General features: G+C 37.2%; 1 protein-coding gene across 1 annotated transcript; it reads left to right on the forward strand.

Annotated features, from left to right (window-relative positions):
• Window positions 1-30,796: 30,796 nt before the first annotated feature.
• Window positions 30,797-58,649, forward strand: LOC137967137 (mitogen-activated protein kinase homolog MMK2). Its single transcript, XM_068813588.1, has 8 exons — window positions 30,797-31,255; window positions 31,386-31,858; window positions 34,189-34,318; window positions 41,669-41,806; window positions 56,953-57,285; window positions 57,542-57,725; window positions 57,835-58,018; window positions 58,191-58,649. The coding sequence occupies exons 2-7, from the start codon at window positions 31,689-31,691 to the stop codon at window positions 58,005-58,007; spliced, it is 1,128 nt and encodes a 375-aa protein (XP_068669689.1). The 5' UTR covers window positions 30,797-31,255; window positions 31,386-31,688; the 3' UTR covers window positions 58,008-58,018; window positions 58,191-58,649.
• Window positions 58,650-72,089: the final 13,440 nt, after the last annotated feature.

The raw sequence follows: 72,089 nt of genomic DNA on the forward strand, positions 1-72,089 counted from the left end.
CCAGTGGGTGATTCTTGTCCATTGGAAAGCCACCGAACGCATTGAGTCCTTGAGTTAATTGTTGTATTTTAATATTGTTTTAAATTCGTTTTTATGCATTATTTTAAGTTAAATTTCCACAGGGGCAGAATTGTAAATTAAACCCTAAAACTATGTTGGCATCAACCCTACTTAGAGGGTGAGGAGAATGAGAAAAGGAAGTCTTGAATTAGGTTAAATAGGGTTTGGAGTTCTCCTTGACGAGTTCTAGGGTTTGGGGGTCTCCTTGACGAGCTCCAGGTTTGGGTTCCCTCTACAATTTGAGTTTCTTCCTTCTCTCTTTGATTTCTGTTTTACCTTGCTCCTTACCGAAAACAAGGGGGGAATTTCTTTCCCGTTTCCAAGCTCAACCAGAGGATTCAGCCTCTCATCCATCCACAGAAGCAAGAGAGGGTCTCTCTCTCTCTTTCCAAGCAAAGATAGAGGCTTTCCAGCCCCTATCCCAAGTGCAGTCAAAATCAGAGGTTCTTCAGCCTCAAAGCCAGCAAGCAGCAAGGTTAGGGACTCCTAACCTTTGATCCGAGGATTGTCCAATTTAGAGGCTTTTCAGCCCCTAACCCGTTTCAGCCCCTAACCCGAACAACAGCATGGAGGGTTCTAACTTCCCCTTTCATCTGAACAGCAGCAGCAAGGGCTCCCTGCCCCTTACCGAGAACAGCAATTCAGCATCAAAAAGGAGGCTGCTTTCCTCCTATCTGAGAGCAGTAGCTCTCTCTCCCAACGCTGGATTTACCAATCCCAAGCTGAGTTACTCGATCCATGACAAGGGACTATAAAATTTTTGCTACATAGTCCTTTTCATAGTGAGTAGCAAACGGTTATGGCAACTTTGAATAGAAGATGGTCAGATAATGTTTCTGATCTTCTGTTTTGAGTTTTTAGTAATAACTTGCAAACTCGTAATAATATTTTTCATAGAAACAATTATTACATTTTGTAACTTGTTGAGTTTCTATAGCATCTCTAGTCTTGTTCGAGATTTGAGACTCATTCATGGCTTCTAGGGAAGGGTGAATACCTAGAAATTCTTTTGATATTTTTGGTACAATAGCGTTTCATACTGCAACTATGGATGTAGATCCTTTTGGTTTGGCCTTTTGGTTTTCGTTAAGATTATCCCACCAATTGGCAACATTGCCTTTTACGGCATGGGTAAATAAGTTATATGTTGAATCCTTATCCCAAGATTCATGCATATTTGCAGCACTGCTCATGCTTCTTTCCTTGTCTTTAAGGATTTTTTCTCCATCTTTTGGGATGTCTAGATTGAGATAAAATCTGAAAGGATTAATACTATCGATATGATGATGTCCTTTATTAGTTTTGTTCTTGTTGAATTTATGGAAAAGTGAAATACTTCATTGACATCAATAACTTTTTGTAATCAGAGTACATGAACCTCTATTTATAATAGAGGAAGGTAGTAGAGTCCAATTACAATAAAACTACCATTGTCCCAATTACACCCAAACTCTAAAACTTAAAGATAAGTCCTAACAAAATTAAATAACTCAATATAGATAAAAGACAAACATAACTCAAACTAAAACTCTTCTTGGTCATGACCCTAAGATAAATATACTTTTGTGAGTCCTTCTTGATCTTCCAACTGGTGTGATAAGGATGCCAGCTCATGGTAATCATTGTGGGTCCTACTTCTTATGGGTTTGGGCCCATCTTGTGGGCCTTCCTTGGTCATGCGGCCCAGCTTATAATAATTTTAGATATGTAAGCCTTCCTTGGTCGTGTGGGCTTGAGCTTGTCTTCCAACACTCCCTCTCAAGTTGGGGTGAGAGAACAACATGAACTCCCAACTTGCTTCAAATGATATATAGAATAGTTTTTTATAAAGTGGCACATCTTCCAATATGCCTTCATTTTCCAATACTCCCACTCACAATGTTACGTCCTTCATTGAGGCCCTACGGCAGTATATAAGTGAGAGTAAAGAGGACTCCTAGCCGGTAAGCCATTGCTTCATACTCTAGTCCTAATGTTGGATGTAGGGCACACTCCTTCTATCGGAGTGTGTCTATCGGTATTGCTCTGAAGTGTCCACCACCGTGTCCCTCCACAGGACAAGGACTCTTAAGTGGTAGGAGACATAAAAGCCATTACACAGGGGGCATAACATAAATGTAATAATAAGTTTCTCCGACATCGTTTCCCAATGTGATATATAACATGAAAGAGAACCCAAGAAATAATGTCCCCAGAGAGACATAATAGCAGCAATTGTATATAACACGATCATCTTCCAACACATATAACATGAACCAATAATAAAATTTGCAAAAGAACCCATGAAATAATCAGATATAAAAATTTCTTCTTAGATGCACAAGCTTCATCTTTTGTGCTCCCCCTTTCTTGAATATTTTGGTCACATAAACTTATTCACAACATATAAAATAAATCACTCTTTCTTGTACTTATTCTACTTCTCCCCCTCAAGTTGGGAGGTAATGGCAGTGATCCCAGCTTGAACCAAATATCATAAATGTAGCAATAGGCCCAAATAACAGAGACGTATAAATAAGCCCTCAAACCAGGGAGAAGTGAGATATTTTCCTGATATATCAACTCAAAAAGTGACACAAAACAATCGGTTTAAATTCGGATTTTCAATGTAACAGAATACCAGCATGACCTTTGATTCTTCCAATGAAAATATATCTTTAAATATAGATAATATTGACATGAAATTTTCTTCTTATGAAACTAGACTTAAATAAATTTCATCCAAGTATAACTTATCTTCATAAAATATAATTATCAAAAGATAAATAATCTGATAGGTTACGGTCTCTATCAACTGGTCGAACTAAGTACTGTTTCTCCTATTTTTGCCAAAATGACCATTGACTCTTCCAAGATCAATATCTCCTTATAAAAAATTATACCAAGAATTGGTTGAATTTTTAAGAACATAGACTTACAGATCTTTCTTTTGATATATAATTCTCCATATAAAGTCTCTTTCTTGATAGCATAAAATACCTCGGAAATTGAGGCTTCCTGCTGCCACTCAAACCTCTTTTTCAATCTGATCTTTGCTGCTTCTAATATAAATTTCTCTTTGTAGATAACTCAGATAAAAAAATGGTTGAGTAGGAAAAAGAATAGACTTACATATATTTATTTTTATAGATATTTCTCCATATAAAGTCTAGATCTTGATATAAAAAAATACCTCGGAATCTGAAGATTGTTGTTGTTGCTCGAACCTTTTTGGCATCTGACCTTCGCTCATTAAAATATCAATATATCTATGTATATAACTCCAATTGGAACGAATAATTTTTCTTTGGAATTTAGACTCAAATATCTTTCCGTCAATATATAATTTTAAATATTAAAAACTAAGTATAGATGAAATAACGCAAAGCAAACAACATATATTGGGACTGAAAAAAAATAACTACAAACCTAGACTTAGGGTTTAGGGTTTAGAGAAAAGGATCACATTACCTCCGTGAGTTTACCTAGTCAACTCACAGAACCTACTCTAATACCATGTTGAATTTGTGAAAAAGTGAAATACTTCATTGACATCAATAACTTTTGTAATCAGAGTACATAAACCTCTATTTATAATAGAGCAAGTTAGTAGAGTCCAATTACAATAAAACTACCCTTGTCCCAATTACACCCAAACTCTAACACTTAAAGATAAGTCCTAACATAATTAAATAACTCAATATATATAAAAGACAAACATAACTCAAACTAAAACTCTTCTTGGTCGTGACCCTAAGATAAATATACTTTTGTGAGTCCTTCTTGATCTTCAAACAGATGTGATAAGGATGCCAACTCATGGTAATCATTGTGGATCCTACTTCTTATGGGTTTGGGCCTATCTTGTGGGTCTTCCTTGGTCATGTGGGCCATATTATAATAATCTTAGATATGTGGGCTTGAGCTTATCTTCCAACAGTTCTGATCAACAAAAGTATATTTTGTTGAATTTATTTGTCCTCCTAAAGAGACTTAGGAATAAGAATATATGTTTTGGAAATTATCCTCAACAACAGAGTCTCTTTCTGTAGAATATTCTTCAGAATTTCCTTGAAGGATATTAAATATTTTACATAGATCATTTGCAAGTTTGTCTATTGCAAAATTATGTCCTTTCTTGGCAGTTTCAATAGCAACATTGTCTTCAAAGTCCCATGGCTCTGGGTCACTTTCTTGTTGCTTTTTTTTTGTTTATTAGAGGATGGTTTTTCCTCGTGAACAAAATAAATTGGTTTTTTATCGAAAGTATTATATTCTGCATAAACTTCATCGTCTGTAGATGATGCTATGCTTGAAGTTATCCTGGAACTTGATGGTTAAGGATTTTTTTTTCTAGGAGCAATGCACACTAATTTTTCAAGTCATCCTGTTATGTCAAGGAGACCTAAAGGTAGTGGAGTTTCTAAATCTGTTAGAAAAACTCATTCATTTTCTGGAGTCCAATGGGTAAAAGGATTTTAATACCTTGAGTTCATAGTTTTAGAACTTAATGGTTCTTTTAATACTAAGATTTCTTCTAAAATATCTTGTATTTTATCTTTGTTTAGATTTTCTAAACTTTGTCTAAGTTCAGTTAATTCTCTAAAGAAAACAGGACTCGTTCCTTCATCTACCTTTTCTAGAAATGATTTTAGAATATTTTGGCATTTTAAAACTTCTTTATGTCTGAATTCATTATACAAGAAATTTATTTTGGTATGAATGTTGTTTACTACGACTTCTATTTTTCTAAGAGTCTTGCAAAAAGATTCTAATGTTTGTTGGGATTAAGTGACTATTTTGTACAGGAGCCAAAGCTCTTGTAAACTGATTATGTTTCGTCATCTATATGAAGTGGAACATAGACATTTGGCCTAGGGTTTACTATTCCTTCGACTCGAGAACTAGTAGAAGCTCTACTGGTAGAGGGTCTATCTAGTTTGAGGGAAAAGTTGTTTCTGATGTTGGTGATTACCAGTTTTCCTTCTATCTCCTTTATGGTTTTTCATGATAGAGGTAATTGTCTTGGTGCCAATTGTTGGATACCCATTTTGTTGGCCAAGTTAATTCTCTTGGGTTGAGTTCTTCGACCATTATGCTTTCTAAATATCCAATGTTTTTGGATAAATCTTTGATTTTATTTGAATCTTTAACTGGAACCTTTTCAGTGTTGATTCCTCTAGCTACTACGTATATCAATATGCACATAACTCTTCTTTTTGGTTGAATTTCCTTTTTCAATCAGTTGTTGTGTAGATTTTAAATGACAAAGTATCTTGGATATATTTTTTATCTAGATCTATTTGAAGATTAGGCCAAGTGGTAAATGATACTAGGCCTAATCCTACATTTTCTCTTACCCCTAGAAGTGTTCTTTTTTTATTTTTTTTTACCGAGTTATCACGAATTGCTGCGATAAAAGGTAAATTTTGGTGGATTTGTATCAAGGGGTCTAACCCTATACGTATTAATCCATAATTGACATATTTGAATATTTTTAGCTTTGCAAAGTCAGATTCTGATAATAGTTTATAGCAAAAGGTTCTGAAATCAGTATCTTGAATTTCTAGTGATAGTTCCTTTTGGAAGACAAAAGATTTCTTTTGGAATTCAATCCAATCTCTGTTATAGACTTCAGTTATCCTTGGGATACTAATTGTCCATTTTTGTCCATCCTGCATTAAATTTGGATGTTCTTCATATTCTCCACTAGTTTCATGATGAACATGAATACTATTTTGGAGCGATCTACATTCAATTCCTATAGGTTCAGTCATTTTAGGAATTGTAGACAAGGCAAATCTCTTCTAATTTTGGAATAAGACTATTAATAATCGTTCCAATTGGTGATTTGAGATCATAGGGGTAGTATATTGTATTACTAGATCCCTAAGTTCAACTTTATCTATTAGAATGTTGATTTTGGCCAATAATTGGGTCCTATTGACATTCTGTACTTCTGTAGTTTTAGCCATTTTTATTATAACAACTTGAATTTCTTGTTTACAAGGTTTGGTCTTTAAAACCTTAGCTTTTAATTCTCCGATGGGTTCTAGAATAAGAGAATTTTTAAATTGATTTTCTACATAGATTTGCAGATCATTTAAAGTATTTACCATTGGTTTGGTAAAATTTTCTTTTAATTCTTCTAGATGAGTCATTATTTCTTCTTGAAGAATTTTCATTATATTTTTATTTTGATTTCTAAGCCTTGGCATAAGAAACCAACATATTCTGGAAAATATTTTTTGCTATAGCTTTTCAAGAAAAAGTTATGGTGTATGTCTCCTACTAAATCAACGAAAATGTTTAATACCGGATTTTCTTTACTATAACATCCATGCGAATAGCCTAGAATAGGACATACTTGAGTTTGTCCTGTTTTGAGCATAGTGCTACTCGAAGGACCGTTAAGTCCCTTTGAATCACAAATTGTGATTTTTGATACATTTTGTTTCAAATGTTTGGGATTTGACCTAGTAACAAGTTGCAACTTTTGGGAGTATATTTTCTAACTAAATATTCTAATCCTAGGATATGATACCATTTTTTCCTAGGACTAAATTGGGTCCTGAATTTATTGATGTTCCTAGACTGTGTAGTGAAGGAATTAAAAATCTTTCACCTCCAAAGTCGAGGTGAATTTTTCTTGCTTCACAGGGAAGTGACAAGCTTTTTCTTGAACCAATTGTGACTCAAGGTGGTTCGGGAAGAGGTTAAACTTCATACAAGTGGATAATTTTGGTGGAGGCCCACATATGAGTACCTACTTTGATACCATGTGAAACTTAGGATTCCATGATGTATAATCATGGTAGAAGTGGATTAAGCAGTGAGAAGAAGAAGAAGAGTTGTGGAGAGAATTTTTTAGATGGATAAGAGAAAGTGTGACGAATTTGGAGAAACGAGGAGGAAGAATAGGGTTATGGACTTGTCCAAACCCTCCTCCTTAAGTTGTATTTGTAGATATTGAAAGTACCAATATTAAAATAATACCCTTCACACTAGTAAGAGTGAATAAGAGACATAAATCATAAATTAATTACATCTTTATTCACCATCATGCCATCACTATGTCGGCCTATGGGCCTTCTCCTTGGTCCGTGGGCTTGAACCCATCTTCCACTCACTTAGACGTGTAGGCCTTCCTTGGTTGTGTGGACTTGGGGCCATCTTCCAACACTCCCCTTCAAATAGGGGGTGAGAGAACATCATAAACGTTCAACTTGCAACAAATGGTGTATAGGATATTCCCGTATAAAATGGCAATCCACCATATCTTCCAACACATAAAGTCTCATTCTTGATGTAATAAAATGGATCAAAAGTTGAAGCTTTCTGTTGATCCACGAAACTTTTCTGCTACTTGACCTTTGTTGCTTCATATGCAGATTTCTCTTTCTAGAAAAATATGATTTCAACAATTATTTTTGAGTTGGAAACTTGAAAATATATTTCCAAATGTCTATAATTTTCTATATGAAACACATGGTAAGAGAGTTAAAAATTCAATGAAAAACATGAATTGGGAACTTATTCATATCTTCCAACAAGGACTATGCCCACTGAATTGAATAGATGAATATGTGTTGCACATGTGATAGTAGGCAAGAAAAAATGAGTCAAAGCTGAAATTTTTAGAAGAGGAATAGGTGAGAGAGAAAGGAAAACTAAAAAGGAGCATGAAAATGAAAGCAAAAAACTAGTATTCAGCAGATTCATGCCAAGAGGTTGGTAAAATGAAAATAAAACTACAGAAATTATTAGAAGAAGGAGAAACCAAAAGATATAGTAAGGAGAAAAAGTAGACCAAAAGGAGGGAAAAAACCCTAGGGGAGGGTTGATAAAAGGAACAACTTAGGAAGTTGAAAACTAGCCTCAAGGAAATTTTGACAGCCATAGGAGAACATGAAGTCATTGGTGTTAACCAGCTGTTGAATATCATCTTAATTTTAATGGTAAAAAAATTTAATTGATCTAACATTGGTGATTTTAGCATTTCTGATGCAAATCCTTCAACTAACACAAAAGTCAAGGTCTTTGCAAAGAACCAACAAAGGCTTCTCAAATACCTCAAGCTACACAATCGTGCCAAAGTGATATTGAAGAATCACCATCAGAAAGAAGAAGCGACTAATTGAAGACTAGAGTTCAAAAAGTTTTGGAAAATCACAAAAACTCAGTCTATGTAAGGGAGTAGCCCCAAACCTTCTAACTTGTGGTACGATAGAAAATTTTGGATCCTTACAATAAAATTGTATTTATAAATATTTTACAGATGCATACACATATTTTAAGCATGTTAGAATCACTTAGGATCATTTTTAATCGTGTTTTAAAAATACACTTAGAAAACTGGCACTAGATTGATCGATAAACATCTACCAAAGATCGATCAACCAAAATCGTATAGGCCAAAAATTAAAAGCTTGATCAATCAACCAAGGTTGATTGATCGATCAACCAGAATATGGCCAAATTGTAATGTAAATCATTATTGATCATTGGTGTTCAGGCAATATAGAATTATAATGATTGATTGATGAACTACTTGACATTGCCAACATGGGACATAAAGCTTGATCGATCATAGAAATGTTATTGATCCATCATACTCGTCATGCATTGCTAGTAGAAATTTTGATTAATCAATCATTCCTTGCACATTAATCAATCAACTTAACTTGTCAGGTCCAACAAGAGGATATTGATCAATCATTCCATTGATCAATAAGTCATTTTATGAAAAAATATAATCGATACACTTGATTGATCGATCAATACTTTGCATTGATCAATTAATGTAAAGTCAACTTTTTGTAAATGGACAAAAAATGGCTATTTTGGGTTGGGGAACTTAGAAGTACCACCTCCAAAAGTTGTTTTGATATGTTAATGAGTTGGCTACCCACTGCATTATGTTAGGAATTAGACGTCCTAATTCGAAACTAACGAGAGTCGTGGAAGAAGAAAAAAGCAAGCACGAGAACAAACAACAAGATTTACACAGTTTTGCCTCAAGGTAAGACTATGTCCTATCTTCCACACCACTGCAGTAATCCACTATGATGATGAAATAGTTTATAAGAGAAATCACACACTTACAAGTGTCTTTCTCTAACCTCTCAGGGATTGCAACTGCATCTCCTTCTAGGTGATGATCAATGGTAAAACCCTAATAGCAGTGCCCCCTCAATTATAAAGAGAAAACTAGGGCAACAGCAATACAAGAGTAAAATTCCCAAACCATTAGAGCATTGATTAGGCTCCATAACTTAACAATCTCCCACTTTGGGATTAATCTATCATCAATATCTTCTCTATAGTGGCAACAACTTCTCAACCATTAAAGAGAAATCCAACTGAAGTTGCACACAACTTCAATTTCTCAATCGTAATAGTCTTTGTCAACATATCAGCTGAATTCTAACTTCATTGAATCTTCTCAAGTGCTAAGACTCCATCCTCCTGAGCCGATCTGATGAAGTGATAACGCACCTGTATGTGCTTTGTTTTGGCATGATAAACGGGATTCTTTGCTAAATGAATAGCACTCTGACTGTCACAATACAACACATTCTTACCGTGCTTGAGACCTAATTCTTCCTATCAAAACTGTAACCATACCATCTCTTTTCTAGCTTCGGTCATAGCAACATATTTTGCCTCAGTAGTGGAAAGAACAACTATCTTTAGCAACTTAGAGACTCAACTAACTGTTGTACCACCCAATGTGTATACATATCTAGTGGTACTCATCCTGCCATCAATGTCTCCAGCCATGTCAGCATCTCTACTTAACCCTGTAATCCCAAGTCTAACTTTCTAAAACATAAGGTTGAGTCTGTAGTGCATCTCAAATAGCCGAGAATCCACTTCATTGCTTCCAGATATATCTTCCCACAACTCCCACTACATGAGCTATGTTTGGTCTAGTGCACACCATGACATACATGAGACTACCAATAGCAGAAGCATAAGACACATTGGCCATGTGGGGTCGCTCCTGATCTGTAGAAGATGACTGCTCCTTAGATAGTCTAAAGTGACTAGCCAAAGGAGTACTCACTGGTTTTGTATCATTCATGTTAAATTTGCTCCAAACCTTCTTCATATATTCTTCTTGTGACAGTTTCAAGACATTAGTATCTCTAGTAATCCTCATCACAAGGATTTTTTTTGCAGCACCCAAATCCTTCATTGCAAACTTCTTGGACAACTCCCTTTTTGACTTAGCAATTTCCTATTTGCAAGCACCTTCTATCAACATGTCATCAACATATAGTAGTAAAATAATGTAGGAGTCATCAAACTTCTTCACATGACAGCAATGATCTGCCGGCACCTCAAGAAACCATTACTACTCATAAAGGTGTCAAACTTCTTATACCATTGTCTTGGAGCTTGTTTAAGACCATACAAGCTCTTTTAAAGTTTTCACACCATTTTCTCCTTTCCTTGTGCTTTGAAACCCTGTGGATGCATCATGTAAATTTCTTCCTCCAAATCACCATGAAGAAAGGCTATCTTTACATCCAACTGCTCCAAGTGCAAGTCTTCATTTGCCACTAGTCCAAGCATTGTTCTAATAGAGTCAATGTCACTATTGGAGAGAAAATCTTGGTGTAGTCAATGCCTTCTTTTTGTTGAAAGCCCTTTCCACCAGTCTTGCCTTGTACCACTTGCTGCCATCATGTTCATCTTTTATTCGGTACACCCATTTATTCTACAAAGGCCTTCTTCCCTTTTGGTAACTCAGTCAACTGCTATGTTTAATTTGATAACACTAAATCAATCTCTTCCCACAAGGTTGATTCATCAACTTGCATGACTTCCTCATAACTTTCTAGTTCACCTTTATCAGCCAACAAAATATAATTTAGTGCATGGGAGTACCTTTTTGGTGGTATGCTAGTTCTTGGCAGATCTCTTGAGTTCAGTCACAGGAATATTCAGGTTTACTTTTGGGGGTATGTTATCCTGGTCTTCTTGAGCAATATTCTCCAACTCAATAGATGGAAGATCTCTCAACTGAATGACTTCAAACTTCTTGCCTTCATCACTTGTGCTCTTAGACTCAGTTCTCAACCTGTCTTTATACAGAGCACCTTCGTTGAAAATCATGTCCTTGCTCCTAATAACCTTACGACTTTGGTCATCCCAGACGCGATAACAAAACTCGGTACCATCATAGTCAATAAAGAAACATATTTTATATTTAGCATCAAGTTTACTTCTAATAGCTAAATCAATGTGAATATAAGAAACACAACAAAAAAACTTTCAAGAAAGAAATGTTTACCTCTTTGTCGCTCCAGACCTCTTCTGGTATTTTGCAATCCAATGGTGTTGAGGGACCTTTGTTGATCAAATAGGCAGCGGTGCTAATAGCCTCATACTAGAACATCTTTGGCCATCCCACATGTAATCTCATGCTCCTAGCACTCTCATTCAAAGTTTTGTTCATCCTCTTAGCCACACCATTCTGTTGAAGGTTTTCAAGAATGGTCTTCTTAATCATTGATTTCATTATCAATACAATACCAATTGAAATCATCATCTATGTATTCTCCCCCATTATCTGACTACGAACACTTTACCTTCAAATTTGACTCATTCTCAAACATTGCTCTCCATCTCTTGAAAGTATCAAAGACATCGGATTTCGTTTTCAGGAAATAAACCCATACCTTTCTGCTTACATCATCAATGAATATCATATAGTAGTTAAAACCATCAAGGGAAGTAGCAGTTGAAGGCCCTCACACATCTGTGTGAACCAACTCCAATTTTCCCATCTTTTGTTCCTTTCCAGCCTTAGAAAATTAACACTTTTCTGCTTGCCAAAAATATAGACTTCACATAAATTGTTGTTTACTATTTTCAACCCTGCTAGCTTCCCTTTGGACTGAAGCACTTTCATTCCCTTCTCACTCTAGTGACCGAGCCTATAATGCGATAAATCAGAACCAGGAACAACATCAGCAACTGCAACTGTGTCTCTACAATTGGAAGTGATGTAAAGAGTTCCAGTTTTAACTCCTCATGCAAGAACCATGGCTCCCTTTTTGACTCTCCAGGAAGCACCATTAAAAGTCACATTATGACCTCCATCATCAAGCTGCCCTACTGAGATCAGATTATGCATAAGTTTTGGTACATGTCTCACTTTGTGAATTTTACACATTGAACTGTTTGACATTCTCAAACTGACATTACCAATACTGGCAATATCCAAAGGTTCTTCATTTGCAAGATACACCTTCCCGTGATCTCCGACAACATAATTTTCCATGATCTCACGATGTGTGGTGGTGTGAAAAGAAGCTCCTAAATCTAACTCCCAAGAGTCAATAGGGCTATCAACCGACAAGAGTAAAACACCTTGTACTTCTTCAGTCACTACATTTGCACCATCATTTTTCTTTTCATCCTTTTTCTGTGCTTTGTAGTTCTTCTTTATGTGACCGGACGATCCACAATTCCAGCACTCCACATTCCTTTCAACTTTGGACTTGCTTCTACCATTCCTTGACTTTCCTCTACCATTGCCCTTGTTGGAATTCCTCTCGAAGTTCCTGCCCCTAGTATTGATACTTAGGGCAGAACTAGATGTCAACAATTCTCCGGAGTCATTTCAACAAACTTCCTTTGCAAGAATGGTATCCCAAACATCATCAAATATCAACTTCCCATTGCCTACAGAGTTGCTGATCGCAACCCTCATAGGCTCCCAACAATTTTGCAAAGACACCAAAAGAATTAAAGCATGAACCTCATTATCAAATTTAAATCAAGGTCAATTGATTGAAAATCATGTTAAACTCATTCAAATGCGATACCACTGATATATTTTTTGTCATCTTTAAATTGAAGACTTTTTTCATGAGATGTACCTTATTATTTACCGAAGGCTTCTCATAAATGTTGGACTGAATCTTCATCATCCCCACTATGGTTTTCTCCGACGCCACATTGTGAGTAACTTTCTTCGATAGTGTTAACCGGACTACTCCCAACACTTGTTTATGAAGGAATTCCACTCATCATCTTTCACACTTTCTGGTTTCATATCCAAAAGTGGTGTGTGCAGCTTTTTCCTGTACATATAATCTTCTATCTGCATCCTCCATAATGTAAAATTCATACTATCGAACTTGTTGATTCCAAGTGCTAATCCTTCTTCGCCATCCATTTCTCTCAATCACGAACCTGGTTTTGATACCACTTGTTAGGAATTAGACACCCTAATTCCAAACTAACGACAACAATAATAATAATCGTGGAAAAAGGAAAAAGGAAACATGAAAAAAAACAACAAGATTTATACAGGTTCACCTCAAAGTGAGACTAAGTCCTGTCTTGCACACCATAGTAGTAATCCATTATGAAGATAAAATAGTTTACAAGAAAAATTGCACACTTACAGGTGTCTTTCTCTAACCTCTCGGGAACTGCAATTGTAGCTCCATCTCAGTGGTGATCAATGATAAAACCCAAATAGTGGCGCTCCCTCAATAATAAAGAGAAAACTAGGGACCCGCGGTACAAGAGTAAAATTCCAAAATTACCCTTAATGAAACAACAGTTAATATATCGTGGATCGGGCGGGGGCTCTGCCCCCACAGCCCCTAGAGGGGGGCTTCCTGCCCCCTACGGTGACCTTACCGCAAAGATCGATCCATGTACCAACTCAGTGTAGGGCGTTGATTAGGCTCCACAACTTAACACATTCAACATTCTCAATCGTGAAATTCGTTTCTGAAGTCGATTTTTGACAAAGAAAAAGCCTAATTTTCAAATGCTTTCTTCTTTTCTCAATCCTACTTGCATTCAATTACACAAGCTCCAAGTTCATTCCCATTGTGCACTAAGGCTAGAGGCTTGGTGAAATTCAAAGGAGAAGATTGTCTCTCCAAAGATCAAGGCGGTAAGTTTTTATCTTTTTTCATAATTTTTTGTTTTGTTTGAAGGGTTCATCTATAACCTTGAATCTAGATTTAAGAGCTTGCTAGAGCTAGAATCTAGCTCAATCTCATGGGAGATTGCTTGTAATTATGTGTTTGAGCATATTTTTGGCTTAAAAGAGAGATATAATATCTTTTGTGTAAATTCCAAGATAATAGAGCTTATATGGAATTTCACAAGCACAGGTTCTTGGGCGGTCACTACTAATAGGGAAACATCAATAAAAAAAATCAGGTGTTTATTGTGCTGTGAATTTATCTTGCTTTACTTGCATTTAAATTTATTTAAATTTGTGCACACTTGAGGAGGCAATTTTTAATATTCATTTATGGTTACACACTCATTTATCAATGTTTATATTTTTTATATGGTTAAGATTATTTTTTATATGCTTATGAGTGTTATCATAAAAAAAAAGGGTGAGATTGTTAGTCTCAAGATACCCATTGATACAATTTTATGATAAAAAAACAACTAAGTTACTAATGATGCCAATGAAGTATGCCTTACAACTAAACATCCCCAAAAGAAAATCTCTAAAAATATATTCATTCAATCTGTAAAGGATTGTCCATCCGATATAGCACCACCATTAGACCGGACAAGAGAGCTCAATACAACAAGCAAGGTAAAGCCATCCAAGTCGAACATCCCCCGCTCGATTTGACAAGAGAACTCAATACAAAAAGCAAGGTAGAGCCATCTTATGAAACAGTCCCCATCCAACAAGATAGAAGAGAAGAAAAGGTTTTGAGAAGTCTATTCACCCAAACATCCGAATGGCTAGCCCAACGAAGGCAAAAGCTGAGAAAAGATAAAATAAGGTCATACAAAGAAGATCAGTCATTGTCCAACCAGAAATGAGAAAGAAATGATATTGTAAGTACTCGTTTGACCAGAAAACTAAATGCCTTGAAGAAAAGTAAAAGAGGATTTATGAAAGTTGAATTGACCAAACCAAGACTAACCAAATGACAAGAGAGAGAGAAATATACCTCGAGTAACAATTTAATGATTTGTCTAACTACAAGGCCAATGAAGTTGAACACCAAAAAGAGAAGAAATGAGGCATCTCATGAAGACCTTAACAATCTACAATCGTGTGAATGGTGTGTTCCAAAAACATTCTAGAATGAGATTGAAAGTTTCAATTCGGCCAAGATAGGGCTCCAAAATCTGTAAGTGAACTATCCATGTGATTAGCATGTCATCACAAAAATATTAAGCATTTTATCATGATTCGTAATCAAGATTTGAAAAGGACAAAATATCCCTTTCTTAGCTCTCCCATTCAATTTTTAAATGCTGAGAACTCAACCATTTAAGTCTATTTTTCCCTTAGACTTATTACTCTAGACTCCCAAGAAAACAATGACCACTTGAAGGTGCCTTCATACTTTGGAATCAAATTTGGAGATTGGGTTTGGGTATTTAAAAAACCCACTGCTTAATGAATTAAATATTACTTATCATTTTATTTTGAAATCTTGTTTACATAGTTTAATCCTTGCTTGATTTCATGCTCCATTACTTTGAAACCATATTATATGTTCCAGAAAGTAGATTCAAAGTGGCATTTTTCGTTTGTTATGTGATTTGGGTCTATGGGGACTGAAAATGAAAAATCTAAGTATAAACATGCATTTTTACTTTGAAATATTTTGATTGATCTTGATCGAGTATACTCAACTAGTATCATTGCACTTTGAAATAATTCATTAAAGTTCAGATTCTACTTGTGGGCAACTTTGAGATCATTATTTAAATTGAGTTGCTTTGCATGTTGTCCCCCTATTTGAAAAACCAATTCAGATTCTTTATCATGCTTATATTTTTAAATTTTGTCACTTAAGAACCAATTGAGTTGTTTACATTCACTAAGTACTTAAGATTGGTTTACCGATTAATTTTGCTTGAATTGTGAAATTTGTCTATTTGAGAGACATTTGCATGAGCTAAAGTATTTGGCAAGGCAAGACTATCCTCTTCTCAATTTGATTGAGAGAAGTTGTGTGTGGCTGAAGAGAAGTGGCTGTGAAGCCTAGTTGTTGTTGTTGTGCCTATGTCCTATTATTGAGACTAGGCTTGGTGTGCCTAGTGAGTTGTTGTTGTTAATTCTTGTTTGGATCTAGGCAAGATTGCTTAACTGTTGAAAATTCCTTTGTGGGTGTAGGCTAGATCTCACTTTGCTACTATAAATCTACATAAGAATGGACTTACATAATTTTCTTCAAGTCGTTAATGTTGGCCCATGTGGCTTCTCAATAGGGGGTGAATTTGGAAATTAAAATAATATAATATTTAATGAAAATTAATACAATTAATAAAAATAAGCACACACCATAAGAGAACATTAACAATTTTCATTCTCAGTTTTCCCCTATTAGTAATCCCCACCCAAGGACCCTTGCTTGGGAAAATTTCACTAATTACTCTATTGGCTGGAAAAATAGAAGATTAGAGAGATTTAGACTCTCTTTAAGCCAAGTGTAACACCCTATTACATTCTTACATTCTTTCCCAAAGAGATTAAATCTATACTCTAGCTTTAGTGGGCCTTGTCTTTCTAGATTAGAGGTTCTAGACAACCTCTTACAAAATTTCAGAGTTTAAAAAAAAAAAAATAGAAAGCTTACACTTTTGAGTGGGAGAAACAACCTTCTCCTAGTGAGATCCAAGCCTACAATCCCTTTAACCACTTGAGTTAAGTTTTTGGAGCTTGATTGTACTAGGATGCATGAGAAACCTTTGAGAGAGTTGATGGAAATTTCTAATTTTGGCACTTCCCTCTCAAATGTGGATTTGAATGAAAGTTTCAAGTGAAGAGAGTATTATTCAATGAACTTGGTTTCTAAATAAATTCTCAGTAATGCTTCTAAGAGATTTAGTGGGGTATTAATAAGATTCACAAAAAAAAAATCATTGTTTGGTCATCTGCAAAAAGCTAACAGACACATTGATCTATCAATGAAAAGGTATGATTGATCCATCTTGTAGATGACCAAACCATCTCCTCCCATAGATGAGGAAGATAGCTCATATACTAAATGGTTCAAAGATGACACCCTTTTTATAAGTTAGTTGATAAATAGTATGGAAGAGCATGTAGCAAATAATGTTGTCCACCTTGAAATGACGAAGCAAATATGGGACACTTGTGCCAAACTATACTCCAGTACCTAGAATTTTTTAAAAAATGGGTGATGTCTTTAAGACAATGTTTAATACAAAATATGGAGAGAATTTGCATGAGTATTTGGCTTTGTTTAAAAGGCTTATTCAGGAATGGAAAATTTTCTAGCTTTACTCTATTGATATTTCAGTTTAGGAGAACCAACAAGTAGCTTTAGCAATTGCTATTTGTTTGGCTAACATTAAACCATATCTAGAGGTGGTCAAATAACAGATTCTCAGTTCTACAATGCTTCCATCCTTTGATGATATAAGTGTATCATTGCTTTGGATTCCCGAAGCCTGTTCCACACCTCCTGTTGAGATATCTTCAGCAATGTACTCTAGTAACAGGGGGTACAAATTCAACCAATAGAGATCACAGTAGAAATTCTAGAGGTGGTAGAAGAAGAAGTGGTAGAGTTGGTTCAAGCTCTTCAAGGACTGATAACTGTGTGTGCACTTATTGTGGGGGTATAAGTCATCTAGTTGATTCATGTTGGAAACTTCATGGCAAACTAGATTGGGCAATAACTAATCAAGCCTCAATCGATAATGGTGAAAAAAATGAAGAGAAAACCGAGTCACAAGAAGGGAAGAAAATAATACTAGATGATGACTTTGAGCTACTGCAAAGGTTGAAAACTTTAATGGTACCCACACCCACATCTTCCTCCACTGTTGTTGCTACTATAATCTTAGGTATGGTTTCTTCCACTTCCACTTCCTCATGTTGGATAATTGACTCTGGGGCCTCCGAGCATCTTATAGGTAATGAAAGTCTTAGCATTCTTTATCACCATGTCTACCTGATAAATTTGTTTCCATAGCAGATGTATCCCAAACCAAGGTCCGTGGAATGGGATCCACCTCCTCTGTCTACACTTCACCCTAATGATGTCCTCTCTGTTCCTCAATTTCCATTGAATTTATTATCTATTAGCCAATTAACCAAGAATTTTAATTGTTCTATTACAATAGAAGTTTAATTGTTCTGTTACTTTTTTGAAACACTCAAGGGTTCTCATACAATAGAATGGACCAAGGGAAAAGGAGCAACACCTTTAAGTTCAAATCTAGGGGAGTAAATATTTCTTTGGTGTTTTCTCAATTGACACACCTCACAATTCCAATGGGAAAGAGACTTTAAAGAAGGAAACAAGTGCTGAAGTGATGACAACAATAGATGCCCTAATTTGTTGTGCCATTGTTGTGCCTCTGTCTATGAAATACAAGTCATAGTCACTTGAGGCAAATTTAAGTAATAGAGTCCCCCTTTTTCATGGCTTCCACTGATGACCTTCTTCATCACCAGATCCTAAAAACACATGAAGAAGGAGAAAAATTAATAGAACAATTAAACTTCTTGGTTAACTAGTTTACATACAATAAATTTAATAGAAATTTAGGAACAAATAAGATGATGTTAAGATGAAGTGTGGGACAAGTAGAGGAGGATCCCATCCCAAAGGACCTTGTCTTAGGACCCATCTTCTATGGTAAAAAATTTACTAGTAGACAAGGAGACAAAGAGTGTAAAAAACTTTTATTACCAGTAAGATGCTCAGAGGCCCCAGAGTCAATTATCCAAGTTGAAGAAGAGGAAGTCATAAAAATCATACCTGAGACACTAGTAACACCAGCAGTAGTGGAGGAAGATGTGTTTATCGGTACCATCAGAGTTTTCAACCTCTACAATAGCTCAAAATTATCATCTGAGACTATTTTCTTTTCTTTTTGTGACTTGATTTTCTCTTCATTTTTTCAGTATTATTAATCTAGGTCTGATTATCAATAGCCCAATTCAGCTTGCCATGAAGTTTTGAAAAATAATCAACCAGACGATTTAATCCTCCACAACAAGTACACAATGGATTATCAATCCTTGTGGAGCTTGAACAAGCTCTACCACCTCTTCCTCTGCGACCCCTAGAATTTCTACCTCGACCTCTATTGGTTGAATTTGTACTCCTATTACCAGAGTACATAACTGAAGATATCTCAACCTGAGGTGTGGAAGAGGGGTTTGGAATGCGAAGCAATATGGCACTTATATCATCAAAAGATGGAAGTGTTGTAGAACTGAGAAGTTTTGATTTAGCCTCCTCTTAGTATGGTTTAATATTAGCTAAACAAATGGCAACTACTACAACCTCCTCCTACTTTTCCTGAACTGAGATATCAATAGAATAGGGTTGAGCAATTTTTCACTACTAAATAAACCCTCTAAACTGAACCAAGTACTTATGAAAATTCTCCCCTGGTTTTTTTATTAAACATAGTTTGAAAGACATCATATAATTTTTGTAAGTTCTCAGTACTAGAGTATAATTTGGCACAAGCGTCACATATTTTCTTTGCTATTTCAAGGTGAACAACATTATTTCCTACATGCTCTTCCATACTGTTTATTAACCAACTGATAACAAGTGCGTCATCTTTGAGCCATTTATTATAGGAGGTATCATCCTCATCTATGGGTGAAGCTGGTTTGGTCATGTTTCATAAGAAATCTCTAGTGATAAGGAATTTCTTAGCCAATTGGGACCAACTTGAATAGTTTGATAACCCTCTTAAGGGTATAATAGTGATCTTAAGCAAGTCACTTCTAATAGTCATATTCACATAATCTTCAGTCATAAAACTTATCAACTAGTCACTAATCAACATGTGACTGTATCTTTGCATGCAAAAGTATCAACAGAGAGAGAGAACGGGAAGTCAATCCAAACTCAATCAATAATGTAGCTTAATCATGCACTTAAACAAAGAGTAAATTAATCCACGTTCTGGTCATACCATTTAGAATAGATTTCATATCTTTCTTAATCAAGAAAGAATCTTAAAATAAAATAAAATCTCAAGAGATCTTGGAAAAAAATCAGAATATCTCTAAAGAAGGAAACTTTCCTTCTAGATCATATGCACCAGCTGGTATAAAAGCTGACAAACCTTGACTTCCCTTTTTCATTGAATCTTTTAGGTAAAAAATCCTAGAGAATAATTCATCATAGAAGGATTAATTGTTGCTAAATCCAGCAACTTCTTTCCAAAGAAAAATTCTTTCCTCTTGGCAATCAAGAGGCAGCCATCAACGAGCTCTATAGAGAGCAAACCAGAAAACCAGCAAAATGCAACAATCTTCTTAGAAAACCAAGGATCTCAAACGTGTTTTTGATCATGATAATCCACAATTACCACAGAAAACTAATAAATCTTGATCCATAATATAATTTTCCAAGGATTCAAACCAACTGCAATGCATAAACTGCTCCTCCATCATCAAACTTGCATGAGTTTGAGCAAACCGAGTACAAAAATCTTATGCTAAAACATAAGACACAAAAACACTTAATCTTCTATCCAAATAGGATGAGAAAGCTCATTCATCAACCTTATTTTTTATATCAAAGATCAGTAAACATCTCAACAACGGAGGGTGAAAATAAATACTTATCTTTGAATAAGACAAGTGCTTCAACTTGATCCTTGCTTCACCAACAAAAATTCCCTCGTGAAGCTTGATGAAAAATCAATTGAAGACCACATTAACCTCATGATCTTAAGCCCATAGCTCTGATACCGTGTTGGATTTAGGACCCCATGATAATTAATGTAAACCGATCAGTAAAAGCAAAGAAGAAGCGAGAAGTGATATGTGAGAAGGAAGAGAGAAAGAGAAGGAGAGAGGAAAGGAAGTCATGGAGTGAGTTTGAGAAAGGGGCAACTCGCAACTGCGGTATAGCTCTAATACAAATGTTAAGAACCTAGCCAATACTACCCAAAAGGCCGGCCTAGTAGGTAGCGGAAAGCCCAACACTTAACCCCAGGATCATAACACTACGATTTAGAACAAGAAGAGAAGGAGATAGAGCAGATTCGTTGAAGGGAACCTAGACCTTTGGGTTCATTAAGGAGAACTCCAATCCCTAGTTTAGGTAAATTCAGACTTGACCTTTCCAGTTCCTTACATCCCTAAGTAGGGTTCACGCTAACAAGGTTCAAGAGCACAAAAATTATAGATATGCCCCTCCACGACACTTAACTTGAAAAGTAAATTAACTTAATGACTAAGTAACTTAATGACTAAGTAATTAACTCAGCCACAACGCCTCTTAATGACTCGACCAGCTATTGTGTCCACAACATTTGCACCTCCTTCGAATTTGTGCTTGTCCTCAAGCTCAAATTCGAGTAGACCTGCTTGAAGTTGTCTAAGCTTTCCCAAGTAGCTGTTGTTAATTCTATGTCGGTCCACTGGACTAGAATCTCCCGCTGGGCATTAATAAGTTAGACACACAATACAGAGGCTAGAGAAAGGATAACTCATCCGTCGTCCACCGAAGGAAGGAAAGGAGTTGAAGGTTTTGCACCTTTAAATGGTTTAAGGAGGGATACATGAAAGACATCGTGTAGCTCAACCTGTCCAATTCGCTTGAGGATATAAAATGGCCCAAAGTACCTAGGGGAGAGTTTATGACACTGCTGACCAGCAAGGGAGTGTTGGTGGTGAGGTTGAAACCGTAGCCATACGTAGTCACCAGCATTGTAAGTGATGTCCTGGTGACCCTTGTCATAGAACTCCTTCATACGAGTTTGGGCCTTCTGAAGACAACCAGTAATAACTTGTAGCATCTGGTCACAACCAAGGAGGTTCTAATCAATGGCTTCAACTCTGGTGGAGCCCTAAGCATAAGAGAGAAGGCAGGGTGGATCTTGGCCATAAAGAACTTGGAATGGGATGGCCTACAAGGCTGTGTGGAATGATGTGTTATAGCAATATTCTGCCCAAGATAGCCATTCAACCCATTGTTTAGGTCGATCACCCACAAGGCACCATAAATACATCTCCACTGTGCAATTAACCACCTTGGTTTGGCCATCAGTTTACGAATGATAGGAGGAGGAGAAGTTCAGCTTGGTGCCACACAGACGAAAAAGTTCCCTCCAGAAATGGCTAGTAAAGACTACATCCTGATCATTGACAATAATTTCTGGAATCCCATGCAAACTTACAATGTTCTTGAGGAATACCTATGCCACTCTGGAGGCCGTATAGGTGTGTGCTAGTGGAATAACGTGAGCATACTTGGAGAATCGATCAACCACCACCAGTAACACTGATTTTTTGGACGCCTTGGGAAGACCATCCATAGAGATATCGGCTTGTGAAGGGAGGGCTAGAGATTCTGCTGGACTCAAGTGTTCAGCCTTGTTATATTGACAAACTTGGCAAGTTGTCACGTATTTAGAAATGGTTGTCTTCATGGCCTTCTAATAAATGTCATCTCGAATGCGATGCAACATTTTCTAGATACCCTCATGGGCGCTATCATGGTAAGCAAAGAGAATTGCTACAATCAAGAAGGAAGTGTGAGGTAAGTAGATAAAGTTTTTGTAGAGGATGAGATTATCCTGGATGGACCACTTCAAGTCCATAGTCCCTTTGGTAATCTGTCTATGTAGCTCCTGGAGGGTGGGAGTATTTTGAATTTCCTCTTTAACCAATTCTAACATGAGAGAACGAGGCTGACTCACTGCATAGATGAGCTGTTGGTCCTCCCGGCACCTAGATAACACATTGACCACCCTGTGTAACTTACCGGCTAGATATTCCATAGAAAAATCAAATCCCATCAACTTACTGATCCAGTGCTATTGTGGAGAAGTAGTGAGGCACTACTTGAACAAAAAATGGAGATTATAGTGATTTGTGCATATGAGAAATGCACGTCCCCACAAATAACGTCGCCAGTGTTGATTAGCCTTGGCCAAACCGATCAGTTCTCTTTCATATGCTGCCAGTTTATGATGTCTGCTAATTGTCTGTTGAAAATTGCAATGGGAAGGTTGTTTTGCTGAAGAACGGCCCCAATGCCCCCATTGGACGCGTCACACTCCACCACAAATAATTCATTGAAATTAGGTAGTTGCAGAACTGGGGCAGATGCGAGTGCTTGTTTGAGAGCTTGAAAGGATAGTGATGCCGCTTCACTCCAATTGAAAGCATTTTTCTTTAGGAGGCTGGTCAATGGTGCTGCTAGTTGTTAGTGGTTCTTGATGATTTTTTGGTAGTATCCTGCTAAACCCAAAACCCTCTCAAAGCTGAAGTAGTTTGAGGTTGTGGCCACTCCAAAATGGCTCGAATATTTTTTGAATCCACGGTTACCCCTGCATCTGAAATAATATGGCCTAGATAGGCCACTTGTGGCTTGGCAAAGGAGCATTTAGATTGTTTTAAGGAAAGCTGGTGTACCTGGAGTAATTGAAATACAACCCGTAAATCCTCTAAATGTTGGTCCCATGACTTGCTATAAATTAATATATCATCAAATAATACTAGCAAAAATTTTCAGAAATGTTCACGGAATACCTCATCCATCAATGCTTGAAACGTGGAAGGTGCATTCGATGACCCGAATGGCATCACCAAGAATTTGAAATGTCCATGGTGAGTACGGAATGTTGTTTTCTCAATATCGAGAGGTTGCATTCTTACTTGATGATAACCAGATCGTAAGTCCAACTTGGTAAAAATATGGGAGCCACGCAATTCGTCCAACAGCTCATCCACCATTGGGATGGGAAACTTGTCTTTGACTGTTTTTGCATGTAGCTCCCTATAGTCCACACAAAATCTCCCGGTTCCATCATGTTTTTTCACGAGAAGGACTAGAGAGGAGAATGGTGACCGGCTGGGTCGGATGAGGCCTTGTTCTAGCAAAAGGTTGCATTGGCGTTAAATTTCATCCTTTTGGAGGTGTGGATACCTATATGGTCAGACAACTACTACCTTAGATCCATGTTTCAAACAAATTCTATGATCACAGTGCCTCAAGGGAGGCAGCCCGAAAGGCTCCTAAAATAAGTCAGTAAACTCTTCCATTAACTTTTCTAAAGTGCTGCTCGGGGATCCTATTTGTGTAGTAGGTTTATCTGATGGGTCATCTCCGCTTGTTTGCCCTGTAACATCACATGGCGTCCTTCAAGTGAAATCCCACAAAATTCGGCCCAAGGTTTGCAACCATTTGATTCCCAGTACCATATCAAATCTAGCCTATGGTATGACAAAACATTTAGTAGTAAAATGAGTGTTACCAGTAGAAAACTTTACCGCCTTGCTGACCCCATAGCTAGGGACCTTGTCTCCATTTGCAACTAAAATTGAGGCAAATGGGTGAGGCTGGATCTCAAGTTGAAGATGTTTAGTAGCCGTCATGCTTAAAAAATTGTTGGTACTTTCTGAGTCCACTAAAACCACTAGAGGTTGTGCTTGAACCATTACCCGCACTTGCATTGTTTTGGCTGACTTCTGTCCAGTAATTGCATTCAAAGAAATTGCTGGTTCGGTCTCTTCTAGAGGTTCCTCTGTTGGGTCCTCTTCTTCCAATGTCTCTAACACAACCAAATTTTTTTTTTACATTGGTGTCCTACCGTGTAAGGTTCATCATAGTTATAACATAAGTTTCTTGCTCTTCGGTCAGCCATCTCAAATTTGTTTAATTTTTGTATATATTGGGATGTTGGACTGTTGGTCTTTGTATCTACAACCAAACCATTAATCAGAGTATTTTTGCGGCGGTACTGTTGGGAATGATTCCTGATGCGAAATGTTCCTTCCCCTTGCCAACCAGCTGAAGTGTTCCACCCCACCCCCCCCCCCCCCCCCCCCCCCCAACCAGTCCTCCGAATTTGAATTTTTTGTTTAACTTCTAGTGCTCAAGCTAAATTCATTGTTCGGCCCAAATCAGCAGGTGCGCGAAGCTCCACCTCCAACTTCAAAGATTTAATAAGGTTGTTGTAAACAAACTTACATGTTGGTCGACTCTATGTTATGGACTGGTATGGGCTGGCCCATAACACGACCCTAGTATGGGCTAGGCAGTTATGGTCCTGGGTTGAGTACCTATGTCTTCCGCTCCTAACAGGCCGGTCTTTTGGGTAGTATTGGCTAGGTGCTTAATATTTGGTATCAGAGCTAGCGCTCGGTCGCGAGTTCGAATCCCGGTGGGCGCATAGGCTGGATTAAGCGCACAAAGGCGTGAATACTGATAGGTCCTCGTGTAATCCTTGGGTCGGGTCAGTGTCGGTGTGCCGCCGTGGTCGTCGGCTTGCGATGGGGGGTGTGGTGTTATGGACTGGTATGGGCTGGCCCATAACACGACCCTAATATGGGCTAGGCAGTTATGGTCCTGGGTTGAGTACCTATGTCTTTCGTTCCTAACAGGCCGGTCTTTTGGGTAGTATTGGCTAGGTGCTTAACACTCTAACCATCCTGCTTGCACAAGCTAATTTTTCTTGAAACTATTTTTGAAATTTTTCCACGGATCCGGTCTATCTTAACAAGACCAAATCCCCCAACGGGTTGCTGTATGCTGGTGGCCCAAATTGTATAGTACATAGCTCCTTAAATTATTTCCAATCTGATACCAGTCTCTCCAATTCTACTTGATAAAACCATAGTTGTGCTTAATCGAGCATGTGGAAGGCGGCCAAGTCCACCTTATCAAATTCTATTGTTCCTTGATTGGAAAAAAAAATTTCACATTTGTGTGACCAAATTAAGAGGTCATCAAACTCAGTGAAGGTGGGAAAATCTAATTTTGTGTACCTGGGCACTGAACCTCCTCCCTGACTGAAACCTCCACCCTGTGTTGGGAAATCAGTGTGCCCTACGGACTGCTCCCCCCACTTACTGTGCGTGTTGTCTTCCCCCCTTTGGTCTAAGGGTGGATTTCTTCCATCCAAAATCACCAAAACCATACTGGTGAGTCTTTCCAACTGCTGGCCAAGATTTGCAAACTTCACCTCATTTTTTGCCTATGTGTCCTGTACCCTTACAACCATTGCTCTCAGCTCGTCACTGCTGGACGAATCACCTATGTTAACTTGCTCTGATGTCATGTTTTTAGGGCCCCTGGTCATTGCTCTGATGTCATGTTTTTAGGGCCCCTGGTCATGGATTGTGTAACACGACGCTATGGGGAAAGATCCAGCGTTGAGTCCCACGATTTAGAACAAGAAGAGAAGGAGATAAAGCAGATTCGTTGAAGGAAACATGGACCTTTGGGTTCATTGAGGCGAACTCAAATCCTGGTTTAGGTAAATTCAAACTTGACCTTTCTCATTCCTTACGCCTCTAAGTAGGGTTCATGCTAACAAGGTTCAAGAGCACAAAAATTATAGATGTGCCCCTCCACGACCCTTAACTTGAAAAGTAATTAACTTAATAACTAATTAACTTAATGACTAAGTAATTGACTTAATGGCTAAGTAATTGACTCAGCCATGATGCCTCTGAATGACTTGGCCAACTATTGAGTCCACAACAGTATTCCATTATTTATCTTCAATCTTGCATTAAAACTGCTATGGACCAATGCCTCAAGTTGTTTTAGGAGCTTCTTCCTACTCATTTCTCAGAGATAATGGCTCTCACCCTACTATTGATTTTTTCTATTTTTAGCTCTTACGGTTTTGTTGACTTTTCTATTTTTCCATTTGATTATTTTGTTGGCCATTTTAAGTGTTTGGTATGATTGTTTTATGTTTGTCTTGCACTTCTTACTTCTTCTTACCCACCCATTTGAAATGACATGAACCAAACAACCATACTCATCTTGGTAGGTCCCTTAAAAATTTATTCTCTCCAAATGATTCATCAATCCTCAACAGTCAGCACTGCTAGATATCTATAGACTATAGTTTAATCGCATCTTGTTTCGAGCTCTCAATTATAAAGGAGACATCTACCATTTTATATCATGATTATCAAGCATCGACTCTTCTTCTTAGTTCTCACATTTCAGCACTTGCAAAAGTATTGATTAGAGAGTACCAGACAGATTATTCTGCTTCATATCTCAATATGGTGTGCATAGTATGTCATGTACCACAAGAAGCTCCATTAGAAAACTAAATTTGTTGCTTCTCGTTGTTTATGTTCCTATAATATGTGGTAGAAATATTTTTTTAAGTGGAACTGCAAACATTTCCTCCTTTCCCCCTAAGTAGGAGGGGTATTTCAGAAATCTATCCTACTCTTTGAATGATATTAAAAAAGGCCTCTGCTTTGGTGGTGTTTTAGCGTTGGAGATATCGGTGCAGAGGTGGCAGAAGGTAGAAGTCTTTGTTTGCTTAAATTTGTTGGTTGAAGCTTTGAAGTTGAATTACCACTCTCATTATCACTCGCTTGAAGGTAATGACTAAATTTTTAAAAGGATCCTCATTTTAATGATTAAGAATCAAGATTTAGGATAGTGTACACTTAGGAATTTAAACAAGGAAGAGTAACTAGCATTTTTCAATATTGATCGATTTTTTTGTATCTATCAGATTCAATTGGGGCTTAAAACTAGTTTGCATGGAACTACTAATGTTGTTTGGATTACTTTTTTATTCTTTATGTTGTTAGTTTGTAATATTTTTTTGTCGAAGTAAGAATGTCAATACCTCCTGCTCAATTGACCTCAATAGTTAACACTAGTTCTAGTGTGGGCATAGATAGGGACTCAACTCCACCAGAGTCATATCCCTCTAGAACTACTAATGTAACAAAAGTGAGCCTAGATGAAGGTACCCTAAATGACTAAGAAGTTAACCCTACCCATAGTTCAAAAAGACAATAAAGGTCTCATGTGTGGTTGGAATTCGAAGAAGTCTCACTTATAGATGGTACAAAAAAGGCTCAATGTGTTCATTGTAAAACCAATTTGAGTGTTATTAGTAGTGGAGTGACCACACATATGAGTCGACATTTAAAACATTGTCCTAGGAGAACAGTGGCAATGAAAAAATAAAAAACCATAAACTTTCAATCAGTAGGGTCTAATGTTGATCAGAGTCCATTTGGACTTCCTTTTATGGATTTTGGAGGCAAATGTAATCAAGCTAAAATGAGAGTATTCATTGCTCATTGGATTCTTATGCATGAGCATCCATTCATGATAGTAGAAGATGAGGGGTTTAATTTTTTAAATGAAGATGTCAAATTTGAATTATGAAAAAATATATCGTAAGACCATTAAGAATGAGTGTATGAAGGTGTAAAGGCAGAGAAAAGGAAATTGAAATTTTTATTAAAAGAGATTGACAAGATTAGTTTTACCACGGACCTTTGGAAGTCCCAAAAATAAAAGATTGAATACATGGTTATTACTGAGCATTTTATTGACAGTAATTGGAAGCTACAAAAATGAGTCTTGAGTTTTGTGCATGCTCCTCCTCGTCGTCGTGGTGTCGACATAGCAGATGCTATTTACAAGTATTTGATAGATTGGAAAATTGAAAATAAATTATTTAATATCTCAGTTGATAATGCTGCATATAATGATGTTTGTTTGAGAGTTTTGAAAGAAGATTTTTCAAGAAAAAAAAATTGGTTTGTGGTGGGAAGTTATTTCATGTATGTTGTTGTGCTCATATTCTGTACTTATTAGTCCAAGATGGTCTTGTTCAGATTAATGATATCATTGAGAATGTGCGCGAGAGTGTCAAATTCATAAATTTGTTTGAGGCTAGACTTCACACTTTTTTTCTGAAATTGTACAACAACTACAACTAGGTGAAAAGAGGTTGGTTATCCAATTTGTTGGGACTTCACTTATGACATGTTGACTTCTGCATTAAAATTCAAATATACATTCCCTAGATTTTAAGATAGAGAACCAACTTATGATTGTTTGCCAAGTCTTGATGAATGGAAAAAGGTAAAAATGATGTGTGAGATTTTAGAAGTTTTTAATGTAGTCACTAATATAATTTCTGGGAGTGACTACCCTACTTGTAATTTGTACCATAGTGAGGCATATAGGGTAAAAGAATTCTAAATTTTTATTCTACCAATGAAAATATTTTCATTAGGACAATGATTAGTAGAATGAAAGAGAAATTTGAGAAGTACTGGGGTGAATGCAATTTGTTGATGGTTGTTGCTTTAGTTTTGGATCAAAGGGTCAAATTAAGGTTGATTGAAATGTGTTTTCCAGAGATAAATTATGAGGAGGAAGCTACGATGAATATAAACTTAGTTCGACGTACCTTATATGAGATTTACGATGAATATGTATCCATATATAATGTGGAGATTAGTAATGAAGGGATTGGTTCAAGTATTAGCTCTATGGGTGTTTCCACAAGTCGTAGGTCACATTCTTCATCAAGTTTAAGTTGGTCAAAGTTAATGACTTATGTGAAACAAGTGGAAGTAGTGAATTCACCAAGGTTAGAATTGGAAAATTATCTTGAAGAAGGTGTGTATATTTGTGAGGAAACTTCACAATATGATTTTGATGTTTTAGAATGGTGAAAAGTGAATCATATGGATTTTTTGGTATTATCTAAGATGGCAGTAGACATCCTTATAATTCTCATATCCATAGTAGCTTCAGAGTCTACTTTTAGTGTTGGTGGTAGAGTAATAGACCCATATCGTTCTTCCTTGGCACCAAATATAGTTCAAGCTTTGATTTATGGTAGTGATTGAATTTAGGCTGTTCACGGTGTCAAGGAAAAGGAAAAGGTGAACTTCTTGTGAATAATTATTTATTATGATATTTTTTAGTATATTTTTTTAGTTTTATTTATTAAAATTTTATTTTATTTATTAAAATTTTGTTTTATGATTACAAACTGAGAAGAAGATTGTGGAGATAATGCTACCAGCTACTTGATTTTTCATGTTTTTCCCATCTTGGTAATTTTAATATTTTTAACTACATTAAGTAATTTTGTAGGGGAAAATATTTTTTTATTAAACAATAAGAAGTTTTATTCTTTTGTTTTTGTCATAGGTGATGTTTTTGCTTATACGAAGGGGACTTCGAATTTTGTTTCCTTAGTACGAAGAGAAAGAGGTAGACTTTATAAATTTATATTGGATGTATAGTTTATATTTGGGTGATTGCAAATTGATATTGATATTTCAATGATATTTTTGTGTTTGATTATTGAATAAAGTTTATGCATAATTATGTAGTTTTTATGAATAATTTTATGCAAAGTGTATAGATAATTTTATATACAATTTATTTGACATGTATTTTATGCAAAGTTTTAAATATATGTGGAAGCTAGAACTCGACTCGAGCTCAAGCTCTATCTCGGTTAAAATTATTGTTCGATTACAATTTTAGGTTCGAGGCTAGGTTTGACTTGAGCTTGAGTTCGAAATATTTAAATCAAATCCGGCTCGAACATAGGCAGGTTCTGACTCGTCTAGATTTAATGCCACCCCTAATAAGGGAGGCTATTTCTATTCATTCTTATGTCTCCAATTGATCTTATCAACAAAACTAGTGGAAAAGTGAAAAGGGTGGCTAGACTCTTTTATGATGTAGAATGGGGATTTGTATAAGTGAGTTCCCTTAATTATGTCTTTCTTTTTAATTTTAAAATATTAAAATGTTAATAAAACAGATTTTATAACGATATTATTTTTCTGCTTTTAATTATAAGATCAGGTGTAAAAATACCCTATCTAACTAAAAGATTTTCAAAGGACATCAATTAATAAAAACTCTTCGTCTTCGTTATACGGTCAGGGAGGCCAATGTTCTGCATTCTTCGTCCATATTATCGCTGACTGGTTCTAGTCTTAGTAAACGATAGGTAACTTGGTCTGGTCCGCCGTAACGCGCTGCCGTCTTCCACCTCCTCACCCCCAGTCAAACGTTCAAACCAGAAGCAGGGTCTCTTGCAAAACAAGACGTTCGTGGTATTTCGTGAAATGTCGCATTGAAAAACACAAAGCACAGTTGACGCAAATGCCCTAAGTGGACGGCGAGAGGCTGAGGTGTTTTTGCTGGTCGAGAATGGTACACGCAGTGCTTCAAACAACAGATGACATGTGGCCTTCAGACTCCCTCATCGCCCTCGTGACAATGCCACCAACTCAGTCGAAAAAGAAAAGGGTCACATAGGCATCCTGTGATCCTCATCTCCAGCTAGCCCAGCCTCAACCCCTCTCTTAGAAATTATCCGTGATCTCACTCTTCAAATGCTGATTAATGCTGATTAACAGCAGAGACCAGGTTCATGGACCTGCCTCACCAATTGGGCAAGCAATAGGAAATTACAGGTGGGTACATGTAAAATAGACGAATATTTGTTGCGCATCTCTGCATTTTGACCGTTGCCCTTTTTTTTTGTTTCTTTTTTTTTAAATTTTAATTCTCTGTAATAAGCTGAAGTGTTCGTTTGGCTGACAGAAGTTTGACTGTAGAAAAGAAAAAGGACAAAGGAAAGACGTAGTGAAACAAAGAAAAAGGCAAAGACAGTTACGGATGTGAGTCCACCCCACGGACGCTCTCTGCTCTGACTCGTATTGTCCCTCCTTTCGGACTCAAAAAGTTCTACCTTCGGAGACGTGAACCGGGGAGACATTTCCAAAGCCGCTCAGCCAAATTTTATTGTTCTTTAAGAATTTATTCTCAAAATCTTTTTTACATCGCCTCTGGTGAGTTCGAAATCCGCATCCAAAGTTCGGGATACTCGAATTTCTTCTTGGGTAAATGTCTGCAGAATCGAGCTCGGCAGCAGCTGATGGCCATCATATCAAAGGAATTCCCACTCATGGTGGCCGTTATGTCCAGTATAATGTCTATGGGAATCTCTTTGAAGTCTCCAAGAAGTATGTCCCGCCGATTCGACCTGTCGGCAGAGGTGCTTCCGGCATTGTATGGTGAGGACTTGAAACTCTTTTCTTTGTTTTCTCTTATTCGGTTTCCGGTTTTTTTTTTTTTTTTTTTTTTTTTAGTGAATTGGAATCATTGGCTAGGACTTATTAGTTTTCTTAGAGCTTTATCTTTTTGATTCTTAAATGCACGTCTATGAAACATGCATTGCGTCATAGAATTCATATTCCACGGTTTCTACCTTTAACATGAAGACTTTTTTATGCTATCAGGTTCATAATGTTCTAAATTGTCGTACAAGTTTATGCTGTTTGGGCTTGTTTTACATTTCCTTTTAATTGGACAACCTTTGAGTTGCTTTTATGAACTGTGATCTCCAAAGATGGTTCTTTTTCCTATCGTTAAGTCTTTTGATATTCACAATCAGTTTTCTGATTGTTATACTGTTTATTTTGTTGAATCCTTTTGTCTTTTCTTTTTTTTTACCGGGTCTTTATACTGATTAATGGTCTTTAGTATTTTTTTTATGATTTAAGTACTGTACTGAGAGCATGAGCATGAGGCTGTCATAGCTGCTCTGGTGATGATGATGAAGGAAATTATGTTTTTGACGTTTTCTATTTGAAATGGTATTTTGAAATAGAAAATTGCTTGCAAAAAGCATATTGAACTATTTATGGTTATATCTCAATTCATATAAAACTCAACTGGGCTTTCATGGATTAAATATGAAGCCAGAATTTGAGTTTCTAAAGCAGAAAATCTTCTATAGCCATTACAAAACCTTTGCAACTATCGACTCTTTTGTCTTTACTACACCTAAACCTCTGGAAAATGTCAGGTTCTGGTGAATTTGACCATTTATTAATCTTCCCCCTGCCCTCCTCAGTGAATTTACTTGCTTTCCTCTGAATATTGGTTTTACTTGCTTGGGTACTTATTTTCTTTTCTTTCCTTTAATTTTGCGAGGATGATGGTCAATGGTCATATCCTGAAAGAAAAAGAGAATGGGAGGGTGGAAGAAGACAAATTGATGAACGAAACCTGGAAAATAACGTAGAAACCCCCGGCTATCAATGTTTTTCTATGAAACTTTTATTTTAGTGATACATGCTCATGAGCAATATCATTTCTGCCCTCTTAAAATGCAACCAAACTGTTGTCTATGGTGACAAATTCCTCAAAAATTGTGCAAGCAACGTAGAGAAGAGAAAATGCAATAGGAAGACGAGAATTTGATACACAATCTCATATTAAAACTGTAGAAAACTTTTTCTACAGAAAGTAGCTCTGTGTAGAAGAAAAATTATTTGTTACTCAAAAAAGATGACAAAAATCATCTATAATGTGCAGTGCACTGCTTTCACCCCCTAATTTAAACTTTGTATTTCTTGTTGGCATCCTACATTAAGCACATGATATATCCAATTCTGATCTAAATTTTATTCTGTGGATGGACTCCTATTGCCAACAGAAACCAGGAACTTTTTATTTGTGATTTGTGAGTCCTGTATCCAATTTCTAGATATCTATGCTATGTACAAGAAATCAACTTAGGAAAACTCCAGAGAACAGTCAAATATGTGTGTGAATGTCTTTCTGTCGAGCCTCAGAGATTGGCTGCAATCTCTTGCAATAGATCTTCAAAGGTGATTTCTTATCTGCGTCAGTGTCCTAGTCTAATTCCCAACAAAGTGGAGCTTTATTGGACACCTGTAAAATGATATTACTATAATCACTTTGATCACAAGAAGGAGAAGTCTATGAGACGTGTTTCATTTGTTCCAACTAATTCAGTCTCTGTTCATGACTGCAGACTTTATTGGTTTTGATTTTGATAATAGATGAGAATTCTGTAGCTTTGAGATAGGGCTGTGACATAAATACTAAGTATGCTCCAAATTGTTACTTAAGACATTGATTAGAAGCATCCAACAAAACTTTCTGTAGTCTTCATCTGCTATATAATAATCATCTTTTCAATCACTGGTTTAGATCAAGTTGTCTCATTTTAGGCCTGGCAAGCACAAAAACACTTAAAATTTCATCTCCTAAGTGAAAAGGTTCATTTTTTGGGGAGAGCTAGTTGAAAAACTGATGAGCAGGCCAACAAATTCTTTCAGCTCTTCCATGAGCATTCATGTTGCCACTGTATGAGTCCATCATTTATTATATTTAGAAGATAGAGCATTTCACAGGATTTTGGTCGCTCAGCCTAAACCAAGTTGGGTTGATGCAATCATCCTTTCATGGGCCTAACTGTGAAAGATTCCTACTATCTCTTGTTATGTTATCTATTTTTCACAAAAGCGTCCATTTTCTTACACCATTTGAATGTTAAATTTTTCATTGTTTTTTTTTTTTGTTGGATCCATAGTGCTGCAATGAATTCAGAAACACATGAAGAAGTTGCCATAAAGAAGATTGGTAATGCGTTTGATAACAGAATTGATGCGAAAAGGACTTTAAGAGAAATTAAGCTTCTGCGACACATGGATCATGAAAATGTGAGTTACTTTCATTTCTTTGTCTTTTTCTTATCATTTGAAATAATCAGTTCAAATGACTGTATTTCGAGTTGCTCTAGAGTAGATTTAACATTCTGTCATCTATTCACTTTTTTGAGAAGTTACTGGAGCTTACTTCTGTTAATAAGGATTAAATGCATATTTACTTATCGTTTATATATTTGGCTCCTGGTGTGAGGATTGTTTTTCATCATTGTATAAGAGTTACAGCTTCTCAATTGATCAGGTTCTTTGAGGTAATTTTGGATAATTGCATCTGAATAAAAATTAATAATGTAAAAACTGTCAATATGTCCTTGTAGGTTATTTAGAATTAATGACTTTGAATCTTTAACCACCCAAGATTTCTTATCTCTCTTGACAAACCCTCCTATGGTTGAAAGGTTTGATATTGGTGCAGCCATTGATAAATGAAGATCTCCAAGGAGAGCTTCATTTGAGTTGATGTTCAAAAGAGCTTGTTTTTTTTTTTTTTAAGTGCAAAAATAGTTTGTTGGGCTGAGCCCGGTATCATCCCAAAATGTCTAGCCACTTAGGAGGCCTATTGTTCAACCTTATAATTAACTCATTTTTCTTAACACTTATCGATGTGGGATTTTTTCTCACTCAATGTTTTTTTCTCACATCTAGGCTTACACATAACGGGTTTGCGACATGTCCACAACACACAAACAACCCGACTTTCACTTCATGAAGCCCACACAATATAAATAACCTGGGGAACACACCCTGGACCTTGGTCCTCACATACAACTTGCTTTGATACCACTGTTGGGTTGAGCCTGGTTCCATCCCAAAATGACTAGCCATTTAGGAGGCCTATTGCTCAATCTTATAGTTAATTCATTTTTCTTAACATTCAAAATGTGGAACTTTTTCGATTCAACATAGTTTTATGAAGCTGGAAGTAGCTGACATTTGTAAAAGCTAATTGAAAGGACAAGAATATTTTTCTTTATTTAATTGTTTTCTAATACTTCCATTGTATCTGTTAAATTGGGTCTAAGGCCCTATCCCAAAATGACTAGTCAACTTAGGAAACCTCTTTCCCAACTAATAAACTCAAGATCTTTGTACTTAGTGATCTATGTGGGACTATTCCTTAACACTCCCCCTTTCGTGTAGACCCTCTTTTGTGGCTCTACAAGTGGATAATTTAGGAGTAGGCAGTTTAGGTGTAGGCCCTCTTTTGTGGCTCTACAAGTGGATAATATAGGTGTAGGCCCACTTTTGTGGCTCTACAAGTGGATAGTTTAGGTGTAGGCCTTCTTTTGTGGCTCTACAAGTAGATAGTTTTTAGGTGTAGACCCACATATGAGTACCTGCTCTGATACCATGTTAAATTGGGTTTAAGGCCCTATCCCAAAATGGCTAGTCATTTTCCATTTTGGGATAGGGCCTTCGACCTAATTTAACATTATCTATAGAGAAAGAAAATTTATGGACCTACCAATAAAATGTTGTATGTGGGAATTTCAAGACTGAACAATTTCAGGGTGGAGGTCATAAAAATATGTTATAGCGAGCTCTTCAAGCTGTGATGCCCACAAGATGTCATACCCTTCTCTAAATTTTATCTAAGTTGATTGCATACATCACCAATAGAAGTTGTACTCCGTTAAGCTTTCATCTGTTAATATTAGGCAAAGTATTGTTATTTTTCCTTTACATTGTCCATGCTTTATTCTGCAATGCCATCTTGAAGTTTTTTAGACCGCAAGTCCGAAGTGTCAATTTCTTAAAAGTACATATGGAGTGTGACTCTATGGATGCTTGACAATATGTGCCTAATTTATGTGATGTTGCTTTATAGAATGAAAGACATAGGATTACCTCATCATAATGTTTATTTCCTATTCGCTGCAAGTTGGACTTTGTGACAAAGAATTGTAATGAAAATGCTAAGATGGAGATTGGTCTTTTGTCATGATGTTCATTCTCGATCAAATGAAAACCCTAAAAACATTTGATCTTTTTCTGATACTTTTCCTCTACATCTTTCTTTTCCCTCTTATATTCAAGTAGGACTATGGACTTGGTTGTATATTCTCCTCTACGGGGAGGTTTTTTTCTCACCTTCTTTATTTCCTTTCTCTTTTCATCCTTGCCTTCTTTCTCAGAAAAGTTTCAAGGTTCTCTGAATGTGGTCTAGAATATTTTTGAGTCAAAGTAAGGGCTTCAATATAGGAAACTATGGAAGTCTGACCCGTGGAATTTGGAATTAGACTTGGGAGAAAGAAGGTTTGTCTGATGGAGACGACTACTTTTATGATCTTAAGAAAAGGAAGTGTGTATTAATAGAAGAATGGACTTTATCAAGTCACTTGTAACCAGTTGCAAAGAAAAATTGTGACCATTTTCCTTTCCTTGTTAATCAGATGCTGAGAAGGGCCAATTATCTTGTTGATTAAACTTCTCTTTTGGTTCTTTTCTTTCATTCGATCTTTTCATGAAGATTTCTATATCCTAAGAGTGACCAAACCTTTCATTTATTTGATTTCTTCACTGGTTTTCATTGGGTCAAGAATCTGTCAAGATATCTTCCGAAGATTATTTGATTTCCCGATTATTTTCGTGTAGAGAAAGAGAGAACTTAGGGAACATATTGTCTTGTAAGTGATAACTCTCACAAAATTACAATAATGCCCCTATTCCTATTTTACATATATATATATATGTTAACATCCCCCCTCAAATAGATGCTGGTAAGTCAACCAACAACAATTTGCCAACCAAAAATTGATGCCGCTGTTGAGTCATTGCTTTGGTGAAGACATTGGTCACTTGGAGATCCGAAGAAATGTAAGGAGGGGATATCACCCGACTCTCCAAGGTATCTCGGATAGCATGACAATTAACCTCAATGGGCTTGGTGTGTCCATGGAAAACGGGATTGGTGGCAATTTGAATAGCACTAGTGTGATCAGCGTGAAGAGGGGTAAAAGTAGTATGAGGAAAGTCAAGTAGCCATACAATCTCAGAACAAGCAGTAGACATGGCACGGTACTCGGCCTCAGTAGAGGATTTTGAAACACGATCCTGTTTCTTACATCTCCAAGAAATTAAAGCATCACCTAAAAACATACACCAACCCTTAGTAGATCGACGTGTATCTAGACACCTAGCCCAATCAGCATCACTATAAGCAACAAGTTGAAGGGATGAGCCCGTAGGAAAGAATAACCCACGAGTAGGAGAACCTCGAAGATAGTGGATGATCCGTCGAACTACAGTAATATGGAGATACCGAGGAGAGGACATAAACTGATTGACCTGATGAACTGCATATGAGATATCGGGCGGGTAGTGGTCAAGTAGATAAGACTCCCAACCAGGCGCCGATAGAGAGTAGGGTCATCTAGAAGGTCCCCTTCATCTTTCCTGTATTTGATATTGACCTCCATAGGAGTATCAACCGAAGAAGTGTCCTCCAAAACAGCCAAGGTAATAATATCTTGAATATACTTATGCTGGTTTAAAAAAATACCATTGGCCTGATGATGTACTTCAAATCCTAAGAAGTAGGTGAGCTGACCAAGATCTTTAATATGAAAAGTGGCATGCATCAGCTGCTGAACCTTAGTAATCAAACCACAGTCAGTGTCAGTAATTATAATATCATCCACATAAACCAAGAGAAGAACTATACCCGATGCAAATTTGTGGAAGAAGAGAGAAGCATCATAACTGACTTTGTGTAAACCTGAAGGTAAGAAGCGTACTGCGAAACTTCTTAAACCAAGCCCGGGGAGCTTGCTTGAGTCCATATAGAGAATGCCTTAGCTTATAAACATCATGGGGAGAAGAAGTAGTCATACCACAGGGAAACTTCATGTAGATCTCTTTTTGAAAGTCACCATGAAGAAAAGCGTTCTTCACATAAACCAAGTCAAGAACTATACCTGATGCAGATTTGTGGAAGAAGAGAGAAGAATCATACTGACTTTGTGTAAACCTGAAGGTAAGAAGCTTACTGCAAAACTTCTCAAACCAAGCCCGAGGAGCTTGCTTGAGTCCATATAGAGAATGCCTTAGCTTATAGACATCATGAGGAGAAGAAGTAGTCATACCACAGGGAAGCTTCATGTAGATATCTTCTTGAAGGTCACCATGAAGAAAAGCGTTCTTCACATCCATCTAATGTAGTTGCCACGACTGGGAAACAACAATAGCTAAGATAGTTCGAATCGTGGTCATTTTGGCAACATGAGCAAATGTATCTTCATAATCTATCCCATATTCCTGTTTGTTTCCCAGAGCTACTAGGCGAGCTTTGTACCGATCCAAAGAGCCATCAGAGCGAAGTTTTACACAGAAAACCCATTTACTCCCAAGAGGCTTAATTGTAGGGGGGCAAGGAACAATATCCCAAGTGTGATTCTCCTCAAGAGCTCGAAGTTTTGTTTGCATTGCATGCTACCAACACTCATGTTCCACGGCTTGTTTGTAACAAGTGGGAATGGAACTATAGGATAAGGTAGCCACATGAGAGACAGTGGAGGAGAAACCATACCAATGAGGAGGCCGAGAAGGGCGAGTAGATCGGCGAAGAGCGATGGAAGCTGGAGCAGGAGTAGGAGTAGGAGCAGGTGCCAGGACAAGATCGTGAGGGGGCACAAAGGAAGTGGAACTAGACTCATGTCTACTACGTCTTCTATACGCAAAACCAGGATTGAACCTTTCCACAATTGTCGAAGAATCATCAAAGCTAGGCAGAAGAGATAAAGAAGCAGATGGCATCTCCACATGAAAAGAAATATTGATTTTCAAAGAAAATCACATTCCGAGAGACACATATACGACGAGCATGTGGATCATAACAAACATAACCCTTTTGAGGTATATCATAACCAAGAAAGACACACTTAACTGATTGGGCTGTAAGTTTATATCGTTCATGAGCAGGGAGATGCACAAAACAAACACAACCAAATGTTTGAAGATCAGAATATGAAGGAGAATGGCCAAACAACTTAAAGAAGGGAGAAGCATGGTGTAATGCAGGAGAAGGTAAGCGATTGATCAAATGAACCAAAGTAGAAAGCACTTCACACAAAAAACGAGAAGGAACAGATGATTCAAGTAAAAGGGTTCTGACTAAATCACGAATGTGACGATTTTTCCGCTCAACAACATTTTTTTGCGGTGTCGAAGGACAAGAGTGCTGAGAGACGATCCATTTGCTTTGAAGAAAGTCCTGAAACTCATTAGACATGTATTCACAACCAGAATCAGAGTGCAAGACCTTGATGCTGGCAGAGAATTGAGTCTCTAGAAGCGCAAGAAAACACTTAAATACTAAAAAAACTTCGGCCTTAGCGCATAGAAAGTAAACCCAAGTAAACCGACTACAGTCATCAATAAAGGTGACAAAGTACTTGTAATGCGCATGAGAAATAATAGGTGTAATCCTCAAAACATCAGTTTGTATAATATCGAAACATTGTAAGGCATGAGATGCATGATGAGGAAAAGGTAGAACTTTATTTTTGCCAAGTTTGCATGATGGACATTCAAAAGAAAGATATGACCCTGTTTCTTGTAGTAGTTATAGAACTTCATAGGGAAATCCCGAGCAATATGACCAAAAGCTTTACAACTAAAGCACCGAACAACACACATGTCTCTTCCCTAATTCCTCCCCTGTGCTGCATAAGCCATAGTAACAGGGGCACTAACATTAGCCTGTTGTTCCATGCCAGCCTGAGTTACTATACGCTGCTCCTCACGAAGAAGTTCACTAAAACAAACATCTAGAGATGGTACAGGATGATGATTAATCAGATTAGACCGTGCAATTTCAAAATCTGAACGGAGCTTCATCAAGAATCGATCTCTCTTGCTGGTTTCATGCACTGCTTGAATAGCAGAGAGAGCTGCAACGGGAACAATAGAATAAACAATGTCTGCATAGTCAGCCCAAATGTTTTGAAAACCAGAAAAATATTCCTCAATGGAGAGACTTCCTTGTGTGAAATTAGCCATCTCATACTCCAATTGAAAACACTGAACCGTGTTGTCTTGATGGTATACCTTGGCGAGGTGACTCCACATGTCAGTCGCATTTCTATAAAGCCTTAGATTGAGAACAAAGTGAGGCTCAACAAAGCCAAGGATCCAGGTCATGACCCTAGCATCCTTGACTGTCCACTTGGACAAAGCCTCGGCCTCTCGAGGTGTAGGATCACTCCCATTTATATGACCCCATAACTCTTTTCCCATAACGAATAAACGAAACTGAAATTCCCAGGCAGTGTAATTTTTACCTGTAAAACAAATAGGGAACGAGTCTAACCTATCAGATGACATGATAAAATCCAGATGACACCTCTCTGGACAGAAACCCACAAATTTCAGAACAAAAAACCCGAGTCTTCAAAGAGAAGAAAAATAAACAAGCCAGGCACCGTAATCGTCAATTCGAACGGGCACAAAACGGAACCCAAGGAAAATGAAGAACTCCAATATGTAATTTTTTTGAACTCCAATCTGTAATTTTTTTGAACTCCAATCTGCAACCTAGAACAGGAAACACTTCTGTAATGAACTCCCTATCCTATTTTGAACTCTGAAAATTTCTGAACAACGAAGCCCCAATCACGCGCAATAGTAAAACGAATAACCAAAAAAAATATCCAAGATAGGAACCTCCGAAATCCGAGATAAAACCTAGATGGTGCCACAAGACCCTCCGAAATCCACTGCAAAGCGAGAACCGAGAACCTAGATCCGAGATACGACGAATTGAGAAAGAGGGAAAGATAACTCACCTAAAGGAGTACTTGCCGATGATCTCCAATGCCGAACCGAGACCGCCGAGGGCGCCGAACAGGCTCTGAAAAAAATTCAGGGCGCGGAACCTGGCTCTGATACCATGACAAGATATCTTCCGAAGATTATTTAATTTCCCGATTATTTTCGTACAGAGAAAGAGAGAACTTAGGGAACATATAGTCCCATAAGTGATAACTCTCACAAAATTACAATAATTCCCCTATTCCTATTTTACAAATATATATGTTAACAGAATCATCTTGATTGGGATTGTCTTGGTCAAGTAATGGAGAAAAATTTCTGATTCGGAATTAAGAACCGGTATGGAAACTCCTCTTCATTTTCTAAAAACAGGAGTGGAAACTATTTTGACAGGAATATTTTCAGTTTGTTAATTTTTACAAGCTTAGATTATATTGAAATTTATAAAGGGTAACAGACAAACTGAATACTCAAATTCAAATTCCTGTTTCTCAATAATCATAAAAAAAGGAGATGTATTTTGCGTGGTAGTTTTTGATTAACATTGCCTGTTCTTCTGTGTTGCTTGTACAGGTTATTGCTATCAAAGACATCATACGCCCTCCACGGAGGGAGAACTTCAACGATGTTTACATTGTTTATGAATTAATGGATACAGATCTTCATCATATAATTCGTTCCAGCCAACCCTTAACTGACGATCATTGCCAGGTTTGCTAGCTAAAATTATTTGTGCATGTTGTTTAGTTCATCAAGAGCATGTTCTTGTGCACTTTTTGCTTGATGATCCAGATTATTTAGGAAATGCTAAAATTGTTTGATTTAAATTCAATTGTACTTAATAGGAAATAGTCACAAATTGTGTTGTTCTTTGAGAGATATTTTTCTGCATTTTTTTTGTTTAGCATAGTCTCATATAATTCCATTGCAGCATCTGTAACTATAGTCATTGTCATAATGTTTAAATCGTCATCAAACTTTGATCATCATGTTTTTTGTTTTTGGAAACACATGGATTTTTCTCTCATCTATACTGTGAAACATATAAACAATGCAGCAAATAGCACAATTCCTATAGATTTTTGAATCTAAAGGTAACAAGATGCTTGTGTAAAAGTATAAGCTTCTAAGGAAAAAGAATAAAAGGAAGAAAAATAGAGAGAAAGGGAGGAGAAGAGCGTTGTTTTAAACTCAATGGGGAGAACAATCGCCCACCTCTTCTATTTATTTCTCACTTAGTGACTTTTGTGTCAAAAAAACATATTAGTATAAGATGTAATCTGGACCAATTACTCCTAACTCTCACTCAAGTTTTTTTACATTTCTACAGACTCATGTAGAATATATAAAATGACCAAAATACCCTTAATATTTGACACTTTGTCTCAAGTAAGAGCATATATGTTTAGAAGCCCCAAGTTGTTACAAAATGCTCCAAACACACTTACCCAAGGCGTTGGTATACATGTAACCAAGTTGATCATTTGACTGTATAAGGGAGTGACAACTTCCTTCGTCATCACACTGTCTTGAGGAAAGTGACAATCAACCTCTATATGTTTAGTTCTCTCATGAAACACCAGATTGCTTGCAATAAAAATAACTGACTGGTTATCACAATACATGGTCATGGGTTCCGTAACCTATAGGTTCAACTCCTGGATAATAGACTTGACCCATATTAGTTCACTTACAATCTGAACCATTGTTCTATACTCTGCTTCTGCTCTTAGGGGTGGGGGGGTTAGTGCACTTTGGGTTCAAGTGAAAGTGAAAGTGAATGAACTAGTTTAAGTTCAAGTACTTGTTGATGTTAGTGTGGACGAGTTCATGTGCACTGGAAAACAGTTTCTAGTATTAGTGCCCAAAATGAAAAATATGATGTAAACAAGAGAATGAGTAACTTTTTATAATATACTTAAATTGAATATGTACCTAAACAGATAATTAACCAAAACAAACATGGTTACTACACTAAGAAGTAATTTAATGTAGAATTAAAATATATTAATATATATTAATTAAATAAGATATTACATTAATAAATGATTGCAGTTTATTGTAAATTAATACAATAATTATGTGTGACAATTAACTGTGCACTAATTAATTATAAAAATAGATAAATCAAAAGTAAAAAAATAACAGAAGTGAATATAATAAATAAATATACTATTTTATTAATAACATAAGATATATTTTAACATAAAAATGGAATAATTAAACAAAAATAATTGATCAAATGTTTACTTTAACAATATTTTAATTATTATTCTTAAATCACTAATTTAATACTATAATAAAAAATGAATATATGGATACCCACTGGACACCATCTTTTCTTCTCTCCTCCCCTCTTCTATATTTCTCTCCACCGGACACCATCTTTTCTTCTCTCCTCCCCTCTGCTCTCTCTCACTAACACTCTCTCTTCGGTTCTCTACTTCCACAGAAGTGGCCCAGAGCCGAAGTCCTTTCTTGGTCTTCTTTCTCCTTTTTCCTCAAAGGCGTGTAAAGATGCTACTCGGCACATGCCCCAGACCTCCGATGATAGCCTTACTGTTCGACATTTCGATGAGGTTCCACAACCCAGACACAAATGCTCAGGAGGAAAACGCTTCTAATGCCATCTGGTTAATCATATGAATATTTTTTTATGAGAATTGTACATGTATCGAACTTGCTCAAATTCCTTCTTAGATGCAGGAATTTGAAACTAACTGCAATGGAGAAGTGCCGACTCAAACAGAAACTAAACTCTGTGACCCAGATTCAAAATGGGATACAGACTTGTGAAGATTACAAAAACATATTACCTTACAAAATTTACATTTTACATGTAACTTTTCAATTAAATAAAGATAGAAAATTCCTTCTGTAATTTTCTACTACAACATAAAAGTATATTTCCTATGTAACAGATGTTGATTTTTGCAGCCATCGACCCAATCCTCAGATGATAGTGGACCAGGATCCATTTCCTAGCAGTGTACAGGAAATGAAAATAATAGGTGGGGACTTTTATTAGAAGGACCAACAAATAATGACCTAATATACATACTTCTGAAGGAAATCACCAAGAAAATGGACTTGCACCTAATAAGAAAATCTCGTTTTCAATGTCTCTCACCCATTGACATACTCATTGCAAATTTTTAACGCCAAAGCCAACAGATCCAACAAAGTCCATGGTCCAACAAAGTCCATGGTCAAGTATAGTGTTAGATACATTATATACATGGTCATTGAGAGTACAATTGTTTCAGAAAGTATCAAGAGGCAAACCTTGTCAGCCAGTGAATCAAAAGCTGCATAAAGTTCAAAGTCCTGAGTGATCCAGCACAATAAAATTGTAATGTAAGAAAACTGGAGTAAGGATCCTAAAGTGGAGTGCCACTAGGAAGCCAAACATAGAGAGAGGCTGAGAGAAGCAGAACTCAGTTGTCACAGAATCTGAAAATTGAATAAATGCATACACACTCATATAGATATGTCAATGTTTTCTAGCCGAATAGAGGCTGCTGAGAACAGCCAAACTGAGTTGCTGGAGAGAGCAGTAACGATCACCAAAGAAGGCTGACTGGACATCCAAGAACGAAAGCTCCAAGCTCTGAGGTTTCCCTGAACAGCAACACCACCAAAGAATGCTGACGGAACAGCCAAGAACGAGAACTCCAAGCTCTGAGGTTTCCGTGAACAGCAACACCACCAAAGAAGGCTAACGGAATAGCCTAGAACGAGAGCTTCAAGCTCTGAGGTTTCCGTGAACAGCAACACCACCAAAGAAGGCTGACGGAACAGCCAATGCAGAGAGCTCCAAGCTCTGAGTTTCCCGTGAACAGCAAGACAAGAGAAAGGCTGGAAAAATGCGAGTGCTGCTTCCCTCTCATTCTTTTCTATTTAAACATAGGGTTAGGCCTAGTACAAGACAACCCATGGGCTAAATACCATACAACCCAGCCCAACTAACCCCTTTCTAATTTACATATATACATGTAAGTATCTATACAACAAATGTTAATATAAATCCTAACTTATATAAACTCTAAAGTATGGTAACATTCCCCCTCAAATTGTTGTTGGGAAGTCAACCGGCAACAATTTACCAACCAAAAAATTATGTCGGGGTTGAGACATTGCTTTAGTGAAGACATCAGCCACTTGAAATTCCGAAGAGATGTAAGGAAGAGATATTACCCGATGCTCCAAAGTATCGCAGATAGAATGACAATCAACCTCAATGTGCTTGGTGCACTCATGGAAAACTGGGTTGGTAACAATCTGAATAACACTCGTGTTATCCGCATGAAGAGGTGTAGAAGTAGTCTGAGAAAACTGAAGCTCAGCAAGAAGACCGCGTAGCCATATAATTTCAGAACAAGCAGTAGACATGGCACTATACTAGGCCTCCATAGAGGACTTGGACACACGGTCTTGTTTCTTACATTTCCAAGAAATAAAGGCATCCCCTAAAAACATACACCAACCTGTAGCAGAGCGATGGGTATCGAGGCACCCAGTCCAATCAGCATCACTACAGGCAACAAGTTGAAGAGAGGAGCCTGTAGGAAAGAATAACCCACGAGTAGAAGAACCTTGCAGATAGCGGATGATGTGCCGAACTACAGCAACATGGAGATGCCGAGGAGAGGACATAAACTGACTGACCTGATGAACGACATAGGAGATATCGGGGCAAGGCATGGTCAAGTAGATGAGACTCCCAACCAGGCGCTGGTAGATAGTAGGATCATCAAAAAGGGCCCTTTCATCTTTCCCGTATTTGACATTTACCTCCATAGAAGTAGCAATCGAAGAATTGTCATCCAAACCAGCTAAGGTAATAATATCTTAAATATTCTTATGCTGATTTAAGAAAATACCGTTAGCCCGATGATGTGCTTCTAGCCCTAAGAAGTACGTGAGTTGGCTAAGATCTTTCTTATGGAAAGTTGCATGCAACAGCTGCTGAAGCTTAGTAATTAGGCCAGAGTCAGTGCCAGTAATGATAATATCATCCACATAGACCAAGAGAATGACCAAGCCCGAGGCAGACTTGTGAAAAAAGAGAGATGAATCATACTGATTATGTGTAAAACTATGGAGAAAAAGTGTACCGCGAAACTTCTCAAACCAAGCCCGGGGAGCTTGCTTAAGCCCATACAGCGGACAACATAGCTTGTAGACATCATCAAGAGAAGAAGTAGTTATACCAGAGGGAAGTTTCATGTATATATTGTTAAGGAATAGTCCTACATAGATTAGTGAGTACAAAGATCTTGAGTTTATTAGTTGGTAAAGAGGTTTCCTAAGTTGGCTAGTCATTTTGGGATAGAGCCTTGGACTCAATTTAACAAATATCTTCTTTTAGATCACCATGAAGAAAGGCATTCTTCACGTCCATCTGATGCAGTTGCCATGACTGTGAAGCTGCAATAGGTAATATGGTTCAAACCGTGGTCATCTTGGCAACTTGAGCAAATGTATCTTCATAATCAATCCCATATTCCTGCTTGTTTCCCAAGGCTACGAGGCAAACTTTGTACCGATCCAAAGAGCCATCTGAACGCAGCTTTACAGAGAAAACCTATTTACTCCCAAGAGGCCTTATAGCAGGGGGGCACGTAACAATATCGCAAGTGTGATTCTCATCAAGAGCTTGAAGTTCTGTTTTCATTGCCTTTTGCCAACACTCATCTGCCATTGCCTGTTTTTAGCAAGAGGGAATGGAAATAGATGATAAAGTAGCCACAAGAGAGACAGTGGAGGAGAAACCATACCTATCAGGGGGGCGAGCAGGGCGAGTAGACTGGTGAAGAGTGGTGGAAGCAGGAGCAGGGGGAGGATCAGGAGCAGGCACCAGGATCATGAGGGGGCATAGATGAAATGGAACGGGACTCATAAAAACTAGGCAGAATAGATAAAGATGCAGATGGCAGCGCAACATGAGATGGAAAGAAATATTGATTTTCAAAGAAATCCACATTCCTAGAAACACGGATACGACGAGCATGCGAATCATAGAAAACATAACCTTTTTGAGAAATAACATAACCAAGAAAAACACACGTAACTGATTGGGCTGTAAGTTGATGTCGTTCATGAGCAGGTAGATGTACAAAACAAACACAACCGAATCTCCGAAGATCAGCATATGACGGACAATGACCAAATAACTTAAAGAATGGAGAAACATGATGCAGTGTAGGAGAGGGCAGGCAGTTGATTAAATGAACCAAAGTTGAAAGCGCTTCACACAAACAAGGGGGAGGAATAGATGATTCAAGTAAAAGAGTTTGTACCATATCAAGAAGATGACGATTTTTCCGTTCAGCAACTCTATTTTGTTGCGGTGTCGAGGGACAAAAACGCTGAGAGATGATACCTTTGCTTTGAAGAAAGTCCTGAAACTCATTAGACATGTACTCGCCTCCAAAATTAGAGCACAATACCTTAATGTGGGTAGAGAATTGAGTCTCAAGACGCGCAAGAAAACGTTTAAATACTACGAAAACTTCAGACTTAGCCCGTAGGAATTAGACCCAAGTAAAACGATTGAAGTCATCTATAAAAGTAACAAAGTACTTATAATGCGCATGAGAGACAACAGGAGCAATTCCCCAAACATCACTATGAATCGTATCAAAACAGTGTGAGGCATGAGATGCATGATGAGGAAAAGTTAGAACCTTACTTTTGCCAAGTTTGCATGATGAACAATCAAAAGAAAGATCAAGAGAAGAACATGTTGTACTTCCTAATAAACCAGAATTAAACATTGTACGAAGAACATCGGAGTTTGGGTGGCCTAGACTTCTATGCCACATCTTAGTGCCAGAACCAACAATATTACATGCAAAGGAAAGTAAAGGAGCACGAGGAATAATGGTAGAGAGAAAGACTTTAAGTGGAAATAGTCGTCCCACTATAGGCCCCTTCGCGATCATCTTCCCTAATACTTGATCCTGCACAACACAACCAAAGCGAGAGAACTGAACATTACAATTTTATCAACCAATTGACCAATAGAAAGAAGATTTGTGGAGAGGTCAGGGGACACAAAAACATCAGCTAAGGTAGGAGAAAGATCACCAACAAAACTGATAGGCAGAGAGCTGCCATCACCAGTGTTGATTTTCAGATTTCCATCATACTTTCAGACATTGGAAAGAGACACAACATTGTTGGTCATATGGTTAGAAGCTCTTGAGTCAAAATACCATGGCTGAGCAGAGACTTTATGCTTACCTGACACATCAAAAGTAGAAAAAGCAGAGATGATCATCTGTTGTATCATTTCAGGGGTGAGTGTGGTCAGATTTGCGGAGGCTGTAGGAGCAGGAGTCGGAGTAACCGGGAAGGCAGTAGGCAATGTAGCAGAACTAAAAACACTAGTGGAGGCATGATAAGCAGTACCCTTCTTCCTTTCAGAGAGAGTAGGACAAACAGTGATGAAATGACCCGGTTTCTTGCAGTAGTTACATAATTTTTTGGGCATTCCCGAGCAAAATGACCAAAATCTTTACAATGAAAGCACTGGACAGAACTCATGTCCCGACCCTTTATTTTCCCTTGTGCTGCATAGGCAATAGTAGCAGAGGCATCAACATAGGCCCGATGTTCTATGCCAGCTTGAGTAGCAATACGTTGCTCTTCCCTAAGAAGTTCACTCAAACAGGCATCCAGAGATGGCACCGGATGACGATTCATCAGATGAGAATTGGCAATCTCAAACTCGGAAGGGTGCTTCATCAAGAATTGATCTCTCTTGTTGGTCTCATGCACAACTTGAACAACAGAGAGAGCAATAACTGGAACGTTCTCATAAACGATGTTGGGTTAGTCAGCCCAAAGGTTTTGAAACCTGAAAAGTATTCTTCAATGGAGAGGCTTCCTTGTGGGAAATTAGCCATCTCATACTCTACTTGAAAATGCCGAGCCGTGCTGTTTTGATGATAAACCTTGTGGAGGTAATTCCACATGTCCACTGCAATTTTATATGGCCTCAAATTAAGAACTAGGTGAGGCTCAACAGAGCCAAGTATCCAGGTCATGACCCTAGCATCCATGGTTGTCCATTTTGAGAAAACTTCGGCCTCGCGAGGTGCTGGATTACACTCATCTATATGACCCCATAATTATTTTCCCATGACAAATAAATGGAACTGAATTGCCCAGGCAGTGTTGTTTTTACCCGTGAAACGAATAGGTGAAAAATCTAACTTATTTGTTGACATGATGAAAGACAGCAAGCCGAGAGCAAGAGTTGCTAAAATGCAAACCCCACAAAGATGTTTTCTGAAGGCAACAACAATGCTGAAACCCTTGCTGAAAATTTCAGAAACCCTTGCTGAAAATTCCAGAACGACCACCACCACATCCACCAGAGCAGCCACACCCAAAACAACCACCACTAAAGTGACCAGACCCAAGGTCACCAACCTGCTGAACAGCAGAGCAGCAGAGCACATTCAGCACAGTGCAGCTGAACCTGAATACGTTCAGCACAGAACAGCTGAACCACGCCCCAAAAAAAAAATTTGAGAACAGCTCCACGAACAGAACCCTGAGCTCCAAGCTCTGATACCATGTCAATGTTTTCTAGCTGAATAGAGGCTGCTGAGAACAGCCAAACTGCGTTGCTGGAGAGAGCAGCAACGACCACCAAAGAAGGCTGACGGAACAGCCAAGAACGAGAGTTCCAAGCTCTGAGGTTTCCGTGTACAGCAACACCACCAAAGAAGGCTAACGGAACAGCCAAGAACAAGAGCTCCAAGCTCTGAGGTTTCCGTGAACAGCAACACCACCAAAGAAGGCTAACGGAACAACCAAGAACGAGAGCTCCAAGCTCTGAGGTTTCCGTGAACAGCAACATCACCAAAGAAGGCTGACAGAACAGCCAATGCAGAGAGCTCCAAGCTCTGAGTTTCCAGTGAACAGTAAGACATGAGAGAGGCTGGAAAAATGGAAGTGCTGCTTCCTCTTATTCTTTTCTATTTAAACATAGGGTTATGTCAAGTACAAGATAGCCCATGGGCTAAATACCATACAATCCAGCCCAACTAATCCCTTTCTAATTAACCTATATACATGTAAGTATCTATACAACAAATGTTAATTTAAATCCTAACTTATATAAATTCCAAAGTATGGTAACAAGATATGCATACAACAGTCATACAATAAGGATTTGACACTAGTAATTCAAATGCAGTACCATAGTTTTCATCTCGTCTGAACTGTGTTTTATGAGGGCCTGACTGTCTACCGTGCATGGAAGCATATAGCTTTTGATAAGCTCTGTTCAACTTGCAAGGATACAAATACGTACCCATCTATCTGTTAGCAAGCAGCAGAAAATATAAAATTCACAAGAGAGAGAGAATGAACAGCCAATAATCGAATAAATGGTAATTGTAAACCAGAACTATACCTCTTTTGCTGTTTGGAACTGTTTATAGGTGACTAGAATTCTGACGACACATACTGATCCAGATAAATGCTTTTATATATAAAATGCCATAGTTCAGCAGGCCCTCCAATGCCAGAATGGGATCTGTCAGGAGATATTGATCTATGTTGCCCCAGGTGAGGAGATAAAGATCCAGAGTGAGCAGAATCAACTGGAAGATCTTCAACATGGAGTTCACCATCCAGAACTGATCTCTGAACCTCCCATAGAACATTTGACTTCAGGAGGACAGTTTCAATGCAAATCCTGAAAATGCATATAAAAATATTTTAGTAAAAGAGTAGATATTAAAAAAACTTAAAATGTTTAGAATCATGCTTCACATCGAGTTATTGAGGGGGTTTGTCTCTCCATGTAAATTGAATCCATCTTAATGGTCATAGGTAGACATTCAAAAGTAAAAAAATACATTTTAATTATTTAAAGTTATAAGGAATATTGAAGCAGAAAGATGTTACCCTACCTGCAGTCCTTACGATGATAAAAGGAATCTAAACTAGTTGTTAATAACACCAAATAAGTATCAACTTGCAAAATGAAGAATATTTAGCATTTAGCTTTCTTCTTTTTGGAGTTCAAAATAATAAAAAAAAGGTCTTTATAGCCAATAATTTAAAGTAACATATTTGTGAATAGTTTCATCACTTCAATAATGGTCATCAAGAGTTCTTCAAGTTCTCAAAATCTGATTCAAGGGTTGGCCTAAATTGAAGTCTAGAATTTAGGTCAACAGCTCTGCATCCATCTAGTCATGTAGCACAAACTATGAACCACTCTATATCAAAGTACTATAACGAGATATCAAGGGACGGCCTGTTGCGAACCATATATAATGTAAATAGAACCAAGGATGCAAATCTTGCTTACATCGAGGTAATGGACATAAGCACGCCATTGACGTGGGCATGAGAATCCTCATCAATTGGATGTTGGACAGGTGCATCAACGGCCGAAGTGTCGGTGTGACACACGTTTGAGGCGATCAACGATCTGCTTGGAAGAATTAGGGTTATGTTGATCGGCGAGGAGGGAGGAGGGAGGAACTGAATCGGAATTGGCCTCTACAACGGAGTCCATGAGGGTTTTGGAACCGAAAATTTGAGAGTTAGGTAGGGGCGACAGGAAAGGGGAGGAAGTTTTAATGAGCTTTCCATCAAGAATGAGGAGAGGGAGAAGGAGAAATTTTTTTCGGGCCCTACGAGTTCATGTGGATGAACCAGGATTTTGGTGGGAATCCTGATCCACCCACTTTATTCAGGAGCGGGTTCAAGTGAATGAACCATGTAATCACATGAACTTGAACTTGAACCTGTGGTGCACTAACCCCCCCTCTTTAAGCGGACAACTACATTTTTCTTCATAATATCTAGTAGTAGATTTTCTATCTAGCTTAGACCTTCATAATCTGCATCTAGAAAAGCTTTCATTTCTAAATGACTATGAGGCTCAAAAAACAATACTTTCCCAGGTGATCTTTTTAAGTACTTTAAGATTCTCTAAGCAACTTCCAAATGAACTCTGCATGGACAATACGTGAACTGACTTTCCATAGTTACAACAAAATTATATATTGGGTTATATACTGTAGCATAAATCAATTTCCTAACTAACTTCAGATACATTATTTTATCTTTAAGCTCATCACTGCTCTCATTATGAAGATTACCAACCTCCATTGTTGTATCTGCCAGTTTAGCCCCTAGTAAACCATACTCTTGTAGTATGTCAGTAACATCCTTTCTTTGAGTTAAAACAAATTTTGCTTTATCTGAGCAACTTCTATTCCAAGGAAGTAATTGAGCGAGCCTAGATCTTTGGTTTGAAAGTGTTTAGCCAAATGTTCCTTCATTTCTTCAATTCCCCTTTTATCACATCTGGACAAACTGAAATTATCTATATACACGACTAACACAACAACTTCATATGATATTTTCATAACAAATAGTGAATGATTACAATGACTTCTTGTGAACCCAAAGGACATTCCTATTTGGCTAACTTATCAAACCATACCCTAGGATTGAGTCCATAGATTGTGTTTTTAATCTGCAAACTTTCCTAGTTTCCCCTGTAGCAACATACCCAAGAGGTTGCTCCATATACACCTCTTCTTCAAGATCACCATACAAAAAAACATTCTTAATATCTTGCTAAAATAGAGGTCGTCCCTGATTCTCTACGACAAATACAAGAACTTTGACTGAAGTCAATATAGCAACAAGAGAGAATGTTCCCAAACACATCTACTCCATAAGTGTGACTATACCTCTTTGCCACTAGCTTGATCTTATACTTGTCAATTGAACCACCAACATTGTATTTGGTAGTATATACCCAATGATAACACGTAATTGCAACATCCGAAGGTAGATCACATAGTACCTATGTACCTCACTCATATAACACCATTTCAACATCCATAACTTGCTTCATTGAGGAAAAACTAGGGCATCTTGCAGTGATGAAGGAATAGTATAGGAGGACAAAGGCATTACGAATTTTACTAGAAAGAGAATCAAATGACACAAAATGAGAAAGATGATGTCTGGTTGACATATGGACCTTTTCAAAGAGCTACGAGAAGATCTTAATAATTTACCTCAGGAGTTGTAGACAAGAGGATTCAGGCACAGGAGGAAGAGAAAGAACTTTGGTTGGTGACTTGAGAGGCTTCCTTCGTTGATAAACTTGTAGTGGCTTTGGTGCTACAAATCCAAGGCATGGGGCTAGGAACATCCTCTATAGGATTAGGAGCAATAATACTTTTATCAACAAGAGATGAAGTACACACCTTGTCTAACCTAGAAAATAAAGGAACATCCTCAACAAATGTCACATCAATAGATACAAATGTTTTTTTGGTGAAAGGACAATAAATAACCAAGAAATACACATTTAACAGCTCAAAAAAACAATTTATCAACAGAAGACCCAAAAATATGTACAAAACACACACATCCAAATATAAGAGGGCAAAGAGAGAACAGGTAACCCTTAGGTTTTAGTAGTTGCAAAGGAATATTCTCTCTATTACAGATAAGACATTCTGTTTTTAAGAAAACATGTAGTAAGTACTACATCACCATTCCATAAAAAAAAGTACTACATCTCTACAGTAAGATTTTGGAAGATACATATGCAGTAGCATAGTATGAGGAACTTTTAGAAGATGATGATTTTTTTTTTATTTGCCACTCCATTTTGTTGTGGAGTGAATTCACATGACAATTGGTGAATTATACCATGAGTTTGATAGAAAGAGTTGAACTTCTGATTCATAAACATGAGCCCATTATTAGTACAAAAAATGCAGAGAGAAATATCAAACTGAGTTTTTATTTCATCATAAAAATTCAAAAATATTTTAGAGACTTTCGATATCTTCCATAGGAGATACACCCGAGTAGAACGACTAAAATCATCAATAAAAGCAATGAAATTTTTATAACCATAAATACCGGTAACTTGACATGGTCCTCATACATCAAAATATTCTATCTCAAACGAACTACTACTCTTTGTTTGACTGAAAGGAAATGACGTCTGATGATGCTTCCCAAATTGACATGATTCACACTAAATCACAAAGCTAAAAGGTAGATCTAGAAACAATTGAATCAATTTTGCCGGTGAAGGATGTCCTAACTGCAGATGCTACTAGAGTGGTGAGCCGACCACATGAAATATGGAATGAATCTGCTGTGAGGAGTTTTCTAAGTGATAGATCCTTTTTCTCTCACCTCTTGAACCAATCATCCTTCTCTCGAGATCCTGCAACACACAATGAGTGGGATAAAAATTTACTGAACAATTTAAGGATTTTATAAGTTGACTGATTGACAAAAGGTTAATAGGAAACTTTGAACAAATAATACTAATTTTAATGACAAAGAGGATATAGGCTGAATCTCACCTACTCCGTGAACAGGAGAAACAAACCCATTACCAAGAATAACTTGTTTCAAGGAAGGACTCATATTCATGAAAAGAGATGATGAACTTGACATATGTGATGATGCTCTTGAGCCAATAACCAGGAAGAAATAGAACTCACATATTGGGCACACATACATAAGTTAGCAAGAGTGCTGTAGGATGTGTTGGTTGAGTTGCATATGCAGAGGAAGATAAGGAAGTCAGTTGAGCTAGTCGGTGGGCCAATTGCTGACTCTCATTAGGAGCCTCTGGTACCAACTGCTGGAATGGAAGGTGTCTCATTGCTATCCTGAATAGTAGAGTTAGCCTATACTGGCTTGCCAAACGTGTCCCAACACTTATAAGGAAAATGGTTGGTATGCACATAATGTACTTGCCCTTGATCTCCTCTGCTCTCCCACCACATCCATGAGTGGTTTCTGACCGACTCAGCACATGCTGAATATTGAGGGCAACAAGGTCAACACCTTTTGTTGTCTTGTTACCTTGTGATGTCACAACAGATTCTACATGCATGACACTATTGAAGGCCTTAGAAAGTGAAGCCACAACATCTGAGGCAAGTAATTGTGCTCGGACTTAATCATATCCGAATTCCAGGCCATCCAAAAACTTTGCTATATAAATCTATCCCTACTGCTTTTGAAACTAATTTTCATTGGTAGTAAATGGATGGGAAATACTACTCCCTGGAGTTCACTTTGCAACTCACTATAATAATCAATGACTATTCTTTTACCTCTTTTCAAAGTAAACAACTTGGCATACAACATGCAAATTCTTGATAGATCACTTCCTTGGGCATATATTGATTCAAGAGAATTCCAATTTCTTTTGTCATTTCAAAATTCATAATTTAACTTCTGAGCTTGGATTCCATGTTATTAAGTAGCTAAGTCATTACTTGATTGTCTTCTGCTTCCTAGTCATTAGTTATTGGATTAGGAGGATCATCTCTAAGATATTTAGTCGCCTTAGATACATCCTAAGTGACTTGGACCAGCTTAAGTTACTCTGACCATTTAATTTTTCAGTGGTAATAGCAATTGTATCATTTCCATCTAAATTTTCCGTCTCTCTAATTGGGTTAAGTACTTTTTCTTTGTATCATTTCCATCTAAATTTCTTGTCTCTCTAATTGGGTTAAGTACTTTTCCAGACTCACCATATTAAACCAAAACAATCAGATAAAACTAAAAATAAAAAACTTCAACACAATGTTTGTGAAAGTTATGTGGGCCCCACATTAGAGCAATTAGCAACTTCAACACACTCCTAATTTGTCAACAAGATGGATGATGTCTACATCTAGAGAGGTGACATAAACACAAAAATAGGTGTGGTGACCTGGGTAGGTAATAAATGGGCAATTCCCAAGGATACAACCCTTATAGGGGCACAAACTTCACATAGAACTACTTAATTGGCAGTTCAAACCATCGACCCTAAGCGGCACAAAAGAAAAAGAAAAAATACGACCTTTATCTTCAATCAGAAGAAATCTTGAAATTTCCCTTCTCCGGAGTATATGTAACTCAGAGAAGAGAACAATGAACGCCCGATTGTAATAGGATCTCATTGCTCTTATACTGTGCAAAAATAAAAGCTTGTAAGAGAAAAAAAGAAAAAGATGAAAAATAGAGAGAAAGGGAGGAGGGGGTAAAAGATCTCCCCCCTCTTCTATTTATTTCTCACTTAAGTGGCTTTTGTATCCAATTACATAAATGCCCCTTATTATCAAAACTTCATATCTCCCTATTTACACATCAGAAAAAAACTGTAATCTGGACTATAGACTCCTAATACTCAAGCTTTCTCACATTCCTACAGACTCATGTAGAATATGTAAAATGACTGAAATACCCTGAATATTTGACAGTTTGGGTTTTGGGCTTTAGGATTTTTTAAGGAATGTATTCCTCACTGAACATTTTATATATGTTGCTGTCCCCTTGATCAATTAGTCTTTCCTTCAAAAGTGAAAAGAAAATCCTGACATTTTGATGGATTATTATTAAAAATGTAATGTATGTTGCAAGTGTATTAATATGACTATTCAAGAAAATGGTATTGAATATATTTTGTATTTACAGTTGTATAATTCTGATTGCTCATTTCATTCATTGAATGGGGCTACTGAATTTTTTTTCCAAATCAATGCGTCATGGACTATATGGCTAGAATTGTCTGATTGGTGATATTTGTAGACGATGTCCCACCCACAATTAGTTGACTTTAAGTCACCTGCATGCGTGCTGTACAAATGGATCACTTTAATAAGCAGTATAAGCTTCAACACCAAGTTGTTTGTAAGGTACATTTGGTACAAAATATTTTAATTTGTTAAGAAAGAAAAATGAAACTTATCCCCAAGTATACTCCAAACAGAAACATTCAATCAGGGAAAACCAAGCACTTGGTTGAAACTAATCTCTACTTTTATATGCAGTACTTTCTTTACCAACTATTGCGAGGTCTAAAGTACGTGCATTCAGCAAATGTATTGCATCGGGATCTTAAACCCAGCAATTTACTTTTGAATGCGAATTGTGACCTAAAGATTGGAGATTTTGGGCTTGCGCGAACGACTTCTGAAACTGATTTCATGACTGAGTATGTGGTAACCCGTTGGTACCGAGCACCAGAGCTGCTTTTGAATTGTTCGGAGTACACTGCTGCAATTGATATCTGGTCAGTGGGATGCATACTAGGTGAAATCATGACCAGAGAACCTCTCTTTCCAGGAAAGGACTATGTTCATCAGCTGAGGCTTATTACGGAGGTGAGACTTTTGAAATCTTTTGGTTTTTTTTTTTGTTATATTTTTAGGATTTAATTTTGACATAAGATTGATATACCTCCACTATGCTTACTTTCGATAATGAGAAGTCAAATTCATCTATTCATGTAAAGCTAAAGCCCACAGGGGTGCACAAGGAAAAGAGTTAATAATTTCTTGTCTTGGACATCCTCTTTGTTCACTAAGTATGATGAAACTCAAAGATTCATGTATTTTTTTATTTTTTCCTTTGTAAAAGCTACTAGGTTCACCTGATGATTCTAGTCTGGGGTTTCTTCGAAGTGACAATGCCCGGAGATATGTTCGTCAACTTCCACAATACCCAAAACAGAACTTTTCTCTGAGATTTCCCAATGGGTCTCCGGCAGCTGTTGATTTGTTGGAGAAAATGCTTGTCTTTGATCCCAGCAGGCGCATTACTGGTATGTATTTCAATATGCTTAATTCAACTTCTAAATTCTTTTTTTAACAAATGTTGAAGTATTGTTGGCAATCCTAGTTTGTTCATCGAATCTCTTTCTTATTTTGCAGTTGATGAAGCTTTATGTCACCCTTACTTACGACCACTTCATGATATTAATGATGAGCCTGTTTGCCCAGTCCCATTTAGTTTTGACTTTGAACAACCATCATTCACAGAAGAAAATATTAAGGAGCTCATTTGGAGAGAGGCTGTTAAATTCAACCCAGACCCCGTTCACTAGGGGCCGATCATGTAAGTGATATTGCTGCAAGAAAATGCTTAGCATCTTTAAGATTATTGTTGAGTATGGGCTTGTGCGTTTGGTACTCTAGTCTGGAAAAAATTCTGTATGCGTTTCATGGATTTCTTTCTATTCCTTTCTAAAACTCTTCTAGAACTGTCTCATTGTAAAGTGCTGCTGTAGGTTTGACTAGATTCGTTGTTAATCTTGGGCAATGATATACCGGTCATAACAATTTGTGACTGATCGGTGTGAAAGGCCAGTTCTCATCAGCAGAAGGCTGCATCTGGAGAAGTTGAGATGACCTTCAGAAAGTTCCCACCGGGGGAACATGTATAAAGTTGTAACTTCAGTTTACCGGAGTATACTTTTAATGTATTAATCAAAGTTGAGAATTTCTTCTCTCAGTAGCATTATTTGACTTGGCAGAACTCTGTTGTTATGTTGTAAAAAACTTCAGTTTCTCCAGTAGACTAACGATAACAAACCGTCTAATATGTGGAAATTTTCTTTCTGCATTAGCCAATGTTGCAAAACCCAACCACAGTTTAATACTTGGTATTGTGGTATGTGGAAATACAGTATATCTTGTCGTTGACTGGAGTTTGTTTAGTCACCAGATTAAATAAATGGTGTTCATGGTTCCTGTTAAAATCTTCAAGAAGCTAAACTGCCTTTACAATCTTGCAAATAGGATTGTTTGTTTTTTTTCTGTTCTTCCCCATACTGTTTTTTCAACTCCCTGACTACGTCTTCTTGAAAACTGCAATCAGCTTCTGCTTATCTGCTGCCAGGCAAGACATAAGTTACCGCATTTTCAAGCTTTTCTGGTTGACACCACCGGTTGAGCTTGAGATGAAAGGGGTGAACATCCCTAAGAGCTCCAGTAAAGCACTGACAACCCATGAAGTTGATCAGTAGAAGATGACCAAACCATCTTTCAGTGATGAATGAGATGGATCTGTGGCTCCAATATAACGGGAGTGTTGACGATAATGATGATTAATAGAGCAGGACTTGAATGAGAACCCCACCAGTATATCTTATTTTTTGTTTACTGAGTTACTAAAGTTAGTTTTTGTGTCTTCTGCCTTTACAATCTTACTGATAGGATTGTGTTTTTTTTTTTTTTTTTTCTGTTCTTCCTCACTGTTTTTTCAATCCCCTAACTTCGTCTTCTTGAAAAGTGCAATCAGCTTCTGCCTATCTGCTGCCAGGCAAGACATATGTTACCGCATTTTCCGGTTGAGCTGGAGATGAAGGGGTGAACGTCTCTAAGAGCTCCAGTAAAGCACCGAACCACCGATGAAGTTTAGTCAGTAGAAGATGACCAAACCATCTTTCAATGATGAATATCTCCAATGGAACTGGAGGCTTGTCCTGTTCAATACTGAGCGACGATAACGATGATTAATAGAGCAGGTCTGGTCCGAGAGCCGTGGGATAAAGAATACAGTAATATGTAGGCTATATATAACAACTTTTACCAGTAAGAAACCTTTCTTCGTATTCTCTATTTCATTTACACTTTACAGTTTATAGGGGTTTTATACAAAAATAGATTACATAGCTTACAGGAGAGACGAGTCTCTCCTGTAATCTTCCGGACGATAAATCAGAGGAAATCCTCCTCTGATTTTTCTCAGATGATAAATCTGAGGAAATCCTCTTTATCTGGATACAATTGATGCCAATAGTCTCCCTCAAGTTGGTTCATATAGATCTCTGATGTCCAATTTACTAAATGAGTTATAGAAGTTGTTGTTGCATACCGTTTTTGTAAGTATATCTACCAACGAGTCTTCAAATTTAATAAAAAGAAATTGAATTATCTTAGCCTCAAGGTTTTACTTGATGAAGTGTCGATCTACTTTCACATGTTTAGTCTGATCATGTTGAACCGAATTATGCGAAATAGCAAGAGCCACCTTGTTATCACAGAATAAATTTGCTTGGATAGTGCATGAATTGGCTTACTGCACTTATTGTATAGGCGATGTCAAGTCATGTATGGGAGGGATAAGTAAGTTTTCCAACCAACCTCTGGTACCTTCCTTTATCTATTGACACTTGGTTTGGGTATTCCAAGTTTATGATTTTGGATTATTGAGGTATCTGCAGGCTTACACTCCAGTAGTTTAACGTCAGATAATAAATCTAGGATATATTTTTGTTGTGAAAGGAATATGGCTTAGATCCAGTGACTTCAATTTCCAAAAAATATTTGAGTCATCCTAGATTTTTCATCTCAAATTCTGTTGCCATTTGCTAAGTCTTGCTATTTCTTCTGGGTCATCTCCTGTAACAATCATATCGTCTATATAAACTATCAAAGTTGTTACCTTACCTTGTTGATGCTTTAAGAATAGTGTGTGATCGTAGTTACTTTGTTGATGTTGGAAGATGGGCTCAAACCCACATGACCAAGAAAGACCCACATATCTTAAGAGTGTTGGAAGATGGGCCCAAACCCATAAGATAAGGATCCACAGAAGATGGGCTCAAGCCCACACAACCAAGGAAGGCCCACATACCTAAGAATGTTGGAAGATGGGCCCAAGCCCATAAGATATGGACCCACAGAAGAGTTTTGGTTTAAAGGTGTTTTAGTCATGTTAATCTTCTATTTATTTTAGGTTATTTAATTATGCTAGAACTTATCTTTAAGTATTAGAGTTTGGGTGTAATTGTGACAAAGGTAGTTTTATTGTAATTGGACTCTACTACATTTCTCTATTATAAATAGAGGTTCACATACTCTGATTATAATAAGTCAATGAAGTATTTCTCTTTTCCATAAATTCAACATGTCATCAGAGCATGATCTGTGAGTTGACTTGGTCAATCCACAGAGATAATGAGATCCTTTTCTCTAAACCCTAAACCCTAAACCCTAAACCCTAAGCCTAGGTTCGTATTTTTTTTAAGTCTCTACACCCTTAGTTTGCTTTACTTTTTCACCTATATATTGAGCTTTTGATATTGAAATATATATTGACGGAAAGATATTTGAGTCTACTTTCCAAGGAAAATCGATTTTTTCCAATCGAAGTTATCTACAAAGAGAAATCAATATTTGAATGAGTGAAGGTCAGATTGTAAAAGAGGTTCAAGCAGCTGCAGAAAACTTCAACTTTCAAGGTATTTTATGCTATCAAGAACAAAACTTTATATGGAGAAATATATATCAAAAGAAATATATGTAAGTCTATTCTCTTACCTATTCAACTAATTTTCAATCGGAGTTATCTACAAAGAAAAATCGATATTTGAAGCAGTGAAGGTCTGATTTTGAGCAACAGCAGGAGAAAGCTTCAACTTCCAAGGTATTTTATGCTATCAAGAATGAGAATTTATATGGAGAATTATATATTAAAATAAATATCTGTAAGTCCATTTTCTTACCTATTCAACCAATTCTCGATCCGAGTTTTTATAAGGAGATATTGATCTCGGAAGAGTCAATGGTCATGCTGAAAAAAAAAAGAAACAGTACTTAGTTAGGCCAGATGATAGAGACCAAAATATACCAGATTATTTATCTTCTGATAATTATATTTTATGAAGAGAAGTTATACTTGGATGAAAGTTATTTATGTCTAGTTTCAGAAGGAGAAAATTTCATGTCAATCTGATCTATATTTAAAGATATATTTGCATTGGAAAAATCAAAGGTCATGCCGGTATTCTGTTGCATTGAAAAATCCGAATTTAAGCCCATTGTTTTGCATCCCTTTTTGAGTTGATATATCAAGGAAATATTTCACTTCTCCCTGGTTTGAGGGCTTATTACTATATCTCTTTTATTTGGGCTTATTGCCGCATTTATAATATTTGGTTCAAGCTGGGATCACTACCATTACCTCTCAGCTTGAGAGGGATAAGTAGAAAGAGTACAAGAAATAGGTATTTTATTCAATATCTTGTGGATAAACTTTAGGTGATCAAAATATTCAAGAAAGGAGGAGCACAAATGAAGCCCCCTGGAATCTTTCCTCCTCGTAGAATCCTGTGAATCAGAAATTCAGTAGCTTCTGGATTCTAATTGTTCTGAGAAACCCCTAGAATGGTGGAATAAACAAAGACCATATGCCGACCTCGAACTTCTTGATCCTGAAAAAGAAATTCGAGAAAAACCTATGGTTTACACTCCCTCAGATGTTGAAGAATTTTCAACGCAGATCAATGACTTGCTAACCCAAGGATTAATTCGTGCAAGTTATTCTCCACATACATCTCCTGCTTTCCTTGTTCGGAATCATGCAGAGATAAAACGTGGAAAAACTAGAATGGTCATTAACTATAAAAAAGTTAATGAAGCCACAAAAATGGATGACTACTATTTTCCTAACAAAGAAAGGTTAATAGCCGCAATAAGAGGAAAACAATGGTTTTCCAAATTTGATTGCAAATCAGGGATTTGGCATATTCGTCTGACCTAAAGAGCTATTCCCCTTACTGCATTCAGTTGTCCTTCTGGACATTATGAGGGGCTTGTTATGCCCTTCGGGTTAAAACAAGCACCCAATATATTTCAAAGAAGAATAGACGATATGCTCGAACAATTCTTTAATTTTGTTTAGTTTTTGTTGACGATATCCTAGTTTTCTCTAAAAACAAAGATCAACATAAAGAGCAATTACTTAAGGTATTAAATGCCTTAAAAATGTAGGGATAACACTCAGCAAAAAGAAATCAGAATTGTTTAAAACTAAGATAGATTTCTTAGGACTAAACATCTCAAAAGGAGAAATCATTATCCAAAATCATATTCTGGAAAAACTAGCAGCTTTTTTGAATGAAATTGAAGATGTAAAACAACTTCAATGTTTCTTAGGATGCCTAACGTTTGCTGAACAATTCATAAAGAATTTAGCAAAAATTAGAAAACCTTTTTAACAGAAGTTAAAGAAAGATGTCAAATGGGAATGGACTCCCACTAACAGTTCAAAAGTAATCAGGATCAAACAAATGATGAAACACCTCCTGGTGTGAACTCTATCAGATCCAGATGCAAAAATAATTTTAGAAATGGATGCCTCTGATTATACATGGGCAGCAGTACTAAAATATAAAACCAATGATTTTGTTTACATACTCCCAAAACAGTTATGACCCAAAGCCGGTCACATCCCAATCAACATTTGTAATCTACAAATGTACCAAAGACCTCAATTGGTCAGCCAGAAGGAACTTAACAGTCCTTCATACGACACAGTATTAAAAACTGGACAGACTTATGTTTGTCCAATAATTGGTTATTCACATGGATGGCATGACAAACATAATCCAATTTTAAACAATATAATGGATTTAGTTTGTGATATTCATCACAGTTTCTTTATGAAAATTTGCTGTGAGAAATACACTGCAGAATATGTTGCCTTCCTATGCCTAGGAATAGAAAGCGACGTTAATGAACAAGTAAAACAACTCAAGAGAGGTCAATGCTCATCTTGAGGTACTAAAAACAGGATATACTCAAGAGATAGTAAAAGTCCTTACAGACCTGCAAAGTTTTGTAGATCAGGAAATAAATCACTCGAGGATATTAACACCTATCCGAAAGATGAAAACTAAAATGGTTAATAACAACCCAAGTAGAAAAGAATTACAGAAAGTCATTTGTAAAATAGCTTCCATAAAAAATCAACAAAGTACAAATAAAGATAATCTTATATGAGATATCTACGCCTTAACTCAAACTAATCAATTAAGAGAACTTGTTGTTCAACATACCTCTCTATTCATTACTTTGTATCAATTGGAACGACTTATTGAAATTTTGTTCCGAAAATTCAAAGAGACAACATCTCAATTAAAATTCCTAAATGTCTGAATAAATAGGAATAAAATGTACTTCTCTTCAAAATAGTGTTCATGTACATCATGAAACACATGGAGAATATGAAGAACATCCTAACCTTATGCAGGATGGACAAAAGTGGACAATCAATATCCCGTGGATAACTGAAGTTTACAATAGAGATTGGATTGAGTTCCAAAAGAAATCCTTCGTCTTCCAGAAGGAACTATCTGTAGAAGTACAGGATACCGACTCAGGTACCTTCTTCTATAGGTTATTAGGTGAATTAGACTTAGCCAAACTAAAACGATTCAAATATGTCCATTATGGACTAGTTCGTATAGGATTAGACCCCTTAATACGAATCAACCAAAATTTACCCTTCATAGCAGCTATCGTAGATAACTCGGTGAGGAATAATTTTGAAAAAGCCCTACTCAGAGGAGTTCAGAGCAAATTTAGGATTAGGCCTAGTTTCCTTTACAACCTGGCCCAATCTACAAATAGATTTAGATGACAAGTATATCCAAGATGTTTTGTCCCTAAAAATCTACACAGACAACTGGTCGAAAAATGGAATTCAACTAGGAAGACGAATTATGCGGATACTTATGTGAGTTGTAGCCAAAGGAATCAACACTGGAAAGGTTCTAGGTAAAGATTCAAAGAAAATCACAGAATTAGCAAAAAATATTGGTTATTCTAAAAATTTGACCATAGAAGAACTCGACCCCAGAGAGTTAATTTGGCCAACTGAATGGATAGCCAACCTTTGGCACCCAGACACCATCCCCTCTCCAAAAAAACCATAAAAGAGATAGAAGGAAAACTAGTAACCACCAATGCTAGATCAAGCTTTTCCCTCGAACAGGATAGGCCCTCTACCTCTTCCAGTAGAGCATCGACCAGTTCCTATTTCGAAGGAATAGGAAACCCAAGGCCCAATGCCTATGTTCCACTTCACATCGATGATGGCACATAGCCCATACAAAGCCTTAAGCTCATCAATAGGAAATAGTGACAGTCACCTATTCCAACCAAACCTTAGAGTCTTATGGAAATACCCTTAATAGGTTAGAAAATGCTGTTAATAGTCTACAGCAGAAAGTTGATTTCCTCTATGATGAACATAAACATAGAGTAATAATAAAATGTCAAACTATCCTAGAAAATATTCTAGAAAAAAATGACCATGGAAATAAACCTGTTTCCTTTAAAGAATTAACAGAACTAAAACAAATTTTAGATAATCTAAACAAAGATAAAATGCAAGAACTTCTACCCGAAGTCTTTGCATTAAAAGAACGTTTAGGTTATCCCAATCCATCAAGGTATAAAACCCATTTTACACCTTGGACACCAGAATGATCTATAGGTGGAAACTATTAGATCGTTTAGAATTTTGTAGAGAAAGCCTAGCTCTTGCTCTACAACAAAGTGATACTCTTCAACCTGAAGATGACACAACCCCATCCCAAGTAATGTACCATTATTGGTGGATGAGATATAATGATCGCGCCTATAAACTAAGAGACAAGATGAAAAGAATTAAACAAAAGCTAAACCTCTTAGCTTTATGAAAATGATATGTAGAGAAAGACTATTAGATCATTTAAATTTGGCACGAACAACAAGAGTTCGTGCTCTGCAATACAGAGATAATCTCAGACCAGCAAATGAAACTATGATAGCTTATATCGAGTTTCAGATTGAATGGAAGAGATTAAACCTTAGAGCACACACACTACTGTGCATAATCTGAAGACTTCAAAGAAAGCTTCAAGAAATAGCTCTATAAATATGAATGATTTTTTCTATTTAAATGATATGGAAACTCTATTATGTTTAGGCCTTCCTGACATTACTGGATGGCTTAAAAACCTAGTGTACATTGCACCTTGCATAGCACCTAGAAAAAAAAATCCAAAACCTTCTGCCTTTAGGATCGCTTCAAAAGCATCATCCTCTACTGATGATGAAGTTTACGCAAAGTATAATACTTTTGATTGCAAACCGATTTATTATGTTCAAGAGGAAAAACCTTCCTCTAGTAAACAAAAAGAGCAACAAGATAGTGAACCAGAGGTTTGGGACTCTGACGAAGTTGCACTAGAAAATACCAAGAAAAGGACTACTCTGCTAAAGACAAAAAGGCAGATGATCTTTGTAAAAGACTTAGAATGCTTCGAGGTGGCAATACTAGCCAACATGAAGCCGAAACTTCAAGGATACTCACATGGAAGACAGCTTCTGAGACAACTTCCGAGACCACACAACAGATAACTCTCGAGAAAGAGAAAGTTTCTCCCACTCCAAAGTTTCATTAGGAGGACAACGATATTCGACAAAATATACCAACATCGATCCAAATCATGCTAACAAAGGACACCAAACCATTGATAGCATTAATCCATTTGGATTTTATTTCAACTTGGATTGTCAAATTCCATATACATGCTCTAGTAGATATTAGAAGTTCATATTGCCTCGCCAAACAAAATTTACTTCCCAAAAATTTATGGAAAACACTTGAAGTACCCCTTCAAGTAACAGTTGCCTCAGCCGAAAATATTTCTCTTCTTGCAGAAGCCAGAAACATTCATCTCGACATTGAAGGTGAAAAGTTTATGATCCCAAAACTTATTAGTTTAGGACCTAACATAAACTTAGGACCTGGTCTCATCCTTGGAAATAAATGGTTAATGTTCCAAGCCCCTATCGAACAAATAATAGCCTACTACAAACTTTGTTGTCGCAGTCGACGTGAGATAAATAATTATCCCATATACGTATACACAGTAAAACCCACTGAAGCCTTTGTCATTTCTGGCAATGGAGAAGTCCTCCACCAAGTATTAAAAAAATGCAGATGTTGAAGAATTTTCAACGCAGATCAATGACTTGCTAACCCAAGGATTTATTCATGCAAGTTATTCTCCACATACATCTCCTGCTTTCCTTGTTCGGAATCATGCAGGGATATAATGTGGAAAAGCTAGAATGGTCATTAACTATAAAAAGGTCAATAAAGTCACAAAAATGGATGGTTACTATCTTCCTAACAAAGAAAGGTTAAAACCGCAATAAGAGGAAAACAATGGTTTTCCAAATTTGATTGCAAATCAGGGTTTTGGTAGATTCATTTGACCAAAAGAGCTATTCCCCTTACTGCATTCAGTTGTCCTTCTGGACAATATGAGTGGCTTGTTATGCCCTTCGGGGTTAAAACAAACACCCAATATATTTCAAAGAAGAATGGATGATATCCTCAAGCCATTCTTTAAATTTTGTTTAGTTTATGTTGATGATATCCTAGTTTTCTTTGAAAACAAAGATCAACATAAAGAACAATTACTTAAAGTATTAAATGCCTTAAAAAATGCCGGGATAACACTTAGAAAAAAGAAATCAATTTTTTTTAAAACTAAGATAGATTTATTAGGACTAAACATCTCAAAAAGAGAAATCATTCTCCAAAATCATATTCTGGAAAAACTAGCACCTTTTCCGAATGAAATTGAAGATGTAAAACAACTTCAACGTTTCTTAGGATGCCTAACGTATGCTGAACAATTCATAAAGAATTTAGCAGAAATTAGAAAACCTTTTCAACGAAAGTTAAAGAAAGATGTCAAATGGGAATGGACTCCCACTGACAGTTCAGAAGTAATTAGGATCAAACAAATGATGAAACACCTCCTGGCGTTAACTCTACCAGATCCAGATGCAAAACTAATTTTAGAAACGAGTGCCTCAGATCATACATGGGTAGCCTACTAAAATGTAAAATCAATAATTCTGAGAGAATATGTAAATATACCTCAAGAACGTTTACATCAGCTGAAATAAACTATCATTTTTATGAAAAAAAATTTTAGCAGTGAAAAATGGGATAAAGAAATTTTATATATATCTTGCCCCCAAAGAATTTTTCGTTAGAATTGACTGTATGAATTTTGTCAGTTTTATGACAAGAAATCTAGAAGATTCATTTTGTCGTGGTAGATTACTCTATTGGCAGCAGTGGTTCTTTCAATTATCTTTTACTATTGAATACATTAAAGGAGAGAAAATATTTACCTGATACTCTTACTCGAGAATTTTCTTGTGTTACAGACAGGTAAAATGGATCCCCTCAGCAATACATTGACAGATCTGGCATCAGATATCACCACCCTCATGGTATTTCTCTCAACATTACAGTCTCTTTTCAACAACCTCTTAGTTCTTTTTGAACGAGGAGAATTATCAGAGAACTGTGCCCGTTTTGGGTTAAGTGGAGAAAACTTACAACTCAAGGTTAAGGAATTAATCGAAGAGTTTAAAGAACTCACAAAAAGGCGTGATACGCCAAACTCCTCTGGGACTTCTACTAGATGTCCATCGTGAGAAAAAGAAGCCATAACATCAACCAACGAGCAGATAGATGAATTTAGTGTTTTGATAAATACAGGTCGACCCGGGATTTCTATCAGTCATGCTAGGCATGAAAAGGAAATCACAACCCAGTCTTCTATGAAGAAAGGGGAATCAGGGACTTCTACCTGCCAATCTCGAGTTGGAAAGGAAGCCAAAATGACTCTAGAACCCATGGAGATGGACATGCCCAAGAAAGATACTTATTTCAAGGCGCGGTTAGTTACCCCATCTGAGTTCACTAGGTTGACAAGCTTGGGTAAACCAGATAAAAAAAGGTTTAATGAGTTCGATTTTCTTATGAAAGTCAAACCTCTAAAACTCCAAGACATTATGTCTACAAAACCTTCGCTATGCCCTCAAAAGGTGGCCAGTGATAGTTCAAATGAGTCTAATTTCCATAGGCCTCAGTTCCAAAATTGGAATGAAAACCTTGGCATAGGGATTCATACTCCCTTTATGACCATGGACTTCAGTGAACGTCGAAACCATTTGATGATACATCTAGAAATAGATAGTAAATATGTTATACACATATGGACTAATTGGACAAATCTTTATACAAGCTACAAATTTAACTGTACTTGAAAGATTACCAAAATAAATAACCGAGGCTTGCAAGAGTTTCTACTATGCTACCAAGGCTAAAGCTATATGGTTGAAGTTCATCTCTTCCACAACTAAAATAATTGAAAATAACAAAGTTATACCAAGTCTTTCGGTGATAACTATTGAAATCCTTGACAAGGAAGGAAAGCTACTAGATTTCGATCCCTAGCTTAAACAAAAATTACGACCATGTCCCGAAGAAGTTTGGAAGAACAGAAGGACCATGTGGATTAAAAATATTATCCAGTACCTTCAACTACTGGTTCAAAAAAGGAAGAGCTATGTATACAAAACATCAGTACCACTGACTATTGTATCAAAAATCTTTAAAGAGTCTCCAATCAATGTACAAAAATCATTGGAAGAAACATTTGAAAAAATACTTAAAGGAAAAATCCCAGCAAGTAAAAGTATGAAAGAAAGTTTTTACAGCATGACGTAGCTTACTTTCAACAAATTGCATAAATACCAACTATGCACCAAGAAACCATCAGAAGATAGCATGTCAGAATGAAGGAATGTTAGCAGCCACGGAGGCAGAAGAAAAAAATCTGAGTCAGCAAAATGACAAAGATAAAAAGATTCCTTTACGTCAGCAAGATGACGTCAGAAGAAGAAAAGTCACTAATACCCTTACTTTCGGTGCCAAAAGGTAAGTAATGTAAGGGCATATATAAATAAACAAAAAGACAAAAGATACCCTTGGTCTTTTAACACAGACCCTTCGATTAAGGGTAAAAAGGGAAGAAAAGAAGAAACCATGAGCTATAAATTCGAAGCTCCGACAAAGTTCAAGGCATTAAAAAATACTTTGAGTTTTCCAGAAGAAGAAGGCAGTCTGAGCAATGAAGGAGGTTTGCGGTGAACATCTTCCGTCAAAGTTCCTAGAGCACGGTATGTGCAAAATAACCGTAATGGCTGAGTAGAAAAGAGGGAGCCGACCGGTAGCACAGTCGGTAACTTCGGGAGTTATGTAGTTATATTTTATTTGAAACAATATTTTAATTTTCCGCATGAGTGTAATATTTAAATTCATACAATGTTTGTTTTTACTATCCATTTTCCTCATATATATATGAATCTACATAGTAAATTTTTTTACTGTTCAAAATTTACTATTAACTCGTAATAGTAATAGTATCAAAATAGTTCCTTATAGGATCGAAGCTAGGTACTTACAAATATTCGGCTATACTTCGAGGTAGAAAATGAAATGGAGCTATGCTCTACTATTGTGAACTCGATAGCACAACGAGTCATCCAGAGGCGACACGGATGAGTTGGTGACTCAGTGGAGCAGTGAAGGACATTAGGCATTACATGTTTCCTTTATGTCTTTATTTCATGAATTATAGGTAGGAAGGGCTCTAAGGGCATTATTATAATAACTGAGATATCTGGTCTCTTGGCTTTAAGAGGCTATCGAATGTAATGGGAATTAAATAAAAAGTTATTCAAGGGTCTGAGTTCTCCTCTAGTGAACCAAGGGTTGGCGTTCCCCTGGAATCCAAGGTGCAGGTATCCCTTCGAAGAGCCTGATTATCCCTCTTCCCCACTCACGTTCCGGCGTTCATCCTCCCTCCAGTCGATCTCCCAATTGCCCTTTTGTTCACTTTCGTTTCATCCCTTCAATTGTCAACATAGGTCGACTGAGCAGAGCTAGACGACTTGGTTCTAATTCAGAATTGCAAGAAGGACTCTCTTCTCATCGACCACCTGGTCCATGATCAAAACCAAAACATCTTGGTATCAGAGCGGGTCAATATGGGAGAGTCATCGAACAATACAGAATGGATAGCCACCGCCAAGGAAATGATACAAGCAAGGCATGAAGAAAGTGAGGGACGTCTGGCTACGTTGGTGGACAACAGAGCTTCTCAAGTATTTAATCAGGTAAATATCCAATTTCAAAATTTATTTGCTAAGATTGATGAATTGATGGGGGTAAGAAACCCAACCCCCCGTGAAGGAGGAAGGAGCCCTGTGACTACACAAGGACACCACTTTGTTGGACAAACAGAGCATCCAACGAATGACATGAGTTTGGTTTCAAGTGGTGGGATAATCCTGAGATATACCAAATTGAACTTTCCAATTTTTAATGGGTCTGAAGACCCTTTAATTTGGCTTTATAGGTGTGAAAATTTTTTTCTCACCAACGGACAGCTGAAATCGACAAGGTGGGGTTGGCCGCCTTTCACACGCTCAATGAGGCGCAGCTTTGGGGGCATCAGTTAGAAATGGAGAATCCGAATATAAAATGGGAATAATTTAAAGAGCTCTGTACAATTCGGTTTGGGCCACCAGCTCAAAGCAATCCGTTAGGGAACTTAGTCGTGCTGCGCCAAACCGACACTGTTGAGCAATATCAGAAGGCTTTTCAAGAAAAATTGGCCAGAGTCAGCAAGATGTTAGGGTGGATCAACAGGTGGGGTTCTTTATTGCAGGCTTAATAGAGTCTCTCCTGCTAGAGGTGGAGCTCCTTGCTCCCTCTAATTTAGCCAGGGCAATGAACTTGGCTAGAATACTAGAGGCCAAACAGAAAATTCAGAACTGTCGGCCTACTTGGCAAAGGTAGCCGGTCATCTGATGGAACCACATCCACGACCCCACCATGGCGCTCAAGTGTTTCTGCAAACCCCACTCAAGCTCCCAAGCCCACTCTGTCTAAACCAGCATTCATCAGAAAATTGAATAGGGTAGAGATTGAAAGCAGAAGGTCCAAAGGCTTATGTTATAGTTGTGATGAAAAGTACACATTTGGACATCAATGCCAGAAGTTGTTTTGGTAAGAAGTGGATGATGAAGAGGAGGAAGCTCCAAAGAGTGCAGAGCCCGTGGAGGACGAACCTGCCATTTCTCTCCACGCCATTACTGGCCTCCAATCCACCAAAACCATGCAACTTTGTGCTCTAGTCAACGAGCAACCTCTCTTAAGTTTGGTTGACTCAGGGAGTACCCATAATTTTATAAGCTTCAATGCGGCCCAGTAGTTACAACTTCAGGTGCAACCTCACCTAGTAGCTTCCGTGTTAGTGGCTAATGGCAAAAAGCTTCCAAGTTATGGGGTCATCAATTTGATGCAGAATTTCTTATTAGTTCTCTAGCTAGATTCGATATGGTTCTTAGAATTAAATAGTTGCAAACGTTGGGACCAATTTTGTGGGTTTTTGCCGCTTTGACCATGAGCTTTGACTTGGCAGGCCAGCAGTTCACTTTACAAGGGCACAAGGCAGAAGCCACTATTACAT

The sequence above is a fragment of the Aristolochia californica genome, unplaced genomic scaffold (genome assembly GCF_029961685.1).
Source record: "Aristolochia californica isolate CCGP_79_NKW_82.1479 unplaced genomic scaffold, dmAriCali1.0.hap1 SCAF_6, whole genome shotgun sequence".
NCBI lineage: Eukaryota > Viridiplantae > Streptophyta > Magnoliopsida > Piperales > Aristolochiaceae > Aristolochia > Aristolochia californica.

Coding starts and splice junctions, on each gene's coding strand:
- LOC137967137 (XM_068813588.1), top strand. CDS start 31,689: ATGTCTGCAGAATCGAGCTCGGCAGCAGCTGATGGCCATCATATCAAA. Junction 34,319..41,668: donor GACACATGGATCATGAAAAT/GTGAGTTACTTT, acceptor TTGCTTGTACAG/GTTATTGCTATCAAAGACAT. Junction 57,726..57,834: donor TCCCAGCAGGCGCATTACTG/GTATGTATTTCA, acceptor CTTATTTTGCAG/TTGATGAAGCTTTATGTCAC.